Source organism: Marmota flaviventris, chromosome 3 (assembly GCF_047511675.1).
Source record: "Marmota flaviventris isolate mMarFla1 chromosome 3, mMarFla1.hap1, whole genome shotgun sequence".
In the NCBI taxonomy this organism is placed as follows: domain Eukaryota; kingdom Metazoa; phylum Chordata; class Mammalia; order Rodentia; family Sciuridae; genus Marmota; species Marmota flaviventris.
This window is the reverse complement of record NC_092500.1, coordinates 15,169,041-15,241,129: the sequence shown is the minus strand read 5'-3', so window position 1 is coordinate 15,241,129 and position 72,089 is coordinate 15,169,041. Positions and strand designations below refer to the sequence as shown.

General features: G+C 39.9%; 2 protein-coding genes and 1 long non-coding RNA gene across 4 annotated transcripts; 1 reads left to right on the top strand and 2 right to left on the bottom strand.

Moving 5' to 3' along the window:
* Window positions 1–36,968: 36,968 nt before the first annotated feature.
* LOC139705170 (uncharacterized) lies at window positions 36,969–40,932 on the bottom strand. The gene is made up of 2 exons (XR_011707036.1): window positions 39,987–40,932; window positions 36,969–37,094 (listed from the first exon to the last, which is right to left on the bottom strand). It is a non-coding gene; the product is annotated as an uncharacterized lncRNA (long non-coding RNA).
* An 11-nt stretch (window positions 40,933–40,943) lies between these two features.
* On the top strand, window positions 40,944–58,231 carry Tmem263 (transmembrane protein 263). Of its 2 annotated transcripts, none has more exons than XM_027941788.2 (3): window positions 40,944–41,170; window positions 52,143–52,208; window positions 55,444–58,231. In XM_027941788.2, exons 2-3 carry the CDS (start codon window positions 52,148–52,150, stop codon window positions 55,728–55,730), a joined length of 348 nt encoding a protein of 115 aa, XP_027797589.1. In that variant the 5' UTR covers window positions 40,944–41,170; window positions 52,143–52,147; the 3' UTR covers window positions 55,731–58,231. The 2 variants fall into 2 exon arrangements, with proteins under 2 accessions (XP_027797589.1, XP_071465666.1); XM_071609565.1 differs by lacking the exon at window positions 40,944–41,170 and adding an exon at window positions 44,135–44,257.
* Window positions 58,232–61,201: 2,970 nt separating this feature from the next.
* Window positions 61,202–70,612, bottom strand: Mterf2 (mitochondrial transcription termination factor 2). The gene is made up of 3 exons (XM_027927801.2): window positions 70,429–70,612; window positions 68,848–68,936; window positions 61,202–62,412 (listed from the first exon to the last, which is right to left on the bottom strand). The coding sequence occupies exon 3, from the start codon at window positions 62,352–62,354 to the stop codon at window positions 61,203–61,205; it is 1,152 nt and encodes a 383-aa protein (XP_027783602.1). The 5' UTR covers window positions 62,355–62,412; window positions 68,848–68,936; window positions 70,429–70,612; the 3' UTR covers window position 61,202.
* Between the last annotated feature and the right edge of the window lie 1,477 nt (window positions 70,613–72,089).

Below are 72,089 nucleotides of genomic sequence, written 5' to 3'. Positions count from 1 at the left end.
CATTATGTACAACTATAGTGCACCAATAAAAATATGGAAAACTTACTAAATAGACCAAAAAAAACTTATCAAACCACCATATGGCTGAGATTTAGAAAAGACCTAAAACATAAAGAATCAGAGCTCGACATATGGGGGGACTGGGGCAGGGTCTGCTAAGTCACTAATAACCCAGGGACAGGTGCCTAGCTATCCTAACCCCCAGGAGCCTACACCACAGGTCTGAGAGGTTTGAGTCCAGAAACTAACCAGTTAAGGTGTGGCTTCTGAAATCCTACTTTGGATCTCCCATTAAAAGAGGGTCCCCAGAGAGTAAGTTTTGTGAGCAAAGCAGAAACCCATTTTTCAGTTGACAAAGAAAGTGGGGGAAAAGGAGGCTGAAATGTGGCCTCAGTGCAGTAAGAAGCCAGCCTCCCCCTACCCCCCCACATCCCAGGGAGGGAAGGAACAAAGAGGCAAAGGCGCTGTCAGGAGCCATACACAAAGGAGCCCTGGGGAGAGGTGAGCCTGCAGGACCCAAGGGGGGCTGGTGGGTGTGAGCCCTGGAACAGCCACCCTGAGCCTCCCTGACTCCTTGAAAAACTCGAATGTGCTAAGAAAGAGACTGAGAACGTATTGAGAAGACGCCTGTTCAGAGGGCCACAGGGAAAGACAATCTCCTCGAATCCCAGGCTTTCTGGACTCTTCCTTTAGTGCTTCCCTGAGGACTGTCCCCAGCCACTCACACTGTGAATCTTCTGAGTAACATCTGTGTCTGCCTTGGCTCCAGGTGAAGTGGCACAGACAGGTGTCACCACAAGCAGGTGAAAGGAGGTCTCTCTAGGGGCAGAGGGGACCTCTACTCAGACAGGCCAGGTTCTTGACACATCGCAGAAAAGAATTTAAGGAGAAGTCAGGTTTTGTCAAAGAGTAGAAAGGCTTCATTAGAAAGTGAATGGGGAGGGTGGGCATTCTCAGAGCGAGATGCACCTCCAGGGTCTAAGGTCAGGTTTTTTATTAGGGTGCGTAGTTAACCCCCAAACTTTTCTTGGGATTGGAAAATATGGAGCAAGATCGTGTTTCTCCAATAGGGTTCTGCCATGTACGTGTCAGCTCATGTCAATATCTCTAGGGGTGAGATGTCAACCAGACGATCCAGCCAGAGGGTCGTGGTCCAACGAATGTTAGCCCCTAGCTTCATGAGGTTGATGATCTCTTTCTATTGAGGTATTGTTCTTGCTTTGCTACCTGCCAAAAAAAATTACAGGGATCTGGAAAGTTAGAAAGAAGTTAACAAACTGACACATTTCGGTCCTTTCTATCCTTTGTGCTTCTTTAACTAGCTCGCGGGTTGTTCACAAGCCTTCCGGTTCCACATTCCAACAGGCACATTTCTCCTCTGGAAACTCCATTTTCACTCTGTATTTCTGAATTTCTTTCTTGCAGGGATGAGTGCAGGCACAGAATGGGACAGAGTCACAGGGAGTAACCATAGCCCTCAATTTCCCAGGACTTTGCTCAAGGCCTGGCTGTACTTTCATTCTTTTGGGGATAGAACCCCGGGTCTTGAGCATGCCAGGCAAGCGCTCTACCATTGAGTCACACCCCCAGCTCTAGCAATGATTCTTTACAGTTTCTGGGCTACAGGTCACACTAGAAATCTTAGGAGGACATAGGGACCACTTCTCACAGAAAGGCCCGGGGGCACACAATTTGACAACCAGCACAGGGGAAGGGAGGGTGTAGATGACTGAACTGTATCCATGGGTTCCAGGTTAAGAACCCATGGCCAAGAGACAGAGGGAATTTGTGTAAAGACTGGAAGAGGGTCCCAAGATCATAGCTCAGAATTGGCATAGTGTGGGGATCAGGAGACCCAGGCTCAAATTCTAGTCCTACCCACAGTAGCCATGTACGAGAGTCAGTGTGGCAGAAGAGGAGGATGAACCTACAGAGCTAGTAATAAAACACGAAGCCACCACCTAATGAACCATCATCAAATAGGGTCCATGAATCTCTGGGCCAAAAGGTGAGAACATTGCCAAGACTCCCTCATACTCCTTTCCAATTATAATACCCCAGCCCCCACCCAAAGACTGGCACTGATTTGTACCAAAATCATGTCCACGCTTTGTTTTTGTTTTTTTTTTTTAGAAGATTTTTTTTAAAGAGAGAGAGAGAGAGAATTTTTTAATATTTATTTTTTAGTATTTGGCGGACACAACATCTTTGTTTGTATGTGGTGCTGAGGATCGAACCCGGGCCGCACGCATGCCAGGCGAGCGCGCTACCGCTTGAGCCACATCTCCAGCCCCCATGCTTTGTTTTATAATGTGACCAACTCAGTGTATATGGCTAGAGAGCATGACTGGCTTTGGCTCATTTTAAAATTTTGTATAAGCGGAAAACCTACAGTACAAATTCTGTTTCGGCTGATTTCTTTCCCTTGTGGGGATCAGGGTCCCAAGATCCTAGCTCCCCAGCCCACTCACACTCTGAATCTTCTGAGTATCATCTGTGTCTGCCTTGGCTCCAGGTGAAGTGGCACACACAGGTGTCACCACAAGAGGGTGAGAGTATTCTACCCCAAAGTGAAGCCTTCAGAAGTGAAGTTTCTTTCTGACCTTCTCCTGTCCCGTCTCCTCTCCACTTTCTCGTCCTAGGGAAGCCTTAGAAACTAGATTTTCTCTTCCTCACTGAGGGTGATAGAAACCAGAACTCTTCCCCAAAGCCAGCCATAAAGTCTAAAAATAGTACTGGAATCTTTCCCCGTCTTTCTGTCTTGGAGCTGGCCGTAAAGAAATTCTGTGACTTGTCTTGTCTGATAGATCATAAGACCCTCATTTCAGAAGGAGTCTTGTCCCAGACCAGGAAAGAAAGAATGTTGCAGAGAGGCCAAGAGGAACCTAAACAGATGGTGGTTTCTCCAGTGGCTTGATTTTGTTTAGGTCACACCCTTTTTGTCCAATATATTTCTACGTGTCCAAGCTCCCTCAACCCAAGTGTGAAAACGGAGAGCTCACCCTTGGTCTTTGGAGTCTTTTCCCTGAAGGTTCCCATGTCGTGTAAAACTATGATCAAATAAATTGGCTGTGTTTTTCCCTGGTTAAAATACGTCTCTTTTTCCTGGTGATGGTCATGATCCAGTATAACTGGCAGGAAAGGAATCACCTTCCTTTCTGCCCCTGAGCCCTTAACCGGTAGGTGTGACATTTATACTTGCATGTATCTGCAGTGGGTTCATTGCCAATACTGTGTATTATCTCACTTCATGAGTACCACAATTTATTTATCCCTTCCACCTGGACATTTGAATTATTTCCTGATGGTGGCTATTACAAAGAATGCTCCTGTGAACATCCCTGTGCATGTCTCCTGATGCTCCTGGGTTCACTTTGGTAGGGTATGTACCTGTGAGCAGGTTTATGTTTATTTCCTACAGAGAAAATAATGGCACTTTGGGGTGGATACATCCATTTACACTTTCTATGGCAGCATGTGCCCCGAGTTCTCGTTCCCATCCTCTCCCACTGCCTCCTCTGTTCTCCAGAGGCCTCCAGTTTTGGTCTGGGTTACTCAGACCTCATCGCAGATGCAGAATGCAGAGGCCTTGGTGGCAGCCCTGAGCCCCGTCCCTATGCTTCTGGTGGCTCCTGTTGTGCTCACAGGGCAGCAAGCCCAGCTGCTCAGTCTCCCACTGCATCAGGCCCTTCCTGAGGGCTGACAGTAAACGGCAAGCCCAGGCTGAGGACAGGAGCCAGGCCAGGGGAGGCAAAATGGCCATGCCGTCTCATTCCTTTTGAAAGGATGGACACTACCTGTCTCACCAGCCCATTTAGTGTGGACTCTGGAAACCGAGTCAGGACGTGGGGTGCCTGAATTCCTCTCTTTGCTGGGCTATGAATTAGTCCCATTCTTGGTCACAGTCATTAGCTTCTCTGTAGACCACCCTTCCCTCTGGGAAAAAGAGAGAAGCTAAAACCTGCCTACCTCCTGGGTGGGAGTTCTCCTGGCATCCCCAAGTGACAGATAAGAGGGCCATCAGAAAAGAATGCAAATGCAAGTTCATACTGTACTTTGTGTTACTTCTTGATTTTGCTAATCCAAGTAATGGGCAAAAACACTTTTTTTCTTCCTATAGATCTATCTATTTTAAAAAATCTATGGTGGACATTTTACTTCTAATTTTCTCAAAAGCCTAGAATCTCCATGGCTTTAAGCAAGGAAGAGAGCCATTCCTGCAAAGAGCAGAGGGTAGATTTCTACCTGGTCAAGTGTTATGCTACAAGGGTTGTTCATGTCACCACTCACAAGTGACAGCCTGTGTTCCCCTGTGGTGTCCCATACAGAGAGCTCTTGAATGGTGGGGACCCCCCAGGGGTTCTCCAGCAGAGGCTACCATCATCTCAGGATGTGACAGGAAGAGAAAGAGAAGTACATTTAACACAAAGTGCCAGGATCAGAGCCACTTTGATACATCTGAAGTGGACTTTATTACCTTCATTTTCCAATGGAGGAAATTGAGTCTTGGAGCAACACATTTTCCTCAGAAACCTACCTAGTAGGCTGAAGTCTGCCTGCAAATCTGTCTGCCTTGTTCCAGAAGCCGAGGAACTCCTACTCTGTAGCTCTGTTTCAAAACTACCCTTTTCTTTACTGTGGGAGGTTAAGACTCCAGCCTGCCAAAGCAGAGGACTCCATTCTGTCCAAGTGGGAAATTTCACAAACTCCTCCATCAACAGCAAATGGGAGAATTTTCCTATAAATGCTTTGGGCATCTACAGAGTGGATGGAGCAAGATCATGTTTCTCCATTAGGGTTCTTCCACGTAGGTTTCAGTTCATGTCAAACGAGGGGGGAACAGCGGTTTAGGAAGCTCCTGGTGGCTTCTAAGGCTTGACTTCATTTCTCATCCTTGGAGACCACAAGATGCTGAGATGCCCCTACATCCATAAAGAGACCTACCTTCCTTCCTCCCTCCCTCCCTCCCTTCCCCCCCCTCCTTCTTTGTTTCACAGTGACCTTTTTTGTTAAGTAGGGAGAACAGATTTTTGCTTCTTGCAATCACACAAACTCTGGTTAAGACAGAAACGTATTGATCCAGATCTTTCATCTCTCATTTTCTCAAACCTTTCTGGAAGCTTCCATAATGACATTCACAAAGTCTCAGACACAAAACCTGTCTAAACGCCGGTCCAGTTGAAGAGCTCCCTTGTTCTTCCAGCTTGTCTTCCTGTAATAACAGCTGCCACGTCCATGTCCCACTTTCTCCCAGATGCCTTTTTAGGAAGCCCAGCCTCATGGGAGGACTCAGGCTTCAGCATTGGAGCAGAGTTTGAATCCCTGTTGTTCAAACCTGGTGGAGCAGCATTTCCCCGACTATCGAGTGGGCATGAAATCTCCACTGCATGGATTTTTAAGGACTTTAGAAGATAGAGTCTATAAAACAACCAACGCAGAGAAAGCATAAGTAACTGGAAAGTACTGCTTTGATTTTCACCTCAGATTTGCAGGGACCATCTTGATGGCAGTAGTCTCTGCTGATGCACGTGAAAGCCGTGGAATTATCCTGGACATTGTGATATTTTGGTATTTAAAAGGCATCTTCCAAACTGAAATCTCATGTTCTAGTGTGGTTTGGAATCTGTGGTCTTTGCACTTAAGACTTGGGCCCCAGAGAGGTGGGCATGGCAGAGGCCAGCGAGGTCATCATTTTATCACTACTGGGCTGAAGAATCCTGCTTTAGGGTGACAACTTCGAGCAGGCAGCATGGTCCCTGCGGTCTCACAGAGCTGCCATTCAGGCCCCACGCTTGATCCTGCCAATCTCCCAGAGCTCTGGATTCCTGTCACTGGTCTCCAGTGCCAGCTGTATGAAAAGAGGCCACTTTACATTTGGTACAAAGCCTTAGCCGATCTCATTCATGGTGCCTGGAACATACTAAGCTCTGGACACACGGCTGCTAAGTTGCAGCCGGGCACTAGCTCCCTGGCCTGCCTCCTCCCCGCGGGCCCTCACAGACCGAGACAAACATGCTGTGGCTTGTCCCTCCCACCCCTCGTCTCCCCAGATGTCGAGCAATGTTGTTCTGGGGGACAGCTTGGGAAAAGCCCTATTCTCCTGGCTTCTCTTCACCTGCCAAGAAGCCCCGGGCCTGCAGGTGCCTGGCGGAGGCCAGCGAGCTCCCAGAAAGTGCCAGCCCATTCATGCTGCTGAGAAGTGGCCTCCTCCTGCCAAGTCCCAACCTTGGCAGCTCCGTCACAGGGCCTGGTTCCCATCAGCAGCACCTGTCGGCCCAGGCCTCAAACCCAACTCCCAACCCCCTGCTGCTTCACACAAATGCAGGGGACCCCATGACCAGGGCCTCGCTTGGAGCCTATAGTTCTTCTCTTGACAGGGTCCTGCTTGTTTTAAAGACTGGGTTTCAGAGAGGTCTTCGGGAGAAGTTGAGAGCCTGATGTTCCCACTCAATGTGCTCCTTATGGATGGAGGAATTCAGGTGGAGGCAGGAGGGGACCATCAGGAGTAGCATCTGGTCCCATGCATCTCCAGCCTGGCTGCAGTTAGAACCACCCAGAGAACTTTTAAAACTGAGATTCTGGTTTCACTGGGGAGTGGGAGGGAGAACCCTCCGTGCAGCCCAAGTTGAAAATCCCTGATCTGGATCAACCTAGTTATCATATGGACAGGAAGAACTGGGGCAGAGAGAAGGGGCTTTGGGGATTATTGACCTTATTTAAACCAGCTGTTTTACAGATGGAGAACCGAGGCCCAGAGAGGTTAAGCAGATCACCATGGCGCCATAACCGTATGATGCCTTTTAGTAATTTGGGCAGTGTTATGGTGTCCCCCAAAACCTCACGTTTGAGACAACGCAAGAAGATCTGGAGCAGAAACGATTGGGTCACAACCATAACCCAATAAGTGAATTAATCCCCTGATAGGGATGAGCTGAGTGGTAACTAACTGAGGTGGTGGGGTGTGGCTGGAGGAGGTGGGCATTGGCAGGTGGCTTTGGGGTATATATTTATATCTGGCAAGTAGAGACTTGCTTCCCTCCGCCACACTCTTCCGCCATGATGTTCTGCCTCACCCTGAGCCCTGAGGAATGGAGCCAGCCTTCTATGGACTAAAACCTCTGAAACCGTGAGCCCTCGAATAAACTTTTCCTGCACTGCGATTGTTCTGGTTGGATCTTTCAGTTGCAGCCCCCAAAGAGCTGACTAAAACAGGCAGTTTGTTAATAGTCTCAAAACGGTTCTACCTCTATCATCTCTAGTTTTATTGCCTTAAAGATCTGCTGTAAACCCACCACGGTTCCCCACAGCTCAAAAACTAGTCTAACGGAATAGTCTAATTCCTTAACACGGCACCCGTGGCCCAGACACAAGCTGGCCCCCACGTACTTTTCCAGAAATTTCACCCACACACCCAGGCAAGAAGTCCCTAGTTCTGGTCCCTTCCAGAAAAAAAAAAAAAGAAAAAAATTTGCCACCAGGATGCATGCTTCCAGGCCTGAAGGTGGCCGTGCAGCAGCTGTTCAGTGAGGGGGGGTGGCTGGAGCTTGCAGTCAGGCTGGGTGCTTGGCCCTCTTTGTGCGGGCTGGCGTCCACGGTGAGAACCGAGGAGCAGGCTGCAGGCTGGGAGCTGGCCCCTCTGTGCTCTGTAGAATCCAAGAATTCTAAATTCACACCTTGCCTTTCAGATTGTCACAAAGGCACACTTGTCAGAGTGGCAGACTAGAACATATTAAACCATTGGATTTATAAATTTTAAATACTTTGGCCTGGTATGTGGCCCTCCATCTCCACCCTGGCCTTGACCTTGTATGTTTCAGGGACATTCAGCTTTTCAATCTTGGCTCTTGTAAGGGGACGCTTCATGGCCCTGGACCTGTGAGAAGGTCCCTCTGGTCTTCCTGAGGGAAATGAAAGGAACTGCCCTCAAGGTTGACCCCTGTGAGACTCAGCTAGGGAGGGACAGCGGTGTGGAGTCCCCACGCCTTGGGTTTCATCCTCCTTCCTTTCATCCTAACCCTTTGATAAAATTATTTTTCAATTCCAGGGCTGTAGATTTTTGCCTTCAATTGAATTTCTGTCATAGATATAAACTAGGAATAGGACTGCGGGGCCATAGGGTATCTCTACTTATTTGCCTAAGTAACTCCAGATTGTTCTTTGGAACAGATGCTCCTGTCTGCCATTGCACCAGCTGAGCATGAGGGTCCCCTGTTCCCATGCTTCTGCCAAGAAGTGAATCACAATTCAGCTTTTCAATTTTTGACAGGTCACTATAGAAAAGTTATATCTTCTTGTTGTTCTAATTAGCAATTTTTTAAAATAACTCACGGTTTGGGGCATTTCGTTCTATGCCTGTTAATGCCCATCACCTCTGGATCCTCCCATAGGATGATCATGCGGCCCACCTTTCTCTAGGGTTCTGTGCAAGGATAGGTGGGGACAGACCTCACACCCCAGTTTGCTAATATCTAGATTTGATAGAGGAGAGACCCATGATGATCTGGGCTTGCCATTCCTGCTAATTCTTACCTCCTTGGGTCTTCCTCTCCCCGCTCTTCCCCTGTAGCTCTCGGTTCTCCCTTTGCCCCGGGCAAAGCTGGTCCCACTCTAGCACCTAGGGACTTGGACTCCCTCCCCCACCTTCCCTCCCTTGGGTATCTGCTCAATGCCATCTCAGCCCTATTTCTAAAGGTGCTTTAACCACCTTCTCCCCTTAATTTTTCTTCTTAGTACCTCCCACCCCGTGGCACCCCCATGGCTCATGGTGTGTATTTTCTGGGTTGTTTATTTCTTACCTCTTTATTGGGTGCCACAAAAGCAAGGACTGTCTGTTTCCTGTATCTCAAGTGCTTGGAAGAGTGCCAGGGGCAAAGTAAATGCTCAGTGGATACATAGACATGCTGTCAAACACCCAAATGGGCACATGTGGATATTATCAGTCTGCTAAGGGATGTTTTTAGATCTTTAAGAAAAAAATGAGTTAATGGGGCTAGGGATATAGCTCAGTGGTAAAGTGCTTGCCTCTCACGAGCCAGGCCCTGGGTTGGATCCCCAATACCACAAAGTGGGTGGGGTATTTATACAAAGAGAGGCATTATGAAATGATAAAATGCACAACTAGGTGACTAAACTTTTGACTGAGTGGAATTCCTGTAGGGATCCAATTCATTTCTCAAGGGTCTTTGGTGCTGTACCCAAACTGCTCACTGTATTCCAGATCTGGCTTTGGAAAAAATGGAAAATTTATCCTATATTCAAGATTATTCCCTAGAGCTCATATACTAAAATTATTTTGGTTGTCATGTATTGCTTTTGCTATCTTTAGTTTCAAATGAGGTACTGGGGATTGAACCCAGGGCATTCTACCACTGAGCTATATCCTCAGACCTCTTTAAATTTTATTTTGAGACAGGGTCTTGCTAAATTGCTGAGGTTGGCCTCAAACTTGTCATCCTCCTGCCTCAACCTCCCAAGCTGCTGGGATTACAGGTGTGCCCAACTGTGCCTGGTAATCATTTTCTTATTTACAAAAATACATTCCTCCGTAGGTAAGGCTCCATTCTTTAGGCTTAAAATCTTAATCCAATATAGTGACAGATAATTTAAAAAGCATCTGGTTACAGTTGCATACAAGCACTTTCTAAAAAACATAACTTCACTAGCTTTCTCTGAAATTCTAAAAAAAAAAAAAAAAAAGGAAACAATGCAGCTAGAATTCATCCCCGTCGTTCTTTAAAAAAAAAAAAAAATCGGCTGGAGTGCCAGTTGTATAGGCTCTGTCTTTTGTTGACCAAAAAAAAAAAAAAGTTTTAACTCCACAGTGGAAAAACTAACATTGTCACTAGGATATGAAGAAACCATGGTGAAGAACTAAGGACAGCGGGGCCGGGCAGAATGGCTAGCGGCATCTGCTCCGAGGGCCTTTATCAGCAGCCTTGTATGTTCTATTCAGGACTCTCAGAATGATTGTTGGCATGATGTAGACAAATTGACGCAAATTAGTTTAGCAAGGGCTATGCAAAGTTTAAGCTTGTTGAGCAACGCGCGGGCCACATAGCAACAGCTCCCAACACTGCGCAAAAAAAGTGTTGGATGCAAAGTACTAAGTACCCTAGAGCCCTGTCTTCCAGATTGGAGGCAGAGCTTGTTAATCACTGGTGGAGGCTGGGGGAGGCCATGGGGGAAGGGGGGCAAGCTGGCCATAGAGGACAGAGCCCCCACACTGACCCTGAAGGCCAGCGATGGTTGAAAAAAATGTCTCCTTAAAGTGCCGCCTGCTCTGCCTCAAACCGACCTCCTGTTATTTCATGGCCACAAATCCTCAAAGGACTGGCCCCAAAGATTAAGGGGATTCCGCCACTTTGCTCTTTACTTTGGGTTCAAATATCTGAAGACAATTCTTTGGGGGCTGGTGTCACACAGACCACCTAGAGGGACCTTCTAATTGTATTTACAGTAATTTAATTACAGCAGCGAGAGCTTCAGAAGGCAGGATTTACCGAGAGCCACACTGTGGGTGCCGCTGGCAGTTTTAATCTGTTAAATCAACAGAGAAATGGTAAAAAACAAAGCCTCTCCAGAGTTTGGAAACCACTTCACGGACTCTTTCTTCTTTTTTCTTAGGGAAGGCAGGGTGGGTGAAGAAGACCTTTTCCCGGGGTCAACAGCTTTCTCACTTTTATTCATATTATTTTATACTTTATGCCTGCAGTCTATCTTCCTGATCACTCCCACGTACACACAGAGATTAGAAATTGCACTACGGCTGTGTGGGTGTGTGGGTGTGTGCGCGCGCGGTTAAGATCTCTCTGGATAGCTCTTGAAGACCTAGTACTCTCCCTCCTCTGGGAAGGAGACCTGAGACTTACTTTTAACTTCATGTCTTATTCTTCCCTCCTCCCCAATATGTTTTTACACAAAAAACATTTAAAATATCTTTTCCAACATATTCCTAGGGCAATGTTCCCTGAAATATTAAATCACAAAAGTCAGTGATCTGTATACAATTCGGTCGATTTTCGATGGCTCGGCCAGCTCCTTACCCAGCTTTGATGGGTGCCCTTGCCTTCCAGGGGCCTCAGCTTCCCATCTGTAAGATGGGAGGGAAGGGAGGGGCTGCCCCTGAGGCTCCTTCCCCTGAGTCTAAAAACAGCACGTGCTGCTACTGCCACCTAGCGGCCCAACGCGGGCTGTGCGCGCCCCGCTTTGCTTGGGCATTTGGAAACCCTCAAGGTCGGGGCGGGAGCTGTTCAAAGACCCCGTGGGATCTGCGGACACGGCAGCCCCTAGGCGCCTTCTGAGCAAGAGAGAGTGTGCAAATACAAACAAACCCTCAGACATTCAAAAAGTGGTCACGGGCGGGGATTGTTCTCCCCCACTCTTTACCCATCCCTGCCCCTTCCTGGCCAAAGAATAGGTTGTGCTCTTCGTTTTAGCGTCACCTCCAGGGTTCCACACGTGTACACCAAAGGATGTAAATTAAAGCCCAAAGCCTATTCCCTTGTACAACAGATTAGGGAAAGTGTGCCCAGGGACAGCGTGGCCAGCCCAACGGTTGTCAAGAAACCACGACATTCTGCCACCTGTTGGTGATGCGTTGAATTATTTTAAATTTTAAGCAAAATTCGAATTTAGCATTTCAATTTTAACTATACCCTAAGGAATTTACACACCGATTTACAGTAGAAACTCATTACAGTGCCAAGGTCAAGAAATCTTTTCTCTGAAGGTAATAATAATTAGTAGATTAGGAGTAGTAACAATAATAATAAGTAACACTTAAGGAGCAGTCCCCACACTGAATCCTCACAGCCTCAGGGTTCTTGGATTATCTCGATTTGTAGATGAGAAGACTGATAGTCAATGAAGGGGTGACTAGCTCAGGCTCACCTGGGTGAAAAGCAACAGATGGAGCTCACTTCCTTGTTCTTAACAGGGATACTCCAAGGTCAGGGTATTCTACAATGTTGATTTTCTTGCTCTGGATTTGAAAAATACTCAACATCATTGCAGACTAATCCTAGCACTAAAAAGAAATCAATGCTGATATGTTGTGTATATCTAGCCAGTGTTTGTAATGCTTATATCATCTCTGTAGTTTTACTTTTAAGCATAATTATAATGTCGGTCAAAACGAAAAGAAATTTCTTTTTTCAAATTCATTCATTTATCCAATTAAGTTTAGCAAATGCTTAATCTGTGCCTGGAAGAGATACAGTGGATGGAAAGAGATGACGAAGCTAACCGTCTACAAGAAGAAATCTACAAATAATCACAGATTTCTGCTTCAAAGGAAGAACAGATCCAGATCACAAGAGAAGCCTGATCTTTATTGAGGAACCACAGAAGCTTCGCTGGGGAAGTGGTGTTCTCCCAATCAACTCTCCAAGCAATTCTTGGCTTTGAGGAGGGAGAAGCCCACCCTCTTCAACCTTTCCCTTACATACTAATGCTTTGTCTCCCGTATAAGATAATACACTTTTTGGCTGGACATTCTAGCTCTATACTACAGAGTAGAAATAATGTCACAACTGAGTTGTCCAGGGCTCAGTTGACACTGATGATGCCATGTTATCTTTTTCTTTGTTCTGAGGAAATCTCCACCACAGGCACGGTGTCCCATCAGCTAGTCCTTCCCTAAGCCGGTGACAGAGTAGGAATGTTAGTCTTCTCTTATTGTAGGCACCCCAATATTTACAAGGGACCTCCCCTCTCTTGGTCTCAGAGGAGCACTGCACCTTCATCCTCACCATTAAGGTGTGGAGGTGTCTGGCCCCCGTTGTTGGTGCCTGCCCTCTTGGGGGAAAGCTGAGTCCCAGGTTTTCTGCTTAGGTCACAGTGTTGATTCCTGAGTGACAGGGAGAGCACCTCTCAGCAGCGGCACTGCTGGGTCTCGATCTTCCCTGTACCCTAAAATCGCCCCATCTTTGGTCCTCACAGAGATTCTGCCTTCATCGGTCCCGGGCAGTGCCTGGGTTCTGGGGTTTTTAACAACCCTCCCAGGTGCAGGGCAGGCTGACGAGGACCGCGCCATGCTTGGTATTTCTGCAGCATTTAAAACTGTTGTCACTCAGTTCCTCTCCCTCCGGTGTGGCCCCATTCTGATTCCGTGGGACCCTCGGCATGCCCCCCATCCCTCCCTTTGTACGTTGCTGGACCTCGTTCTCAGACTCCCGACCACAGGTGTCCCCTGCTGTCTTCACCTTCTGTATTTTACGTTTCCAGGGACTCAGCAGCCTCTCCCTAGTCCTAGTCTCTTGCCCCAAACTCAGACTCATATTTTATCTTCCTGTTGGACGTTGGCACCTGGGCATCTGGCAAGACCTGCAGAATTGTCGCATCTTCCTGTCCAGGCTTCGAGGTGCCCAGTTTTACGACCCTGCCATAGCTCCCAGAGGCAGCTGCACACCTCGACTCATGGCCCCCTCACAACTAAAAGTCAGCGATGGCCGGCTGCGTCTCTTCTGCCTCCTCGTCCCCTAGTGAGGATCCCTGTGATGAGGTTGGGGCTACCTGGGAAAACCAGGACAATCACCCTATTTTCAGGTCAGCTGGAACCTTCATCCTTCTCACCAGGTAGCTGAGCCTGGGCACGGGGTCTGGGGACGCCGATGTGGGCAAGCTCGGGCCATTATCTCTCCTTCCTTATTTCTCACCTCCTTGGTCTCCTTCTTTTGCTCCTCCTCACTTGCTCTGTCCTGCGGTGGACTATAGAATCAAGCCCTCTCAAGAACATTCAAATAATGCCATGAACTTGGTCAAGACCTCCCAGCACATCCCTAGATGAGGTCTTCCCTAATTCCATTCTCTTCCCTCCTCCCCAGGGAGAGGGCCCTCTTACATACACGAATTTAGGGACTTGCTCATAGATAAGCCTGGTTTGAATGTGTTCCCTTAAATTCCTGGGTTAGAAACTTGGTCCTCAATGCCATAGCTCTGGGAGTTGGGGCCTAACAAGAGGTGGTGAGATGATGACCACCTCATTCTGCTCCCATGAATAGATTCATGTTACCACAGAAGTGGGTTAGTTATTGGGAAAATGGGCTTGTTATAGAAGTAGGTACTCCCCTCTCTTGCTCTCTTGCCATTCTGCCTTCCACCAGGGGATGATACAGCATGCCTGATGTGATGGGCTCCTTCCAATCTCCAGAACCAGTCGGTGGCATTCTGTTATAGCAACACAAAGCAGATTAAGAAATAAAGTGATAGGATGTTTTGAGTATATTTAAAGTTTTTATAGAAATAATATCCCACTGTTTGTATCTTTCTGGAAATTGCTTTTTTTCCACTCTACTTTGTTTTTGTGATCTCTATTTATTTATACATACAGAACTAATTCATTCTTTTAACTGTTATATTGAGTAAATTGAATGCATATGCTATATCTTAGTTTTCAATGTTTATTTTATTTTGGATGGGTAATTCACTTACATGGTTCAGCAGTGAAAATTATATAAAATGGTACACCCTAGGCTTTTTTCTACCTCTCCTTCTATCCACCCTATTTCCATCTCATCACTTATAACTGAGTTTCTTATGTAACATTCTAGCATTGCATCATACAAACAGGTATTTATATTTTTAACTCCTTTTTTTTAAAAAAAAAAAAAAAGGTACCACGTTTTCCTTAGCCTTTTTAATTTCACTTATCACTGTATTCCGGAATCTCTATGAAGTCGTGGGTTCTTAGTTTTATGGGAGGTGCAGGGACCCAAGTTCCCTTAAATAGGGAACCCTGGGGCCACAGACCTCTACTGGGAACAGCTGTGTCCATCCCTCAGGGCCCCAGCCCTGGCCCACGTGGCCCATCTTGTCCCAGGGGGAAAGAGGTGCCTATTTTCAATGGAGCAATGGCAGTGGTGGCCCCTCGGACCCGGCACTTTCCTAGACCACTGAGTTTGAGGAAGGAAAAGGACATGGGACAATTGCAAGCAAGTGTCCCCTGTAGGGATCAGTGATACCCATCCTTAATGACAGATGGAAGCAGTTCTGACCACAGGCCTCAAAGCTTTTCCCGTGAACACAAAAGTACTGTCTAGAAGTTTGTCTTATGTCAAAGACCCGCAAGTCCACAAGGGAGACGTATCCATGGGTCTACCTATTCGCCAACAAGCAACAAACCAAGAGCACGCTTGAGAACTGGAGAAAGCGTATTTATGAACTTGGGGTGAATGAGCAGGAACGATTTAATCAGGATGGTAATGGGGATATCCAGTCGTAGATGAAACAGCGCAGACAAGCTTGCTGAACCCACTCCTGTTTCTGTGAATGTCATCTAACAGCATATGCTCTTTTTTAAATGAAGCTCTATCTATTTATTTATTTTTATATTTTTAGTTGTAGATGTTTAGTTATCTTTGTTTATTAATTTATTTTCATGTGGTGCTGAGGATTGAACCCAGTGCCCCACACATGACAGGCAAGCGCTCTACCACTGAGCCGCAACCCCAGCCCCGGCATATGCTCTGAATGAGACAAAAAGGAACACGACTTTTATAAAGTCCTCCCCAGGGAACCTAGTGGTGGGTCACTAGGATTTCTGGCTAGATACTTTTCTTGTTTTTAATATAGTGGTTTTCTCAATTTATCTTCTTTACCTTGCAATAGAAAATCTGATGCCCTAGAATAATAAAGAATCCCAAAGAAACTCACAGAAACAGAGTAGAAGAGTGGTTTACCAGGAGGCGAGAGAAATGGGGAGGCGCTTGTTAAAAAGGATAAACTTCCAGTTGTAAGAGAAGTTCCGGAGGCCTACCACACAGCCCCGTGACCAGAGCTAATAAAACTGTATTGTATACCTGAAATTTGCTAAGAGAGTAGATCTCAAGTGTTCTCACCACACACACTCACACACACACACACCACACACCCCACACATACACACACACATACACACAAGGTAACTATTTTCACAACATTTGTCAAAACATCATGCTTTAATGGATAACACCTTAAATATAATAATATTTGTTAATTATGCATCAGTAAAATTGGGGAGGAAAACCAAGTCTCATCTTTAAGATAATTTATAAGAAATTTAAAGAACTAAAGTCTTGAGATCTGGGAATAAATACTTTTTGAAACGAACAAACACTCCAAAAACAACTTTAAATTCTGCATAACTGATTAACTCTGTGTATATCTAAAGTCAACATGAAAACTAATGAAAAAGCCAGGTGTGGTGGCACATGCCTGTAATCTCAGCAGCTGGGGAGGCTAAGGCAGGAGGATCCAGGGTTCAAAGTCAGCCTCATCAAAAAGCGAAGTGCTAAGCAACTCAGTGAGACCCTGTCTCTAAATAAAATATATAATAGAGTTGGGGATGTGGCTCAGTGGTTCAGTGCCCCTGGTGCAATCCCTGTAACTACCCCCCCCAGGAAAAAAAATAAGGAAAGGAAGAAAGGAAGAAAAAAAATCAACAATCTATCTTGGATCTTCCCAATTGAGTTTTCAGCTCATCTTTTTAATGGCTACATAGTATTTCATTTGAGTGGCAGTAGCATGGTTTGTTTAATCATTGCCCTATTGAAATAAAGCTTTAATGAATAACCATGTATGTCATCATCTTTGTACATTTGCAAGTGGGTCTTCAGGATAAATGCCCAAACATGGGAATACTGTGTCAAAGGGTAAATGTGTTTGTGATTGTGTTACATGTTGCTGTATTGCTTCCTGGAAGAGTTGATAATTTAGCACTCCATCAGCACGGGGTAGCAGAGATGTTTCTCTCCAAGCCTCTCTGACACATGTTGAACAACTGGGTCTTTGCTGATCTGAGGGGGAGGAAGAGTGTCTCAGTGCAGCTCACACTTGCACTTATTCTGTTACAAATTAGGAGTCAGAGACCACATCTTTCTGTGTTTAAGAGACATTTGCCTTCTTCCTTTCTTTCTTTTAGAAATCTGTACTTTGTCTAATTTTCCTATTGTGTTGTTTTATTTTTTATTATTTTCTAGAAAGTGTTTTACAACTTACTAGTTGATTAATGGACTAACCACAACTGTCTGTAATATGAGTTTAATATGAGGTTTAATGTGAGTTTTAAATATTCTTTCCAACCAACTATTTGTTCTTTATTATGGTTGTTTCTTCCCTTCCCCTTCCTCCATCTTTCTCCTTCCTCCTTCCTTCCCCTCCTCCTTCTTTCCTTCTTCTTTTTTTTTAAACAGGTATGAAACTCAGGCATGCTTAACCACCAAGCTACACCCCCAGCCCTTTTTATATTTTATTTAGAGACAGGGTCCCACTAAGTTGCTTAGGGCCTCCATAAGTTGCTGAGCCTGGCTTTGAACTTCGGATCCTCCTTCCAAGCCACTGGGACTACAGGTGCACCGCTGTGTCCAGCTGGCTCCTTTTGCTAAGAGAGCTATTTGGTTATTATATGGTCATATTTATTAATTTTTAAATGACACCTGAATTTTGTGTCATAGTTAGATCTTCCCAAGCCCAAGGTTGTAAAGATGTTCTCATGTTTTTCTCTAATACTTCCCCTCCAAATGATCACCCAACTGTGCTGCACTGTTTATCTTAAAAAGCATTTTTGTGGGCCAAATGGAGATGTCACCTTTATCATAGAGAAAATTCTTACTCTTACTTGGCTCTTCTTCTGAATTTTCCATCATATGACACTAGTCTATTGCATATTAATGTAGACCATTTTGATTATTGATGATTTATAGCGTGCTTAGTATCTGATTGGACTCGTTTCCTCTCATTTTCTTTTTCAGAATTTTCTTGACTACTTTTGCATGTTTATTTTTTCATATTGACTTCATATCCAGTTTACCCAGACTTTAAAAAAAAATGGTTAGTATTTTTGTTGGGTTCAGGCTAAATGAATATATGAACTGTTACTTCTTTTGATGTTCAAATTGTCCTATAAGAAAAGCTTTAAATTGATTCCTGAGGATTTTTTAAAATAAAAATTTGACTATAGAAAATTTCAAACATGCACAAAGGTAGAGAGGCGTGAAGTACAGATTCCGCTCCTCATGTACACATCATCCAGTTTTAAATACTCTCAAACGAGTGGCCAGTTTGTATCCTCTATGACTCCACTCACAAACCCCCCTACAGGTTTTTAGGCAAATCTCAAACATAAAATAATTCAATTCAGGAATATTACAATAGGTAGTGAATTATAAGAACTCTTTTTTTATATTAAAAAAAACAGAGCCACCATGTCACTGTCACAACTAAAAACTTAATAATAATTCCTTACTATTATTAAATACCTGGAAAGATTTTAAATTTCCCTCAATGTCTTAAAATTATTTTTAAATAATGGTTTGTTCAAAATGGGACACAAATAAGGTGTCTGTTGATACAGTAAAAAAACAAAACAAAAAAAACCCCTCTATCTCAAATTCAGTTTTTCCACCGTGCTTCTGGTGGCCAGGTGTACGGGGGTTTCTCCCCACCAGTAAGCAAGCAATTAATTCTGCAGAGGACAGTGCAGTTGGGTGTCCTGTAATTCAATCGCGTCTGACACTATCTACCTGCAGCCAGTGTGTCGGACCCTGCAGGTTGAGGGCTGAGTCCCCAGGACTGCTGCTGACTTCAGGTGCCAATCACAGGCCCCAATTGTTTTATGTGCTTCTGACTCACCAGCTACCGACTGAGGTTCCCATGACCCTCTTCCCGGGTTCAGTTAATTTGCTGGAGCAGCTCTGAGAACATATTTACAAGTGTATTATAGAGCCTATTTTAAAGGCTACAAAAAAAAAAAAAACAACCAACCCAGTCAGATGAAGGCTACATGGGGTGAGGTCTGGAAGGGTCCAGAGCGCAGGAGCTTGGGTCCCCATGGAGTTGGGCGCTCTGTGCTCCCTGTGGAGATGAGTCATTGTTTACCTACCTGCCTCCACCTGTTCAGCTGTCCAGGGCGCTCCAAGCCTGTTTTTTTTTTTTTTTTTTTTTCCTAATGGTGACCTCATTGCACAAACATGACTGAAGCAAGACCACATGGAAACATGTCATTAGACAAGAGGGGTATGACCTAATGCTCACAGACGGCGTAGACTAACCCAGCAAAGCCTATTTTAGTTTTCTCTTATGTGGGTATCATGGCACACGCCTGAAATCCCTGAGACAGGAGAATGGAAAGTTCAAGACCAGCCTCAGCAATTTATAGAGGCCCTAAGCAACTTAGCGAGATCCTGTCTCAAAATATAAATAAATAAATAGATAAATGTAGATTCCTCTGGCCTCCTCCCTCCCTGGTGTGGGGCAACACCCCTCTGCAATGGGGTTCTTTTGATCTACTATCAGAGAAGTTAGATCGGAGAATTTCTTTTTGACCAGCTACAAGTCAGAAGCTGGGGAGTTTCTACGGCCTGTCTCAGGGAGAGAAATTCTGGTTCCCACGACCTGTCCTGAGGAGACAGTGGTGAGCCAGGACCCACAGATGAACACCAGTACATACAACATTTTTATGGGCCATAACTCTGGTTACCTTTCGTCTGTGGGTTCTCTCTCCATTTTTTCCCTTGCAGTTTATTTGTTGACTAAATGAGGACTTTTTCCTGGAACTTCCCACAGTCTGTAATCGTTGATTGCATTTCCACCCCGCAGTTTTCTGGAAGTTTGACCAGATTCCATTTTGATAATGTGCCAGGAATCCTCCTCCGTAGCTGGAGGTGTGCCCTTCCCTCAGGAGGCATCTGGTACTTGTGTCTAGTGTTTTGCTATCACAAATAGCACTGGGATGCGCATCTTTTCTTGTCACGTCAGCCTCCATTGATGGATTTAGACGAAGATGATCCATATCCATCATCATCGTCTATGGATAGTAAATCCTCTATGTCGTTAATGTTTCACAGACTGATGATGATGATATTCCAAATTTCTCAGTCATTCTTTCTTAGCTGGGGGGGGGAGCTTCCTTTCATTGACTATTTTAGTTATTCACGCTGTAGTTCATGTAAGAAGGAAGTCAAATGCTTGATCCTTTCCTTTTATTTACTAATTTTCAGAAAGATTAGTTGATTTGGTAGCAATGTCCAAAAAGGACATTATAATGGGGTTTGGATAACATTATAACTCATGAATTTATTAATATTTGATGTGTTTCACGCCACTGCAGTTGTCATTTTTCTTGTTCCTCAGATTATTCCATTTTTGGCCTGTGAAAGCCTTTTTACAGAGTCCTTCTCCCAGGCCTCTCATTAGTGAATTTTTAATCTCCTCCTTTCTTGAACAGTCCCCATACTGAAGCGTACCTTCTCTGCCTGCTTCTTTCACGTAGTGCTATGTTCTAGAAGCCATCCCATGGTAATATGCCAAGAGCGGTGTACTCCTTCACACAGGCACACGATTCTCTTGTGGGAATAATCCTTTTGTGTGACTGTATCTGGTTTTTAGCATGATTCTCTTCTGTGAACCTGTTTTTGGTTTTTTGCTATCACAAATAGTATTGAAGTGAACTACCTTGTATATCATTTCATAATTTTTTCAGATTCCTTTTTTATTTGTTCTTTTGAGTTATACATGACAGTAGAATGTATTTTGACATATTCTACATGCATGGAGTATGACTTACCATTCTTGTGGTTGTATATGATGTGGAGCTACACTGGTTGTGTATTCATATATGAACATAGGAAAGTTATGTCTGATTCATTCTAGTGTCTTTTCCTTTCCCCTAATCCCCCCATCCAACTTGGTGAAACTCCACTACTTCCTCCCCTCTGCCTGTTGTGAGTCAGCATCTGCTTATCAGAGAGAATTTCAAATTGGGTTTTATGGAATTGGCTTATTTCACTTCAGGTAGTCTCCATTTCCATCCATTTACTGGCAAATGCCATCATTTCATTCTTCTTGATGGCTGAGTAATATTCCACTGTCTTTATACATTCACTTATTGAAGGGCACCTTCAATAAATTGAGGTGAATTGAGCTGCTGTGAACATTGATGTGGCCACATTACTACAATATGCTGAGCTTAAGTCTTTTGGGTATATGCCAAGTACTGGGATAACTGGGTCAAATGGTGGTTCCATTCCAAGTTTTTGGAGGAATCTCCATACTGCTTTCCAGAGTGGTTGCACCAATTTTCAGTCCCACCAGCAGTGTATGAGTGTACCCATTTCCCCACATCCTCACCAACATTTATTGTTGCTTGTATTCTTGTTAACTGCCATTCTGACTGGAGTGAACCGAAATCTCAGTGTAGTTTTAATTTGCATTTCTCTAATTGGTAGAGATCTTAGAAATTTTTTTCATATATTTGTTGACTGATCATATTTCTTCTGTGAAGTGTCTGTTCAGTTCCTTTGCCCATTTATTGACTGGGATACATGTTTTTGTTAAGCTTTTTCAGTTCTTTACATGTCCTAGAGATTAATGCTCTATCTGAGGTGCAGGTGACAAATATTTTCTCCCATGCTGTAGGCTCTCTCTTCATGTTCTTGATTATTTCCTTTTCTATGAAGAAGCTTTTCAGTTTGATACAGTCCCATTTATTGACTCTTTTTGGGGGGAGATACCAGGAATTGAACTCAAGAGCGCTCGACCACTGGGCCACCCCAGCCCTATTTTGTATTTTATTTAGAGACAATCTGTAAGGATGGTCTTAGCCTAAGCAACTCCATTTAAAAACTCCATCTTAAAATGAACCAGGCAAGCCACAGAGCCCTCCAGGCATAGCCTGATAAAACAACTCACCTTCCCTAACCCTGCTAAGAGTCAGAGTGAAGTCACATGTCATTTGCCTTAACCCTGATAAGAGCCAGAAGGGTAATATCAGGGTGGAAACCACCAGACCATATGTCCTCTCTACGATGTAAGATGTCACTAAGAAACCTGGTAACAGCTAATAGGGACTGAAAGGGCAAGCAGAAGCTCCCAAAGTTTAGTATAAATAATGGAGTAAATGAACAGACATTCAGCCAGCTGACACTGATGCCCACATGCCAGAGAGCCTGTTGAGGACCTGGACTGACATCCCAACTCTTCCCATCTGCCTGACCTCTGCATAGTCCTCACCACTCTCAAACTCACATCTTGACCCTGGTGAGAGCCATGACTTTTCCTTATGACTGTCTCCTCTGCCAGCCGTCAACTCCACACCAGGAGAAGCCTCCATCGGTTCCTGACCTGATCTCTGGGTCTGAGTGCGTGTGCATCTGCTGGACTTAAGGCCTAAGACTTGAGACTTTAAATCTAGAAGCATGCAGAGGGAATGTCCATAATAGGTCTGTCATGATGAAGCTTTTTTGCAGTGCTCAGAGTTAACTTAGAATTGTTTGCTTTGAATTGATCATGTCTACTGAAGTGCCCAGCATTAAGGATTGTCATTTATTGATTAAGAACCTATAGAGTGAAATTGTATTGAATGATTTGAGTGAATAAAGCATTGAAAAGGGCATTAGCCTGTAGACATTCTTTTTATTTCATTCCTGATTTCTTCTGGTACCCATTCATCATTCAATAGTGTATTATTTAGTCTCCAGGTGTTGGAGTATAGTTTCTTTCTTTTTTTTTTTTTTAGATGGACACAATACCTTTATTTTATTTACTTACTTTTTAGTTGTAAGTGGACACAATATCTATTTCATTTTTATGTGGTGCTGAGGATTGAACCCAGTGCCTCCCGCATGTTAGGAGAGTACTTTACCACTGAGCCACAACACCAGCCCCTATTTACTTATTTTTATAAATTTGTTTTTTTAATCTAATTTGTTATACATGACAGCAGAATGCATTTCAATTCATAGTACACATATAGAGCACAATTTTTCATGTCTCTGATTGTAGAGTCAACCATACATGTCTTCATACGTGTACTTAGGGTAATGATGTCCATCACATTCCACTGTCTTTCCTACCCCCTGGAGTAGTTTCTACTTTTAGTTCCATCATTGATTTCTAATATCATTCCACTATGATCTGATAAGATGCAAGGTATTATCTCTATTTTTTTGTATTTGTTAAGAGTTGCTTTGTGGTTTTAGAGAAGGATCCGTGTGGTGCTGAGAAGAAAGTGTATTAAGTCATTGATGGAGGAAAATTCTATTTATGTCTGTTATATCTAAATTATTAATTGTATTTAGTTCTATAAATTTTTATTTTGATTTTGTTGGAGGATCTATCCAGGCATGTTAAAGTTACCCAGTATAATTGTGTTGTGGTCTATTTGCTTCTTGAAATTGAGAAGGGTTTGTTTGATGTATGTAGATGGTCCATTGTTTGGGGCATAAATATTTAGGATTATTATGTCTTATTGATGTATAATTCCCTTAAGTAGTATGAAATGTCCTTCTTTGTTCTGATTAACTTTGGCTTGAATGCTACTATATCTGACATGAGGCTAGAAACCCTTGCTTCTTTACAAGATCCATGTGATTGATATGTTTTTGTTTTTGTTTTTGTTTTTTTCTCAGCCTTTTACCTTCAGTTTGTGGATGTTTTTGCCATGAGGTGAGTTTCTTGGAGACAGCATATTATTGGGTCTTGTTTTTTCATCCAATTTTCTAGTCTATGTCTTTTGATTGATGAGTGTAGGACACTTACATTCAATATTATTTTTTTAATATTTACTTTTTAGTTGTAGTTGGACACAATACCTTTATTTTATCCATTTATTTTTATGTGGTGCTGAGGATTGAACCCAGGGTCTTGCATTTGCGAGGCAAGCGGTCTACCATTGAGCCACAACCTCAGCCCTCAATGTTATTATTGAGATATAATTTTTTATAACCTGACATTTTGGTTTATTTGTGGTTTTTAATTTGAATTTGTTTCTCCATTGATTCACAGGAGAATTTTATACACTAAAATTCCTTTTAGTATAATTCCCCCCTTTGCTGGTTTTAACTAATTTTCATGAAATATTTTATTGAGTATGTTTTTAAGTGTAGCCTTTCTAGTGTGAATTCTTTAAAGTTTAGTTTACCATGGAAGGTTTTTATTTCATTGTCAATTCTAAAGCTTTCTTTTTCTGGGTATTCTTGGCTGGCATCCATTTTCATTCAAAGCTTGATGCATATTATTCCAAGACCTAACTTTGAGGTTCTGGGTTGAGAGATCAGCTGAGGTGCAGATTGGTTTCCCTCTAAATGTGACTGGTCATTTTTCTCTGACAGCCTTGTAAATTCTATTCTTATTCTGTATATTAGGCAGTTTCACAATAATGTGCCTTGGTGTGTGTCTTTTGAAATTTTGTATATTTGGGGCCCTGTAAGCCTTCTGTATTTGATTTTCCATTTCATTCTTTAGGTTTGGGAATTTTTCAGATATTATTTCATCAAAAAGATTGTACATGGGCTGGGGATGTGGCTCAAGCAGTAGCGCGCTCGCCTGGCGTGTGTGCGGCCCGGGTTCGATCCTCAGCACCACATACAAACAAAGATGTTGTGTCCACTGAAAACTAAAAAATAAACATTAAAAATTCTCTCTCCCCCCCCTCACTCTCTCTTTAAAAAAAAAAAAAAAAAAAAGAAAGAAAAGATTGTGCATTCCTTTGGTTTGTTATCATTGAGCCTTCATCTATTCCAATAAATCTTAAATTTGGTCTTTTCAGGTTACCTCATATTTCTTGGGATTTCTGTTCATGTCTCTTAACATCTTTTCTCAATGGTCAATTTTGTTTTCAGAATTATATATTTTGTCTCCATTGCCTGAAACTCTGTCTTCCAAGTGATCTAGTCTGATGGTGATGGTTTTAACTGAATTTTTAATTTGGTTTATTGATTCCTTCATTTTGAGAATTTCTACTTGTTTTTTTTCCCCCAAGAATCTCTGTCTCTTTATTGAAGTGATCTTTCATTTCCTTCATTTTCTCTCTGCTTTCACTCCTTATACCATCCTTTACTTCACAGATCAGTTCAACCATGTACATTCTAAACTCCTTGTCTGACATTTCTTCCACCGTGGTGTCATTGGATTCTGTTGTTGGAATATCTTGGTTTGTTTGGGGCAATCTGTTTCCTTTGATTTTCATGTTGTTTATGTGTCTACCCATCTAACAGTATGGATCTGAGGCAGTATAGTTTGTACTTTGTGGACCTATGGTGTCCCTGAAGGTTTCTAGTACCTCACTGTTTAGGGGAGACAAATAATAACAACAACCAATGAAAACAATATACAGCATTAAACCATTATATTAAACAATATACAGCATTCCTACTATGATCTCTTCAATGTTAATTATTACAGTAAACAGAAATGATATGATCAGTTATTTCTGATCATAAAAACAGAAAGTTTGCAAAAGGGTTTACAATTTCAAGTGGTGGATAAGGAGAGAACAGAAATGATATAGGACATGATGATTATGAGAGAGGAAAAGGGAAGATAGAAGTAAAAATTAAAGGAAGAGTGAAAGAGAGAACAATAGAGATTGACTGTTAGCAGGAGAAAAGAGAAAGAGAATCAAGGGAAACAGATAGGGAAGAGAAAAAATATATGAAGTAAATTTTTTAAAAAAATTTAAAAGTTAAAATAAAAAGAATACAAAACAAAACTAAAATATATTAACCAAACATCCTAGTCCTCAAAACTTGATCCATAAAAAGTAATTGGCTTCACAAATGATAGAAATGAGAAAAAAGGTCTATGTACAATCAAGTCATAATTAAACAGAGAAAAGTGAAAAAAGAAAAACAAAAAGAGAAACCTCTCAATGAAAAGTTAAATAATCTTTTCTGTTAGAGTTCAAAAGATTCTCAGCTTCTCTTCTCAGCAGTTGTAGGTGGGGTCATCTGGAGCATGATGCTCCACCATCTGGATTGCTGGAGTGAGAGAATTAATCCTGTAGGTGGAATTTCTGGAGGTAGTGTTTAGCCTTAGGTGGGCTCCAGGCTCTTTGTTGAATGCCAGTTGCTCTGGAGATTTTAAATCAGAACCTCCAGTGCCCAGTAATTGGTGGTCTACACTGGAAGACTGTACCCCAGGGATCTCCCCTGGGTTCTAACTTGTGTGGTGGTGGAGCCAATTCTTAGCCCCCTATGTCACCTGAGGACTCCACATTTCCTTATCTTGAGTTCAGTCCCCAAACTCAATCTCTCCCACCCCAGTCCTTCTGAATTCCCAGACAGACTTGTCTCTCCCAGCTGGTCCTACATGCAGCAGCTGGATTGGAGGGGAAGGGGAGAGCTGGGTGGGTTTCCATGACAAGTTGTCCTCTGTGTAAACCTCTCTCCATGTTTGGTTTTCTTCTGGTCCCTTAGCATACTCTATGTTGTGCAGTGAGTGTTTATTGGGCCTGTATATCAGGCCAAACTTTGGTTTGCCAACAATCAGCTCCCTCAGCTGCTGGCCCCCAGGCCACAGCTGCAAAATGTTTCCTTCCCTTGTCCTCTGCATGCTGCCTGGAGAGATGGTGGCTTCTCTCCCATACAAGGACATTGTGCAGTGTGCCTTTGAGTTTAGTCAGGCAATGTCCTTGATCTCTAAATGCTTCATACCCAGACACACCTCAGGTCTCCTAAAAATGCAGGTTCCTTTAATTCCCTTATTCCTCCACTTTGCTCTTGGAGGGACCACTATGGCTGGTGCTTCTGGCCCAGCTGTGGCAGCAACTGTGCTGCTGGGGATTTCTTTCTTATTTTATTATATCCAACTTCCAAAGTCCCAGATCTGCTTTGAATGTCCAGTTTTAAATTTCAATAAAGTCCTCCCCGCCTTTTTTTGTTCACCCACTTTATTGAGAAGCTGCCTGTCTGCTTTCTTGGTTTTGCACCATAAAGCAGCCAGGAAAGTGGCCTCCTATATTCTGCCATCTTGAAACCCTCTCATTTCATATTTTTGCCAGTGAATACCTAGGACAAATTCCTGGAAATCTGGATAGCTATTACTATCTGCAGGTGTTTCAGTGAGACTTTTTTTTTTTTTTTTTTTTTTTTTTGGAGCTGTGATCAAAAGACCTGACAAGAAAACAGAGGGGTAAAAGGTTTATTTGGGGTTCACATTTTCAGAGATCTCATAGACAGCAGACTCCAGCAGCTTGGCCTGAGGTGAGGCAAAACAGCTTGGCAGAAGGGCATGGAGGAGGGAAGCAGCTCAGCACATAGCATCAGGAAGCAGAGAGAGCCCTGCTCACCAGGAACAAAATATGAACCCAGAGGCATGCCCCCAAGGATTTACCTCCTCCAGCCACACTCTCCCTGCCTATAGTTACCACCCAGTCAATCCATGCCTCAGTCTCCTGAGCTGCTGGGATGACAGGTGTGCACCTCCATTCTCAGCTCAGTGCATGTCCTTCTCCTGTTTCTGAGCTGTGTCCTCTGCCTGTCTTCAAGCTCATCAGTGAGTATAAATTGAATCTCAGGAATCCTTTCAGCAATGGAACACTTAATGTGAGATTAATACTGGTTAGCTAGGGGTTTATCTAATTATTTGTTGTTGTTTTTTTCCTGAAGAGGATTTTAGAAACAGATTTATTGATTGTGCTCTTAAAATTTGCCCCCATAGGGCAGGGGATGTAGCTTAGTGGAGAGAACTTAATTAGCATGTGCGAGGCTCTGGATTTCATCCCAGCACTGCCAAAACAAGGGCAGAATATTTCTCCAACTTGTTTTCTGCTTTTATATTTATTAATTCCCTTTATTTTCCTTTAGTTTATTTGGTTATCCCTTTTACTGTATCCAGATGCTTAATTTATTATACTTGTTTCTTTATTATCTATATAAGTATTTAGCACTAGAATTTTGATCTGTGCACTACTTTGTATGCTATGTGTCTGATATGTAATGTTTTCATTATTATACATTCCAGAAATAATTAAATGGCCGTTAGTACTTGCCCTTTTTGATCCAACACTGTTAAAGAGTTGAAATATTTTCAGGAAGAAGGATTTTTTTGTTTGATGATTTCATTAATTTCTAGTTTTATTACATTGTGATCAGAGAATGTTGTATTAATTCTGTTTTTGGAATTTACGAAAAATTCCTTTGTTGTCTAGATATGGCCAATTCTTGTGAGGTTTTCACAGACACTTGATAGGAAGATGCATTTTCTATGGTCAGGCACACAGTATGGCTTTATCTAATATGTTGCTTGGGTATTCTATGGCCTCACTTTTTTTGCTCACTTTGTCTTAAGTATTGAGTTAAAGTATCCTCTTGTTGGTGTGTTTGTATTTCTTTTTTCTTTGATAATTTTTACACTTAATGAAAGTTGCTATTATTTAATGTATATTTGTAATTGTTACATTGTTATGGTTTGGAAAGAGGTGTCCTTCCAAAGTTTCTGTGTTATAGCTGAGTGCAGTGGTGCTTGCCGGTAATCCCAGCAATTTGGGAGGCTGAGATAGAAGGATTGCAAGTTTGAGGCCAGCCTCAGCAATTTAGGAAGGCCCTCAGCAACTTAGTAAAACTCTGTCTCAGTATATAAAACAAAAACCAAAAAGTTCCTGTGTTGGCACAGGAGGTTAAATGATCAGATTATGAGAGCTGTAATCTAATCAGTGAATTAATTCACTTGGTAGATTAATAATATGAATGGACTAACTGGGGGAGTAAACATAGACAGTGGGGCCTGGCTGGAGGAGGTGGGTCACTAGGGGCTGCCCTGGGAAGGTTCATCTTCCCTATGGCCACTCCCCTTTTTCTCTCTGCTTCCTGGATGCTATGAAATGAGTTTTCTTTTGCTACAACCTTATGTCACGATGTTCTGCCTCACCACTGGTCCAGGGCAATGGAGTTAGCTGACCATGGATTGAGCCTCTGAAATCAGGAGCCAAAATAAAACTTTCCTCTTCTAAGTTATTCTTTTTTTTTTTTTTTTTATACCAGGGATTGAACTCAGGGGCACTCAACCACTGAACCACATCCCCAGACCTATTTTGCATTTTACTTAGAGACAGGGTCTCACCAAGTTGCTTAGTGACTTGTTTTTGCTCAGGCTGGCTTTGAACTCATGATTCTCCTGCCTCAGCCTCCTGAGCTGCTGGGAGTGTGCCACCCTGACTGGCTCTAAGTGGTTTTTATTGGGTATGTCTGTCACAGCAGCAAAGTATCAACACATACAAGTTCAAGGTTGTTCTAATGATATGAGTTGAACTTGTTTTTTATGTTTAATGTTTTAAAACTGATTTCTAGTTTGTCTAATGTGATCAAAGGTCTTTTTTTTTTGTATCTGCCTAGTATACATTTGCTAAACCTTTTATTTTTTCATCTTCTAGTTTACAATCTTTCTGAGTCACTTTGTTTAAAGGGTGTCTTTCATGTATAGCATAGAAAGTGTTTGGTTTTATGAAAAGAAAATATTTGTCTTTTATAAGTTGAAGGATATGTGCTACAATATGGGTGAACCCTAAAAACATCATGCTAAGTGAAAGAAGCCAGACTCAAATGGTCCTATATTATATGAAATTTCTAGAATAGCAAACCCATATAGACAGGAAACAGGTTGTTGGTTCACTAGGGTTGAAAGTGCACAGGGAAAATGGGGTGTGACTATTAGTGGGTATGCGGTTTCTTTTCTTTCTTTCTTTTTTTTTTGGTGGTGCTGGGGATTGAATCCAAGACCTTGTGCATGGGAGGCAAGAACTCTACCGACTGAGCTATATCCCCAGCTCTGGGGTTTCTTTTTGGGGTGATGAAAACATTCTAAAATTAGTGGGTATTATCTCACTACTGTGAATATACACACTCTGTGAATGTACAAAAAAAAATCACTGAATTGTACACTTCAGATGGGTAGATTTTTTTTGTATGCGAATTGTATCTCAAATTTTTTTTTTTTTTTTAAAGTTTGGAAGAAGAAGGAGAAGGGTGAAGGAGAACCTGTGCTGCTGGCACTGCTGTCATCATTTAGACTGCTCTTAATTCCTCAGCACCCAGTTCTCTCAGCCCACCACTGCATCTAAGGCAGGCTCGGATCTTGCCAGGAAGATGACTGATAGATTTTCTATGGCAAGTGTTCTACCTCAACACTCCCCTGCTGGAGCCTCTGCTGTGAGCAATAGAAAACCTGGCCAACTTCCTCAAGGCTGGATAAGATTCCAGACCATGGAACAATCCAACTGCTTTGCCTTCAGTGCCATCTGGATTCCCGCCCAGTGCAACCCACTGTGCCTTTTGCAACTGTGCTTCTTGCTGCACTAGCAGGACAGCTTCCCTCTGTGCCTCCTGCTGGACTACCTCTGGGACCCATAGCACTCTTTTCCTCATTCTGGACCAGCATTACCCCACCTGATGGTCCCTAATCAGCTCCAACATAAATAGGCCCTGACCAACTATGCGTTTTCCAGAGTTTCCCAGACCATATGATGCTGTGACACAGATCCAGCTATAATTGGTCTTTTAGGTCCCTGACATTCGTATTTCTGAACCATCAAGTCTCCGTCTCACAATTCTTCTCATGTTCCCTTGAGAACTTCCACCTGGTGGTCCCATTCTTACCATTAACAATGAAAAGATGTCAATTTGCTTTTCAAAGTGTGGCATATATACTTCTGAATGCACACAGATAATTTGCTGGTTTGGGGCTGGGGAGTGTAATTCAGCTGTAGAATGCTTACCTAGCATGTGCAAGAGTCTGGGTTCATATCTTAGCACCCCTCCTCCCAAATTGCCAGTTTTCTCCTTCTTCCTCTTTGGTTTTAGTATTAGAGGGCATTTATGAAAGAATAAGTCTTGCACCTTTCAGAATAGATGTGTGCCTCTTGAACAGCATGTATATTTGGAACAATCAGATAAAAATGCAATCATTCAAATGTGATTTTTATTTGCATTTCATAGAAAGCTAATGGGAGTATTTTAGTTATATACTTTACAAATTTTTATCCTTGTTAGATTTTGTTTATGAAACCACTTAATTTCTAAGGTGATATGGATTATGGTTAGAATCTGCAACTTAATTGGCAAGCTATTTCAAGGGTTTTTTTTTTTTTTTTTTTTGGATACTGGGTATTGAACTCAGAGTAGCTTTACCATTGAGCCACATCCTTTTGAGACAGGCTCTTGCTAAGTTGTAGAGGTTGAACTCAAACTTGCAATCCTCCTGATTTAGGTTCCTGAGTTGCTGGGATTACAGATGTGCACCCATTTCAATATTTTTATAATTACTGATTCCCTAATAAACATACTTGAAAAATTAGTTGCCATAATTTAAACAAATGATTACTTTATAGGATAAATAAATGTGATCTTCTTGAAGTTATATTTTGTGTACATTTTAAAAACTGCCATTTAATGTTAACTGTTCATTAGTGGTAATTTAAATTCTTGAGTTTTAAAGAAAACTTTTCTTTTTGAGTTCTACCTTATTTTTAGCCATATGGGTCACAAAGCTCTAAAACCTACTATTTGTGGTAACATTAAAATAAAAACCCAGGCCAGGACATATATAAATCATGGCTGTCCTACATTGGAATATGTTGCTCACTTTGCCTTTTAGGGGCAATATCTCATGAAATAGTCATGGTTACTTAATGTCAACAAATCAGCATCTGCTCTCAGTAAAAGCATCAGCAGTGCCTTCAGGAAAATATCTAGAGGAAAACCTCTCATAGCATTGTACCCTTAAATTGTTTCAGTAATAAATCCACTTTAAAAAAATCAGTTGCTTACAAGTTAACTTGACTTCCAATGCATGTTTATAAAGTTTTTTTTTGTAGTTTTTCTTGAAATTGTGATTTAATAAACTTTTTAATGACAAATTTAATGTCTATAATTGTCTTTGAATTGTAAGCTAAACTGCTTAAAACGTGACTTAAGACATATATTTGTATAATGAACAGCAGGCAATCTGTTTGAGATGTTAGGTTTTATCACTCTTTGTTGTATTTGTAAACAAAGACAAATGTTGGTTTAAAAAGTGAGTATAATTGGAATAGGTCATGGATGTAGTACTTCATATTTTTTAAACACAAACTTGTTTGTTATTATATTATACTCTAAAACTTTAAAAAATTATTTTATAAATTTATTTAATAAATTATTAAGTTCTTTCTTCCTTTTCTTCTTCTCTCTACTTTCTCTTTTCCTTCTCTTGGTTAAATATTCAGTCCAAGGCCATTAAGAGGATCAATATGGGGCTGGGGTTGTGGCTCAACGGTAGAGCGCCTGCCTAGCATGTGTGGGGCCCTGGATTCAAATCTCAGCACCACATAAAAATAAATGAATAAAGGTATTGTGTCCAGCTATATATATATATATATATATATATATATATATATATATATATATATATATATTGAGAGGATCAATAAGCTAGGCCTCCATGGCCATTCTGAAATCCTTACTGCTCTTACCCCACATGGACAACTTCCTCAATCCCCTCTCTTTGTCCCGCCAATATAAACCTTCCCTGGTGGTTCCTCTGCTACTCCTATGGTGCCCAGGCCTAGGGTAATGGAGGGTATCCACATGGTGGGGGGTTGTGGTGGGCAACAGGGTGATTACGCAGATAAATAAAGATAATAGTGACCAGGAATGTCATGGTCAGAGAGGAGATATGCTAATGGAAAGGGAGAAAGCAAAAATGAACCCTGTGATGCTGATATGGAATTAAGAGATGCTGATGTGAACTAATGGTTGTCAACATGTAGCCATATAGATTTAAGTGGTGTGTGTGTGTGTGTGTGTGTGTGTGTGTAAAACCTAACAGCAAAGAGCCCATCCAGCACCAGATCTTTTGTTTCTTAATATCATTCTCTACTAAAAGGACTTCTATGAAATGGATGATTCAAGGTTAGGGAAGGGAGCACCCAAAATAAAGATAGAACATCTTCTTGTGCCAGAAAGTTAGAAACTGCTCAGAGTTATGGGTCCATGTTAAAAATAAATAGAAGTTAACTTAAAGGGATTCTCACTAGTCAAATCTGGGTCAATCTGAGCCTCAAAATAATGGCCTACTGAATCAAATAGAAATCCATGAGTCCACATTTATTTAAATACGTAAATGAGTTAAATGAAGGTTGGATATTTACAAAGTCTTACAGTACCTCAGCACTAAATACAAAGGAAAAAGAGTAACATTTCAGTGGAGCAGCTACCACTTTAAACAAGTTTTCAAAGAGAACACCATGGGACAGATCTTGGCCAAATAGTAAGGTGAAATGAGAATCACACAGCATCACTTCTGCCAAACTCCTGCTGTTCTGGTTATCTCTTGCCACTTAGCAAATCACTCCAGATTTATGGTGGGGGGAAAACCGCATCCAATGTGCTCACAGATTCTGAGCCAGGATTTGTATGAGCTGCAGCAGAGAAGTTGTCTATTCCGTCTGGGACCTCAGTGCTTCCCTCTGGGAGTCATTGAAAGCCGGGAATCAAATCACCTGAAGCCTTCATTACTCAGTTTGTTGCTTGGGCAGGGATGATTTAAAAGTTGAGCTTAGTTGGGGCCATTAACCAGAGCTTTGGCCTCTCCATGTGACTCAGGCCTTTCTGAGCAGGGTACCTGAGTTTTGAGAAGGAGCACCCATGAGGGAGTCTGGATGAGTGTTTCAAGAGACCAGTGGAGAATCTAGCCTTGGAAGACATACAGCTTCACTTCTGCCTCATTCAGCTCATAGAAGAGTTACTAAGGCCCCAACCAGACTGAAGGGGAAGAATTCTATTTCTCAATGGGAGAGTAGAAAAGTCACATTGCAGACAACCCTACAGGATGGGAGAAAGGCTGGTTGAATATGTAAATTTTTACTATACCTGTGTGGGTTTTGTTTGTTTCTTTTATGAGATGGGGTGTTACTAAGCAACCCAGATGGCCTCAAATTCCTGGGCTCAGCAATCATTCTACCTCAGCTCCCAAGGAGCTGAACTGCCCATGCAATGCATTGTGCTTGGCTTCCTTATTGTTTGAGTCAGTTTTCTGGTTGCTGTGACCAAAAGATCTGACAAGAACATTTTAGAGGAGGAAAAGTTTATTTAGCTCACAGTTTCAGAGATTTCAGTCCACAGACAGCCAACTCCATTGCTCTTGACAAGAGTGAGGCAGAATATCATGGCCAAAGGGTATGAAGGAAGAAAGGAGCTCAGGACATGGCAACCAGGAAGCAGAGAGAGCTGCTCATCAGGGACAAAATATGTACTCCAAAGGTACGCCCCTAGTGACCTATCTCCTCCAGCCACAACTTACCTCCCACAGCTACCACCAAGTTAATCCATTCAAGCGGATTGTTGCACTGACTGGATTAGGTCCTCATAATCCAATCTAATCTTTCTTGCATTGTTTCATACATGAGCTTTTGGGGGACACCTCATATTTAAACCATAGCATTGTATTTTTTAGGCATTGCTTTATTGTCTTGTGGTGCTGAATATTTCTGTGAGAAGACACTGTTTCTGAGGAGAACCTGAATCTACCTCATACCCTCTTTTAAGTGGCCAGTGTTGGCTACCCAAGTAATTCCTTATCTCCCCCTCAACAGCTTTCATGGACATAATCTACATACTATAATATCTGCCTACTTTAGGTGTACAATGCAGAGTTTTAGTGAATTTATATATTTGTGCAACCACTGCTAAAATTCAACACATTTTCATCATCCCATCAAGTACGATTCAGTGGCAAAAAGGAACAAATACTGACAGATGCTACAAAATACATGAATTTCAGCAACATCCTGCTGTGTGTGTAGGGGAAATGAGCAATTGAGACTCTAAGGAACATGCCATTCATAAACATGGAATTAAGTAATTTTTATTGATAAAAAAAAAAATAGCAGAATGCAAGCAGGTAAGCCACAAATAGCAACAAAGATATAGTGGATTTTGAGCCCATTTGTGCCCATTGTGCTTGGCTTTCTATTCCCTCCTGCAGTCCAGGCAACCACTGACCTGTTTTCTAGCTCTGAAATCTGCTTTTTCTGGACATTTCACATATATGAAATAATACAGTATGTAGTCTTTTGTAACTGACTTCCTTCACATGTGGGAGAAATTTATCTAGCAGTACTGAAGAATGTTCAAGCACACAATCAGTACTAAATGCCCTGGTCAGTACAACATGCTCTGGCAGAGGCACTTGTAGAAGATATTGATAAAGAATTATGAAGACAGAACATTAGAGTAAGCCTGATAATTATGAAATTCAGGGAATCAGAATAGGTTGGGTAGATAATTATGAAAAAAGATGTCAGAGTAAGCCCAATGTTACTCCTGACACAAGGTGAAAAACTACTTGTTTATTAAATGTAGGATGATGTATAACAACTAGAGCTTTAGTTCCAGATAAACAAGAGCTCAAAATCCACTATATCTTTGTTGCTATTTGTGGCTTACCTGCTTGCATTCTGCTTTTTTGATCAATAAAGATTACTTAATTCCATGTTTATGAATGGCATGTTCCTTTGAGTCTCAATTGCTCATTTCCCCTACACACACAGCAGGATGTTGCTGAAATCCATGTATTTTGTAGCATCTGTCAGTATTTGTTCTTTTTTGCCACTGAACCATCGTACTTTGTTATATGGATATACAGTTGATCCTTGTTATCCCTGGTAGTTATGTCTAAAAGGTTGCTGTGAATACAGCATTATCAAATACTGAATCACTGCCTTGGTAAAATTTCCTATAAAATATCAGATTTTCATCAACCATTTAAACCTATTTTAAATATATAAATGCTGAAAGTAGCCAACAGCACTAAAATTTATGCTTGAACAAAACTCATCTAACACAGATATTTTCCCTATAGGCACAACACAACCATCTTGTGCTCAGGAACAGAAGACAGCACATTAGTGATATGCTTGGATGTCACTTTAAAGAATAAAATTACCCCCCCCCCCAAAAAAAAAAGCACAAACAAGCAGAAAACATAGCATTAACTAGAAAACTGTGAAAAGGACAGTTATTTATAGCATGAAAGCTGAAATAAGAAGGCAGAGTGCTGCTACCTTATTTGATGTTGGGTGACTCAAAAGTTGTTTTTTTTTTTTTCCCCATTCTGTACATGCACTTATCAAATGAATGGGAAAGTAGCATTTTATTTGGGGGTTACAAATAAATTTTAGCAAGTAGGCAAATATGGAATTCATAAATAATGAGAATTTACTATATTTTATCTATTTCCCCATTGATGGACATTTTAATTGTTTCTATTTGTTGGCTGTTATGCATAAGGCTGCTATGAACATTTGCATACAAGTCTTTGTGGAAATATCTAGAGTGGAATTGCAGAGTCATATAATAAGCTTAGGTTTTCCTTTTTAAGAAGCTGGTAAACTTTTGTTTTCTGCAGTGATTGTTCACACTTCTACCAGCAGTGTCTTAGGGTTTGTTTCTCCACATCCTTACCAACAATTATTTGCTTTTTATTACAGTCATTCTGGTAGGTATGGAGTGGCAGCTGTGGTTTTGGTTTACATCCTCTTGAGGAATAATGATTGAGCACCTTTTCATGTGTCTGTCATTCATATATCTTTTATTTTTAAATTGAGTTGTTTTTTTTTTATTACTGGGTGAATTCTTTATATATTCTGGATTTAAGTCCTTTAGCAGGTATACGATTTGCATATTTGTAGTTTATTTTCTTAATGGTGTTTTATGAGATATAAAAGTTTTAAATATTGGTTAAATACAGTTTATAAGTTTTTTTTTTCTTTTCTGGATTGGATTTTGTTGGTGTATCTAAGAATACTTTGCCTGACACACATCATAAAAATTTTGTTTTCCTCCAGAAGTTATGTTCTTTTAAAGTCCTGTGATTTTAGTAGTATATTGGGCCAACAATTATGGGGCAAAATTTCCCTTAGATTGTGATGTACCAATCAACATTTTTTTTTCGGGAAAAATGCATTTCATAATTTTGCTTATACTTATCTGCATGTTCTCTTGTTTTTGCTTTTCTTCCTTAGGAACATCAATTAAATATTTTGCCTATCCTCTATTATCCCCATAATTCTTTTTATATCTTTTGCTGTTTCCTCTTTCTTTTCCCACTTCCCCTGCTTTTGATCATCTCTAGTCTTCCTTGTGCTTTTATAATTTGGTCTTTATTTTCTGAAAGATAATTCTTTAAAAGATTTTTCTTTAATATTGTGGAAGTTTTGTTACTACAATATCTTATACAATCAATTCGTAGAGAGAAAATTTTATTTTGGTTAATAGTTTTAGAGGTTTCAGTCCACGATCAGTTGCTTGGGGGTCTATGAAGCAGCATATCGTGGTGGAAGTGTGTAGTACAGCAAAACCATTCAAGTCCTGGAGGGGAAACCAAAGAGAAAAAGAGGAAATTGTTCGAACTTTGTCACTCTTATAATCTATTCTTCCAAGAAGCAATGGCAGAGGGACTAGTGATGTGTTTTGGGACTGTTAACTAGCACAGAGATTCTGAAAAATTAATTATTTACTTGGTATGTAAAAATATGCCCTGAAGAAAAGAAAGGAAAGTGGGTCAAGCAGTCAGATACAAATTTTAGCTTGACAATTTCATATCCAGGGAAAGATTAATGTTGATAACTTTGAGAAAGGATTGGTTGCTATTTCCCTTATATTCAATGTGACTATAAAGGGGACTTCAAAAGGCACTCTAAAACAGGTTATTCCCTTTGTAGAACTCATTTGCTTTGTAAACCATTTGATTTTCAGTATTTCAAGTTAGGAAAAATCCACCCGTCCTAGTTATAGAGGACTTAAGATGTTCAATATCCATAGGCGCTTCTTCACCTGTAAGAGGGACCATGCCTCTCAGAATGTATATAGCACTGCCTAAACCATGGGGTGGGCAATTGTTTCCACACACAGGCCAAATGAGAGGCTCTCTTGCTTATATTTTACAAAAATCCCAGATAAACCAAATTATGTCCTGGGGGCCACATAAAAAAAACATTTACTCAGTAAGTCTCGCTTCTCATAGTAAACATACATTTTTTTTTTTTTTTTTTTTTTTTTTACATTTCAACCTGGCCATTGCAGATAACAAAGATTCCATGTTTCAGTTTTGGGCTCTACTCTCTATTAGATAGCACTAAGCCATTGACTGGATGTTAAGTATTGCCCTTTTTTTCCCCCTCAGAATATAGTGGTTAAAAACTTGGGCTTGACAGAACTGGGTTTGATTCCACTCTACTCTTGAACATATGCGGAACCTGGGCAAAAATAATTTCTGTGGCTCAGTTTCCTTGAATGAATTTAGGGAACAGTGCTTGCCTTGTTGTTGACAGAGATGAGATAATACAAGCCAAGAGTTTGTGTCAAATCTTAATTGTTATTATATCACAGGAAAAATTAAGAACAATATTAGGGCAAGAAAAGGAAAACCAAAGAATAATGTAACTGGGTCAGGAGAGTCAAAATGCAGTAAGAGTGAGGAAAACATTAATATTTACACTGGATCACAAACTACATAAAGCTGTTAATTGTCCAGCTCATTTCCCAATGTCAGGATAATGCATTATACTCATGAAAACATGGTGAAACATGGAAAAATGTGTAAACTTTACACCAAGTGATTTGTCATTTGATTTTTAATTTTTTTGTTTTTTAGTTGTAGAGGGACACAAATACCTTTATTTTATTTATTTTTATGTGATGCTAAGGATCAAACCCAGTACCTCACACATGCTAGGCAAGTGCTATACCACTGAGCTACAACCCCAGCCTGTGATTTGTCACTTGAGTCTACACAGACATACTGGGAACAACAAAAACTATTATTTGTGCATATAATAGGAGGTAGATTAGAATGTTGGGTAGAAGGTTGGATTGGATCTCTTTCAACTTCAATGTGCTATTGGTATATAATTTCTTTTTTTGCTTTCACATTTCTTGTTTCTGGCTTGCTTCTTTCTGGCCCTTTTGAATCACCTCACCTTGTTAAGCAATGTCACATCTAATTTCTCCAGTTGCTCAATAAGGCAATGTCTCTCTGGGTGTAACCAACTAGGGGAATACTCAGCCAATTAAGAGACTGGGTAGAATGACACATACTGTAATAATGTATTTTGTTAAAACATAAGTTTTTGTCAGAAAGCACTAGAGACCCATTATTTTAAGACATTACAAAATTCTTCAAAACAATAGCCAAAGTTTCATTTTAATAATCCAAGAAAGAGATTTCACAGCATAGGAATCAATTAAGTGGAGTTCAGCATATTAAATGAAGGACTTGCTTTCCTTCCTTGAGTCTCCTTCTGTTGCATCAAAGTATCTCAAATCAAGATAGAATCCTTTTATGGAAGCCATTCCATCAAAATTCCATTATTTTCATTTTAAACCCAGGAGTGGATGGGCACTGAGTGGTGCTATTCGCTTTTAAAGGTGAGAAAATAGGCAATAAGAAATGACTAGGCTCTGACTTACAAGAAATACATGACTACCTTCATTCGCAGTTTCAGAATGTTCTGGTGAACTCTCAAAAGAGCTCCCCTACCTCTTGGTTGGTTTATGAAATAGATTCAACTACAGCTTTAAATAACTGTTAAAAATGAAAAATCTCTCAGAAGTGGTTAGTTTTATATGTCATTTTTACTTTAATAAATTCTATAATAGAAAGAAGTACAAGAAGAAACAAAGTGTAATTATGCATTTCATGATTTTGCCTAGAGTCCCAACCTGAAAGTTCACATGTAAAGATATATTAGAGACTTCTGTGACAAGAAAATAGAGGAAGTATCCACAACTTCACATGCTGGGTAAACACAACAACCCACAGATACTGCTAACCTCTAACCATATTTAAAGAGCAGGATTTAAAATCTCCTTTGAGTTCTGTAAAACTACAGTGTCTTGTTAACTTCAGCAGTCAACTAGATGGATTGAATTCATTGTTTTGATGAATTAATAAGTAGGCTGATGCCATATACTATATTTAGTCCATTTTTAAAAAGGACTAGATCAAAGTTAGCTTCTTCCAGGATGATTTCTTGGTTAGTGTGCCTTTTTTTCCCCTGAGCCTTGTTAATAGTTATTACTCAGTTGCACCACCCTGATTATTTTGTATTTCAAAAAATATTGTGAGCATTTGTTTCATGTTTATATTCTTTATTGTATATATATATTTTTTTCATGTGTATTTTTTGACTTGCTAATTAGATCATAAAAGGAAAACTTGCACATTTGTGTAAGATGTCAGTTTATAAAGCCCTTTCATACCTGCCACCTCTTCTGATCTCAAAACAGGCATGATGGATTTATGGCCATCTTCATGGGATAGATGTTGACCAAAGAAACACAGCACTTATCTTCTTTGGTCCTCAAAACAACCTGGGAGGCTACCCGCAGCCTCCTTTGGAAGCCCAGCCGCACATGACAGATGGCTCAGCTGCAGGCAGGGCTGGCCACGTGGGAGTGCACAGACCATATCCTCTTGCAGCTGCTCCGCAGGCTGAGCCTTCGCCCCGGGCTCTCATTTCCAACTCACCCTCTCCCAGCGTCTGGCAAGGCCTGGCCTTGCACTAAGTGAGCGCTGGGCGGCGAGGACGAACCGGGCAGGTCGGTACTCCCAGGCACTTCGAGGGCAGGAAAGAGAAAAAGAAACCTCGAAACACAAACAAGCCAGGTCTCTCCTCACCCCTTCGCTTGGTCACAAAGGCGAGCCCCGACGTGGACGGCTGAGTAGGCCCAGCTAGTCACTCCTCGAGGGCAGCAGCTTAAGAAAAAAGGCTGAGGCCCCCGGGCGAAGAAGAACCGGAGAAACTGGCGACCGTCTTGCCTTCCCTGTGGCGAAGGTTCTAAATTCCGACGACCGTTATTCGATGGCGCAACGGAGACTTCTGGGGGCCACCCGGAATGGAGCTCGGGCCGGAAGGCCGTGGTCCGCGCGTCTCCGTGTTTCGCGCCCCTCGCCCGACCTGATTGGACGGTGGGGGAAAGGGGGCGGGGAGACCCCAGGATGAGGCGCGCGCAGTCCTGCGGGGGTTCCCGCGGAGGCACCCGGGGGCGAAGGGCGGGAGCAGCACCGTGGCACCGCGCCTGCGCACGTCGAGAAGTGACTGGCTGGGGGCTGCTGGGAGGGCGGCAGTTCGAGAAACGGGTGGGCGCGGGAGGGGGCCGCGGGTGCGCGTGCGCGCGTGCGCGAAGGAGCTGGAGCCGCGGGAGGAGGCGGGAGCTGAGGAGGCTGCGGAGGGGGCGGGTCGCGTCGGGCGCCACGTCCGCAGCCAGAGGCCGCCGCCGCCGACCGAGGCTTCAGGCTCCGCAGCTTGAGGGGAGCCTCCGGAGCCCGCAGCTGCCCAGGGCTGTGTCCGGCGCCGCTACCGCCTAGGCCACCTCAGCCCTCCCCGCTGCCTCCCGCTCCCTCCGCCCGGCCCCAGCCCCAGGCGCCGGCCCCGACCCCGGCGGTAAGTCGGCTGTGGGGCGGGGGGCGCCGCCCGGCTTCCTGCCCTCCTCGCTCTCCCGTCTTCCGTTAGCTCCCCTACACCTCCTCCTGCCTCCGGGCCGGGCCTCCCCGAGCCGGGCCTTTCGGGGTGACTGAGGGGGAAGGGGGAGGGGCGGGACGAAGTTGGGGGCTGGTGGAGGTTCCTTGGCGGGGTTCCTCGGCTTTTGTATTTCTGACTCCTGGGCCGCGGTTGGAGGTTGGGGACTCCCCCGACTTCGTAACGTCCTGGGTGTCAGGGTGGGGGCGGGGGCGACCGCATTCTGGAGAGGGACGCGGCTGAGGGTCTTGTGCTGTGCGCCCTCGCCCCGCTTCCTCCCGACCTGTTGATAAACGACCCTCTTGGGTTCAAGTTCATAGGGCTTGGCTTCTTGTACTTGGACCTTCTCAGTGCTCTTCCCAGGTGGGAGGCTCCACTCCCCCGCCTAGCCTCGCCTAACCTGTACCTCCAAGTGTGGGAATGGAGAGGGGCGCTGGCGGCGCCGAGGAGGACTTGGGGTGCTCTGGAGCACCCATCAGTGCTGTCCCTGTTGACCCCAGTCAACTGTCCCTGCCATGCACGCCCAGCTTTAAGATTAGCCCCCAGGCTCACACTTCCAGTCACAGCTTCACTCCTAAACCCGTTTTACACAGAAATTCTGGAACCCTACTGGAGCGGGGGTGTTCTGGGTGTACAGAGTGAAGGCAAGGAAGGAGGTGCTGAGCTTAGCCTTAGCCAGGGCGCCTCCAGGGTCATTTTCTGCCTCCTGCCACGTCACTCCCTCTGCTAAAGAAAAAAAAAAAAAATTGCTAAGTGCCTAGAGGGATCAATGGGAGAAGGGACTGCGGGGAAGTGTTAGAAACACCTAGAGAAGAGGTTGGTTTTTTTTTTTTTTTTTTTTTTTAATTTATTGAGTCCTTGTGAACGCTGTGCCAATTCCAAATGAAAATACTTTAGGTACTGTGATTATTTATATATATTCTTGTTTAACCTTTAAAACTTGCACTGGTATGGGCGCTCTTAAAGACTGCCCAGGAATACTGATAATCACACCAACATGTACGTGGGTGTGTTCCCATGCCTGCTTTTTAAAAAGAAAGGGAGAAGTAACTTTAATAAATCCGTATGCATCCTGTTTTGCTTTTTCCAGTTTTCGTTGCTTAGGTCATTGTTATAACAAAAATACCAGAAACCGAGGGAAAATGTTTCCATAGACAGCATCATTAGAAAAGTTTAATACTTTAGGCAAATACATATGCAGGTGTGTGTGTGTGTGTGTGTGTGTGTGTGTGTGTTTTAACTCAGGAAAATCTACTTTCTTTGTTTCATGTATTCAGTATTTGCTCTTTTCCTACTTCCTGAGGAATCTGCCTGGTTTATATATAAACACCTTAAGAGTAGAGCCTTTGTATTCTTGTTCAGCGACTAAGTGTTCGACTCAGTTAGGGATGCAAATATCTGTTGAATTGATGAATGTAAATTGGAGTAGATGATGATGTGTTGGTTGTCTTGTTTGACAAGAGTATTGCAGTTCTATTTAATGATTCATTTAAGGACAAAACTTAATGGACAGTGCTGTTTTGACACTGTCAGTTGTTACATGTTACTGTGTGTACATTTGTAAAGTTTTATTGACATTACTTTTTCTTTTTTGCTAGACTGAATGCATTTCTTGTGGTCTTATTTATTGTTGATTAAGGGGTAGGGACCACCTCTGTAAGCATAATGTTCAGAATAGTTGGTTAACTAAATAAGTTTAAAAACTACTAAACTGTTTAATGTACATGACTTGGTATATGTGTACGAGTCTCCTTGCATTTATTTGGCAGAGAAACTAAAACATGGGAGTGAGGCTATGGCAGAGTTCCTCTCTATATACATACATGTAGAAGAACTTAGCTAATTTGTTTACAGTCTTTTTTTTATATATAGGAAAATCAGCACTTATTGTTTAATAACATTTGAAAGTGACTTCTAAGGTAAACTGTTGTGCACTGTATTTTTGTGTTTGAACGTTACACAAAAGGTTAGTGTGATTTAACTTCCTTGGCATGTTAGAGGAGTGGTACTCACAGACAAATTTGTATACTGTTTTCATTATGAACAAAAAGTTTAAATTTACAAGATGTTTCTGAAACCCACAAAACATTGATTCATCTATTTTCCTTTTAAAAAACTAAAAGAAGCTTTCCAAGGGGCATTTGTTTACTTATTTCTATTATTGGAATAAATTACTCTCTAGGGAATAGTGCTGTTATTAATCTTTGCTTAATATTTTTGCCAGCTGTTGTATCTATGATACTGTTGTATGGGACAAGAATTATCCATTCTTCCTGCTTAAAGTAACCGCTAATGAATTTGCTGTCAGAGATCTTTCACATTTCAGTTTCTTAAAAATCCACTTATAATCAGTTTTAGTTGGTAGTATAATAGTTTGTCATGTGTTAGAACCAAAAGATGGAATTGATTTATGTCCTTAGAATCAGTTACATCTTTATCCAGATCTAAAGGCTGTTAATCTGTCATTATACCTTCTTTAGGAAAGTATTTTTTTTTTTAAATAGAAACTTGGGTGCATTATGGGCTTCTAGAGAGCAGATACATTTTGTTTCTTGAATGAATGGTTCACTAAACTGGTAAGTGCCGGGCAGGGCATGTATTTCATTTTGATTGTAAACTTTGGCTCACAGTAATTTCTGTATTTACTTAATCAAATTGAGGCTTTAAATGTGTAACAGGATACTTGCCACATAGGAGGAGGGCTCAAATACATGTTGAATTAATGATTCAGTAAGTTTAGGTCAGGGTTTATATAGAATTTAATGATTTTGTTGATTGTATCATTTAAGGGTAACATTTTTTGGGGGGGTGGTGGGTATTGGGAATTGAACTCAGGGGCACTCGACCACTGAGCCACATCCCCAGCCCTATTTTGTATTTTATTTAGAGACAGGGTCTTACTGACTTGTTTAGCGCCTCACTTTTGCTGATGCTCTCTTTGAACTCTGGATCCTCCTGCCTCAGCCTCCTGAGCCTCTGGGATTACAGGCCTGGGCCATCACACTAGCAAGGGTAACATTTTGAAATCATCATTTTTATACTTTTATTGTTAGTTGGTACTTATTCCACATGTATACTTTAAAATTTTATTAGCAGATTCTTTTTTTTAAGAGGTTAGGGGTATGTTTGTGTTCACAATTCCCAATATAAGAAAACAGGTTTCTTGTAATGGTGATAATAAGCAGAAGGGTAATGTGTAAGACCCTTTTATCCATGAGTTTTACTTTCTCCAGTTTACCTGTGTTATCTGTGGCTAACCATGGTCCAAAAATATTAAATGGAAAATTCCAGAAATAAAACATTCATAAATTTTAAAATTGCACACTGTTCTGAGTAGTATGATGAGATCATGCACTGTCCCACTCCGTCCTGCTTGGGACATGAATCATCTCTTTGTTCACTGTATCCATGCCGTATGTGCTATCACCTTTTAAGCACTTAATAGACTTCTGGGTTATCCCATTAATTATCATAGTGCTTGTATTCAAGTAATATTTTATTTTCCTTAATAATGGCTCAAAGCACAACAGTAGTAATGCTGGCAATTCACATATGCTAAATAGAAGCTGGAAAGTGTTTCCTTTAAGTGAACAGGTGAAAGTACAATAAGATATTTTAATAGATGGCATATTAACATAATTTTATTATTTTACTTATTTATTATGTATTCTATTAAGGTATTTATAACACATTATTTTACTATTGTTAATCTATTACTGTTCCTAGAATATAAATTAAGCTTTATCATAGAAATGTATGTATAAATAGGAGAAAAATGTATTATATATAGGGTTTGTTATTATCTGTGGCTTCAGATATCCATTGGGGTGTTAACAACATATCCCAAATGGATAAAGGGGCACAACTGTATAAAAAATATTTTTTCTTAGTAGAAAGTGGTGCTGTCCATAAAGAGTTAACAGCTCTAAAAGTTTGGCACATATATGTGGGTAGAGGTTAGGCATAGTTTATATATGAAAAGTACAAATGATATTATAGATAATTAAGGATTTTAGCAAATACCTTTATAAGAATTCTGTTTTATCAAACAATATGAAATGCAGAGGAAAAATCCCAAATAGCTGTGTCTTTTACGCAATTTTTAGTACCCTAGAAGTTCAGGAGGAATTTTAATGCCACATACTTGCTACTAAGACCAGTGAAGGATCAGATAGGGTGGCACATCCCTGTCATCCCAGTGACTTGGGAGACTGAGGCTGGAGGATCACAAGTTTTGGGCTAGTCTCTTGGTGAGACCTTGTCTCATAAAAGGGATGGGGTAGCTCAGTGGTAGAGTGACTCTGGATTCAATCCTTGGCACTCCCTACCCTCACCCCTCACCCCCTCATCCCCCAAAAAAGATCTGTGATGTACAAGAAACTCAGACATTAAAACAAAAACAAAAACCAGGCTATATGACCTCTTATACCAAGTCTCTCTGTTGTCTAGTTAGACCTATGCTTGGCTTGGCAAGGCTCCTGATATATTTTTATTGTTTATTGATAATCCTATTGGTAATTCTTGGTAATAATTTTAATGGTCTTAAATTATTTTTCAGTTGTAGATGGACACAATACCTTTATTTTTATTCATTTATTTTTTATGTGGTGCTGAGGATCGAACCTCACACATGCCCGGCAAGTGCTCTACCACTGAGCTACAACCCCAGCCCTTGCTAATAATTTTAAATGTAGCTGTGAATGTTTGTTTAATAGTATCTAATTTTCTGCATTTTAGATTAGAAATACTCCTAATCCAAGGGCAGACTGAACACATTGTGGGAGTAGAAATTCTGTTGGGCTGGCAGGGAGTGTTGGCAAATCTGAAAGTGCGCTTTAAAGCAGCCCTGGGCAATAATGAAATTATTTGAAAGCCTGTTTATCTTAAGAAAAAGAAAATTCCCAAGTACTTTTAATTTTACTTTTTACTGTGTATTAAAAAAATCAAAAACAAACAGAATAACCAGGTGCTAGGGCTGTAGCTCAGTGGCAGAGCACTTGCCTAGCATGTGTGAGGCCCTGGGTTCGATCCTCAGCACTGCATTAAAAAAAAATAATAAAGTAAATGTATGCTGTCTATCTACAACTACAAAAATTTTTTTTAAACTGAAATTACTATGGAGTAAAATGCATGTATCATGTTTTTCCTGTGGTTTCTTGGAGCCCCTAGCTTTACCTACTTATAAAAACATAAATTTGAAAAGCACAACCCTAGCTTAATCTAGGGTTGGGCCCTAAGTTGATAGGCATATTTTCTTGTGATGCTTAAAATTAATGTGGATATAAGTGGTTTGTTTTTATCCAACTTATTCCATAAGTACTCTGTAGCAGCTTACAGCAAAAAGAGTACTAACAAAATGGTAAAAATATGAATAAGTTTGCAAACCAGGGAAAATAGCAACCAGAGAGGGGTGCTTGGAGATTATGGAGGAATAGGGGAGCAGAAGACAGGATACAGCTAGACCACAGGGCCTACTTAGTGGAGCTAGGATTTTAGCTGTAAGCTTCCTAAAAATCAAAGGGAGAAGGGAGATGACATATCTTTGTGTCTTTTAAGTAAGAAAATACACAGATTTCAAAGAAAACATGTTGAATATTTAGGTGAAATGAGGAATTTTCTGAATAATTACCTCTAAGGAAGTTCTTATGTAGAGTTCCATGTCAGAGCTATCAAGTGATATAGTGGGTAATATCCTTAACAATATTGGACTGTTAATATAGTAATAGCTTGGATAAGGCTATTTGTTAGGGTTTTCTTTTTTTTAATATTTATTTTTTTAGTTGTAGTTGGACACAATACCTTTATTTTATTTATTTATTTTTATGTGGTGCTGAGGATCGAACCCAGGGCCTTGCACATGCTAGGCAAGCGCTCTACCGCTGAGTCACAACCTAAGCCATGTCAGGGTTTTCTTAACAAGAGCATAATTGAACAAAACACAGTAGTGTCATTTTCTTAAAGAATCACATGATTTAAGAATATTATTTTTTAGACAACTAACTTCATCTGTAGATGAAAACCTAAAATAACTAGAACTAGATGAACTTTAAAATATTATTTATGAACATTGTTGATTTCTGAGACTTAAAAATATTTTTTCTTTAATTACAAAAATAATACTTATTGATATAAAACATTAAAAATCAAAACAAAGATGCTAACTACATACATATCTATGTATGTGTACATATAGAAATAGTGGCTGGGCAGGTGACACACGCCTGTAATCCCAGCGGCCTAGTAAACGGAGGCAGGAGGATTGCAAGTTCAAAGCCAGCCTCAGCAAGGCGAGGTGCTTAGCAACTCAGTGAAATTCTGTCTCTAAATAAAATATGGCTGGGCATGCGGCCCAGTGGTTGAGTGCCCCTGAGTTCAAGTCCTGGTACCCCCCCCCCCCCCAAAAAAAAAGGTAATGTGTGCAGTATTTATATATATAAATACTATATATGCATGCTAAGTATATAAATACTACATATACACCATAAATGTATGTAAATTTATATGCTATAAATACTATATATATGTTTACTACATGGTACTATGTTTACTACATGGTACTAATAAACTATAAATACTTTGTAGGCATTTTCCTATCCTTTAATTGCAGTCTTTGTTAACAGCTTGGTGTGCTTCTTTCCTGTCTTTTCATACGGATTTTTAAAATAATTAGATCATATGAAATGTACCTTTTATGCTAGCTTCTAAATATAATATTAGCATTTTCCTGTAATATACACTCTTCATAAATTATTTTTGTCTGCAATGTATATGTCTTTAGGAAGCTTAAAATTCCTCTCTTGCCTTCCACAAAGCTGTACTCATTTGACTGTGCATTTGCAGGTCATTTGGGTTGTTTTTGCTGGCTTCTCTTTGAAACATGATCAGTTTAAGGTTATCAGTCTACTTCTTATTACTCTTTTCCTCATTCATGTTATCCACACACCACAGCTTCAGCCATCACTTCAAACCACTCTAAGAACCTCAGCTCTAACTTAGACTTCTTAAGTCTCTGGTCCCTTAAATCCATTTGCCTGTTGAACATCTGCTGTGGATGCCTTGAAAGCATCTCAAATATTGCTTGTTCAGAACTCTTGTCTTCTCCTATGGTGGTTTCTTTTCTAATATCTTCTGTCTTCATCACCATCTATGTCTATGTAATTGATTACACTAGAAATTTAACATCCTAGATTCTTCATCTTTTTAATTTTTTTTAGTTGTAGAGGAGCACAATACTTTTATCTTATTTATTTTTATGTGGTGCTGAGGATTGAACCCATTGCCTTACACATGCTAGGCAAATGCTCTACCACTGAGCTACAGCCCAAAGTTATACTCTGCTTCACACAATAAAACTTAAAAGTATTTAAGGCTCTGGAGTTGAAGTAGTGAACAAAACCAAGCCCTTGTTCTCACAGAACTAACCTTCTAATTGGGAGAGACACAAAGAAGATACATTTATTGACAAAGCTATGAAGAATATAGAGCAGGGTTACTCAAAATGATAGAGTAGGAGAGATGCTTGGTTATTATAAGGTGGTCAGGGAAAGGCTTATAGGAGATATTTTCACAAGGACCTGAAGGAAGGAAGGAAGGAAGCAAGCCATGTACAGATTTGAGAAAGAGCCTAAATAAGGAAGTCTTGTCTTACTGGAGCAGAACAAGCAAGAGGTAGAATGGTAGGAGATATCAGAGTAGAAATGAGGGTTAGATGTCTGGCCTCAAAAGCCAAGGTTTAAATACTCTGGATTTTATTTTGAGCAATCTAGGAAGCAGGGGGGTTTAAGAGTAATGCATAGCTGAATTAAAGGGGGAGCAAAGCTTGGAAACCAGTTCAGAGATTTTGTAATATCATAAAAGATTAAGATGGTTTAGACTAAAATGATGTTAGGAAGAGGTGGTGGGAAGTGGTTATATTCTGGATTTATTTACCTAACATAATTAATTGATTTTCAGGTGAGAATGTAAAAAAAGATGAAGGGTGACTTCTAGATTTTTTGTCCAAGTGTTTGTTTAGACAGGAAAAACAGTTGAGACTGTACTAGTACAGTAGCCACTTACTGTGTTTAATTTCTCTGTCCTTCCATCTGTTCTTGCTTTATCTAGCTGCTGCTTTTATATATATAAATTTTTAGTTGTAGATGGACACAATACCTTTATTTTATTTGTTTTATTTTTATGTGGTGCCAGGGATCGATCCCAGTGCCTCACACATGTTAGGCAAGCGCTCTACCACTAAGCCACAGCCCTGGCCCTTTAGTTAGCTTCTTAAAGCATACATCTGACAGTTAACTTTATTCAAGTCTCTTCCTTGCCTACCTACAGAAAGATGAAGGCAGTTCGTATTGTTTAGACTACGTTGCATGTTTTATGCTGTCATAGTATAAAGTAGCTCTAATTTTTAAATGGTAGTCTTTTTCATTTTTTACTTATAAGATAGGTAAAGTTTAGAAAAAGAAAGAATTTTGTAAGGATTTTGTGTCAGTAAGAAAAGGTAAGACTGTTAGTAGGGATTTATGACTAGGGATCAGAAAGGTGCTTTTGAAATGTAGTTACTATTCTAATCCTACCTATTTTTAAACTCTAGTTAAAATATATGAGTGCATATAATTTTCCCCATATTTGTATATAGGGTATTGTAACTTCTGTTGATCAGATAAGCGATTAATCAAGTGATCTTGTGGATTTGTGTGTGTGTGTGTGTGTGTGTGTGTGTATTATAATATACTGGGATTACAATGGTGAACAAGTTAAAGATGTTCGTCCTCTTGAAATGAACAGCCCAGCAGGGAAGAAAGTGATCTAACATAGTAATGTTTCACAGGAAGAACACACATATTCTGCCAGAAATTTCTGCATGTTTAGAATTTGTTAAATAGCATTTTTCATCTTGTTAGGGCTAGAATATCTTCATTTTTAATTTTAAATGTCTTAAAAATCAAGAATCTAATGATCTTATTTTCCCATGCCATATAGTTTATGATCAAGTTGGGATTCAAACTTAGAATTTCTGAAACCAGAGTTGTAACCACTATGTGTATAATTTTTAATGATTTTACTATGATGATAAATCAAAGAAAATACAAATATGAATAGAAATACATGTAACTTTATAGTTTGAGGGTTTTTAAAAATTAAGGCAAATTAGTCATGAACCTCTTCTATTAATGAAACAGCTGATATTCTTGGCTTTTTTAGAAAAAGATCACATGCTTTCTTTTTTTAATCTTAAAATCATATGGGGTGATTTTAAACTTAAAGTACATATGTACTGAATTAAAAAACAGACCAGGATAAGATTAGGTGGTATTGATAAGTGGCCTGAGTCAGGATTTTCACTACAGCAAAAAATACACACACACACACACACACACACACACACACACACGACATTTGCTGTTGGATTCTAGGGTGCTGTGAAGCTCCCTCTTACATAGGATTTAGATTTTAAAGGCATAGCAAGATGAATTGCATGAAATTACAATTACCTTTGAAAATCCTGTACTTCCCAACAATCTCAGCTTGGACCACACCAAGCCACCAACATTTTTTGCCCAGATTATTGAAATAGTCTTCTAATAGGTTGTTCTCCTATTGTTTGTTATTTCCACAGCAGCCAGTATGATCTTTTAAGAATATAAATCAGAACATCTTGTTCCTCTGATCAAACCCTTCTACTGGCTTCCCATTTCCCTCAGTTTAAAAGCCAATCTGCATCAATCCCTGCTAGGGCCTGTGTGATCCTTAGGAGCTCTTTGACTTCCTCTCCTATGCTTCTTGGATGTTGTCCTTGCCATACTTTCCTCTTGCTGTTTCTTCTACCTTGACTCTTCACCTAAATATCTGATATCTTTACCTCCTTTGCCTTCATAGTTTACCCTATTTAAAAGATCACTTTTCTTCCCCATCCTACCCTTTTTTCTCTATAGCATTTAACACTGGTTGACAAGCAGTATAGTGTTGATATATTATCTTCCTCAACTGGAGTGACTTTTCATGATGGCAGGTATTTGGTCTTTATTGATCACTGCTATACCTCGTGCTAAAACATTGCTTAGCCCAGTTCAATCACTATTTTAAAAATTAATTAATATATTAATACTAAAGTACATTGTTTGATGTCCTTTTAAAATATCTGTTGTATATGTACAGACAGAGTCTCTGATTTAGGCTCTAAAGATGTAGAGCTGAGAAGTCACAGTAGACACTGGAATCACAGAACCAGAGTTTTTTTTTTGTGTATATGTGTGTGTGTCTAAGACAGTATGTCATAAAAAACACTTTTAGACCAATCTTGACTGTCTTGGTCTTTACTTAGTCATGTGAATTTAAAAGCAAGTATCTTAAGATAGTAAAGGAGAATGGGAAAATAAATTTTAATCATGTTTTTTTTCATCCCAACATAGTTTATTTTTGTTTCCTAGGTTCTCTTAACTACTTTTAAATAATTATGTTTTTAAAATTGTATGTTTTTTCATAAAAGATTTTGAATTGTTACTTTTTTTTTTTAATCAGTGCTCTGAGAACAAGAACAAAAAAGTCATCAAAATCTTTTACTGATTCAGATTGAGGGTGTCATCTGTATAAAAGATATATGCTTCTTTTTTTCCCCAACCCCCACCTTCCAACTCTTTTTAATTGGTAATTTTCACAAGTTGAAGCCTCATATTACCAACACTAGGAAAGCTGATACTATGACTGCCACTGTTTAGTGTTTCAGATAAGATATATTTTGTCCACTGGTGTCATTTAAGGTATTTCTTAAATACTGCAATTTGAAATAGAAAAGAGACAAAATGAAGTAGTCTTGTGATGAGCATTTGTCTAAATAAAGTCTTAATTTAGCATGAGAATAGTAGTAGTCTGATCTTAAAATGAAATGTTTGTATGGTTTTTCTAGGAGCTATGAATCAAGCAGATAAAAATCAAGAAATCCCATCATACCTTAGTGATGAACCACCAGAAGGCAAGTATACAGTTACAACATGAAGGACGGAAAGAATATACGAGTGAATGAAAGTTTGATTGATTTTATTAAATTTATAGAATTATAGCTTGTTTACCTACTCAGTAATATGTTTTAAAAGTAATAGAACATAAACACTTGTACTTTTTAATTAAGAAGCACAGATATTGGTGAGTGGAGACACAATTTAACTTTTTTTTCTTGAGACACAATTTAATTTTATCATGTAAGGCTTATTTTCCTGTCACATTTTAAAGACCATTTCACAAGGAAGAACATCTTTTCATAAACTGTTTATTTTTGATGTCCTGTATACAAAAAGATCAGCTTAATTTAAGAAGCATTTGAGATTTGTTGTTAAACTCCGGTTATCCATTGTATTATAACTGGTAGCTCTCTCTTCCTATATTAATAAATACATGGTTATAGGGTCTTTTAATGTCTTTCTGAATCATAATTCTCTTATAGTTTGAAAATTATGACATCATGAAACATTTTTATTTCTTTACTTCCAAAAGCCTTGGAAATAATAACTACCCCCTGGATTGTCCTCATTCCATACAGAAAATGAACTACAGGCATTTTTAATTTATAGTTTTGGCATAGAATGTTATTAAACTTAATATAAATAATGATCTTGGAGGATTGCATATTAATTGCTAGGGCTGGAAGTCCTGACTCTAGGTGTTATATTTTCTTCCCAGTTATGTTATCCACTGTTCAAAATTTTTTTTCATATATTGGTAGATAAAAACGAAATTGCTAGGAAAATAACACAATGAAAAGCTTGCTCTTAAGTCTAAAAAAAGATGGAAGAACTAGCTAATTTGGTTTAATTTAGTTTAGTTTGCTTGGTGGAAGAATATCCTGGAAAATTATTAGCTCTTTTCCTTGCTTTATTTTTTAGGACTAGAACGATAGGGTTTTGAAAAGTTAGGTCTCAAGAGAAAATTAAAAGGACTTTATGGAAAGAATTCAGGAAAAGGATAAAGGCATCCAGGAGGATGACAAGGAAGAGAACAGAGCCTCAGGAATATATTTAAATGTCAGCTGTTTAACAAGGGTAACTGCAAAGCAGATAATTTGTGTGGTGGCAATTAAGAGTACAGAGTAATTGAAGAGAATATCAATATTTATCTTATTTGGTAAGAAAAAATTATTTGTCTTCATTAAATTTGGCAAAGTAAGATAATTTTGTTAATGAGGTATTTGGCATCATTCAGTCATCTATGTTATCCTTAAATCAGGATATTGCCTCTCTTCCTAATGTTTTTGACTTTAATTACAAAAGAATTACCAATTATGTAATCTTTTCCATCATGATTTTATAATTAACATATTAAAATGCTCATCTATATCATAAGCGTTTTATTTCAGCCATTCAAAAATTGTATAAATTATGTTTACTATTTGTTTCTCCTTTTGTGGTGCTAGGGATTGAATTCAGGACCTTGTACATGTTAGGCAAGTGCTAGGTCACTGAGCTACATCCCCAACTCCTCGACTTAATAAACACATTTTTTTTAAATTTAGCCATTGCTTTATCCATACCTAAACACTATTTTGATTAATGACTGAGATTTTCCCAACTTATGGTATAATGTTGTCCTGTGTACCCAAGAATTTATCTTTATTTGTGCGAGATTATACTTTTTCAGTAGGTATAATCTGAATTACAAACTTCCCATGAAGTTTAGAAAAACACCATTGATGATGTGGCATTGTTGCTTAAATTATTAGGTGACAAAGGAGAAAAGACCTGTGTTCATTAGAAGCTGGTATGATGAAGCTTTTATGAAATCTTCCTATATAAGTTTGAAGTTACATCTAATTTTTATGGCTCTATTTAAAAAAAAAAACAACCTTCAACCAACCAAAGAAAATTAACTGATGACTTAGAAAGAGCTAAATTTCTTATATTGATATTACTTTTCTGGGGTATCTAAAACAATTTTTTTTTAATGAGATGTTTAAAGTGCAGACTTTTTTCCCATAAGAATCACTGAGGAAGTGATATAAATATTAACAATGGCTATAGTGTATATTTTACTTACATCTAAATAAAAATCATTTTAGGTAACAATTTTAAATTATGAATAGTTTTGTTTTTCTGTTTTTACACAGCATTAGTTGTTTAAGTATATCATTAAGGGACACAACAGAGCAGAGACCCAAATATATTTAAATCAGTGATTTTCAGCTTTTTGATATCAAAAAACTTCTCAAAAAATTGGGGCCCAGATGGCTTGTGTTTAGTAAAAATTGAATTTGAATTTTATTCACCAAAAGAACCCAGTACACATATTACATGTTAACCTGGTTATCATGTTCTTATGAAAAGTGACTCTTTCCTAAAACAAAAAAATATCATGAGCAGGGTGACACTGTTTATACGTTTTTGCAAGTATCTTTAATGTTTGGGTTAATGGGTGACAGCTGCATTTTGGAGTTATTGCTTCATTCAGTTTGTTGTGGTATTTAGCTGGAATACTGTTGTAAACTTTATCTGGAAAACTGTTGTAAACTTGTGACACAATGAAAGTGTAAAGTCAATGACATGTTAATATTACTATGAAAGTAGGTTTTTTTTTTTTTTTTTAAATTTAAAGTTGTAGATGAACACAATACCTTTCTTTAAATTTATTTTTATGTGGTGCTGAGGATTGAACCCAGAGCCTCACACATGCTAAGCAAGCACTCTACTACTGAGCCACAACTTCAGCCTGAAAGTAGTTTTCATCTGTGGGTATCTCCTGAAATGGCCTCAGGGTTCCCCAGGACTCCTGGGCTGTATTTTGAGAACCTCTGCTTTATATGAAGATTGTTTCAGTAGTGATTGAATCCTGTCAAGAAAATTGAAGGCTATGTAAATATTTTATCTTTATTTTTTTCATGGTTTTGGGATATTTAAAAAAAGATTTTCTTTTTTTTTAAAGATTATTTCTTAACAAAACTATAAATCAAGGAAGCATGTAAAATTAGATCTTTTAAAATAGGATTGTTTTATGAAAGTTGCCTAGTCTCTAAATCATTTCTTTTCATAGGTATTAAAACTTAGTTTTGGACCAGCATATGTATACAAAACTATACCCTTGAGGCAAGAACTCCTCAATGTCTTTCAATCAATCAACTGGTTGGCTTCTCAAATCAACTTTTTGATTGTGAGGGAGACTTTTCAATGACTTTTGTACTGCTCTTATAAAGATTTATATTTGATTATATTTTCTCTCATTAGGTTCAATGAAAGATCATCCACAGCAGCAACCAGGCATGTTGTCCCGTGTGACTGGGGGTATCTTCAATGTTACAAAGGGAGCTGTTGGTGCCACCATCGGTGGTGTAGCTTGGATTGGTGGAAAAAGTCTGGAGGTGACCAAAACAGCTGTTACAACTGTGCCTTCCATGGGAATAGGGCTGGTGAAAGGGGGTGTTTCTGCTGTGGCTGGAGGTGTTACAGCTGTTGGGTCTGCTGTTGTAAACAAAGTGCCCTTAACAGGAAAGAAGAAAGACAAATCTGACTAAAATATGGAGATATACTTGCTCTCCACAGCATTATGATGCCAGTGGCATTGAATTGCTAAATTATGGACTACAACCAAGTCACCTGTTTTGGACGTTTATCTTCTAAACTGCTGTGTTGAAAGTATTGACGACTGGCTTTCATCTAAAAAGAAGAGACCAATACTAGCACAGTGTATGAAGGTTTCTCATACTCAAATTCCAGGTTTTTATCTGGTAAAATGTTACTCTTATTCAGTTGTAACTGAAAATATGGTATGTTTGAAAATTTACTATAAGTCTTTCAGTTTGACTAAAAATGTGAAAGTTGAATTTAGTAGATGATCTTTACAGTTCCATATGTACAATGTGCCAGGTAACTCATGCCCCTTACAAAGGGAACCTTGAACTACATAAACTGTACCTTTGATGTGCCTAATAGTTTCAGATGTCTTAGTTTTTTAAAACCATAGTTGTTTAGGCCAAGAGGCATTTTGTTTCTTATTTAAGCTGGCAAAAGTAGCAGGAATTTGAGAAGTTTAAAAGAAAAGATAAATGGTTTTATGATAATATTAATCATCTTTTGTTAGATATGCATTGTATTCATTTAATCATTGATGCCTTACAAAAGAAAACATCTTTTCTAATACCTTAAATATGTGCAGTTCTTATAATTATCTATGGATTTTTTTCCAAGGTTGTAAAATTAGTTTTCCCTCTTAAGAATCTCAGGAGTGGTGGGATAAAGGCATTTCTTGCTGTCAGTGGATAAGACAGTGCTTGTTAGCTGTTCTGTTAAGTCGTTAAGGTCAAATTGTATATTTCAACTTGGGTTCTTACTTCATTGTTAATTCACCTAACAGTGCCTAAGGAGTATTTCTTAGCCGTTCAGAAGCTATGTTGGAAGAGTTTCAGATTAAGGAGGAACAAATATTAAGTATTTAAAAATTACCTAAAAGCATCCAAGATATAAAAAGAATCTTTTTAGGATGTCTTAAAGTATCAGTAGTTCTCCCTTTTAAAAATACAATAAAAGCAATCACAAATATGTAAGGACTGACTTTTAAATTGAATGAAATGGGCTCCATACATCAGTTTTGAATATAAAATATAAGTGCTTTCTATGATTTACATAGGCTTTTAAAAATATCTTACAGTCCTTCAACACAACTGTAGACTTCATACCATTTTTCAAATCAATTTCAGGTAGGGAATTGAAGTTTTTGATTATGGATGGCAAATGTGTCATATCTTACTAACATTTGTCATCCTGTCTCATTCATTCTCAAAGTTACATACCTAGATTTTTGTTTCATGTTTAGCTTCATGAAAATTTAACAATTCACATGTATTTGGCATTCCTTATAACTGAGGATTATACCTTAATCCTGAAAAAAAAAAAACTTAATTTTCTTTACACTTCAAGTCTGGAAATTTGTCCATTCTTCCTCCACCTCCCAAAGGGAAGAAGAAAGGGCAATGGGGTCATGTTCTCCAGTAAGTCATTCAACATAGTATCTCTGAGAACTTGAACAGATTACTCTGAAACCTGAGGCTTATATAAACCACTACAAATATTACATTAATAATATGATTAACAATTCAATAAGAATATCACCTTTAACTTTCATAAATACCAGCAGGAATTTTGAGCAAATCTACACAGGGTCTTGAACCTTTCACTTATACAAAACTGAAGTCATGAGGAATTAAATGAAGTCATGAGGAATTAAATGGTCATTTATTTCATGCAATATGTTGGTATATTGGTCAAATGTTTTAATTAGCAAAGGGAATTTGTTTTAAACTTCAAAGTAGATAAATGCTAAATGATCTAAGTAATGGTATTAGAGAACTTGTTTCCTGCTATTACATAAATTACTGCTTCATTGCTAGTATTTTTAATTTATCTTATATAGTCATAGGCTCTGCTGTTTTGTACTTGAATTTCTTCTAAGGAATAGACTTTAGTTTACTATATGCTTGCATATTTATTTTTAGCTTTGCTTGTCTTAAATTTGCTTGAGGAAAATGGATATAATTCATTTCTGCTACAGAAAAGCTACTTGGTACATTTTATTTCATCCAGATTGTTTTAAATTCTAACCACAACTTTGTTCAGAGGGGCTTTTGCAATGGTAGCAGAGAACTGTACAAATGTACAGTATAGGTTCTTGTTGAATGAACTTACCCTTTGATGATATATGTACAGCTGTATCCTCAAGTCTTTTCCAGTTTATTTACATAGACTAGCAATTTGACCTGTTAAACAGGACGTTGACTTCAAGAAACTGCAATCGTTTTATATACACCTGGAGGTATCTTACTCAGCTTATTTTTTGAGTGGGTATTTGGCACAATGAAGATAAACTTGTGTGACCCACTTGAATGACTGATCTAATAATGTTGACATGAATCCTGTACTTAGCAAAATGTCAAGTGAAAATAATTGATGATTAATTTTTTTGTATTAAAGAATGGGAAACAAACATGAACTTGTTAATAAAGCACTATGATCTGCAAAAGGTGAAATGTTTCATAAAGATGGAGAAATAAAGGAAATTTAAATACAGGATAATCTTAAAACTTACATAGCAGTTTAGAAAGTGCTATATCCAGTTTTTAATTTTTGTGATAATAATGTACAAACATAACATTCCAACATAACAGTGAAATATATTTTAAACACCCGTAATAGATTAAAAATGCAGATTTCTAGGTTTTACCTCAGTTTGCCAAATCTCTGCAGGATAGAGCCCAGAACTGCATTTTAACAACCTCTGAAGGTTACTGTGCACACTGAAGTCTGAAACTGGGGAAGGAGTTATAAAGTAGGGAACACCTCTTAGACCACTCAGTGGGCAGAAATGAGAAGCAATGGGGAGGAAGGTAGGAAAATACTTACTTATTGGGTATCTGCTTTCCTGCCAGGTCCTAGCCTACATCATTTAATCAGCATAAGGTTTAGGCCAGAAACATCTTCAAAACCTTTTTTACAAATGCAGAACTGGCTAACTTTCACATTGTTAGTTGAATTTCCTGTATTGATTTTGAATTAGTGTCAGTCACAACTTCTCCAGCTTAGGTCCAGAAACAAATGGGCCTGTTCAGTAGCCAGTCTTTCCTTCTGGTGTTGATATTCAATGTAGGCTGTATGTTTGATTTATCAGGAAGCTTACTGGAGTAATGCCAGGTGATCATATTTACTGTGGCAACAAATTTTATTTTGCTGTAGAAATAAGTTTAATGTAGTCATAAATAAATTGAAGGCAATTTAATTTTGTTATTAGAACCTTTTCTCAACGAGGAAATGAAATTGACTAGTGTTTCATGCAAGAAAAGCTCCCCTTGCCATGCTGTAGATTTTCAGTTTTAAAAAGTTTTATTTCATATGGAGATAGGAGAATGTAAGAATGGAGAAAAGGCAAAGCAAAACTATTTCAGAGGCCAAACAATGGAATGGAATTTGGCCTAAGGGAAAATAAAGTCAGTATAATTGCTGGACTGACCATAAATGTGGATCTGTTTTTAAAAAAATGGTAATCTTCAAATTTGGAATAAGCTATAGTTGTATTTTCTAATTGCTTCTGGTTCCCTGTGCCTGGACCCGAGGACCTAAAATTTTAACTTATATACTGACTAGTTTCTTTTTAAATCAGTGTCCGGAAAGGACACGTGGGCTATTGAAGTTTTGTCCAGTTATCCTCCCCTTCCATTGTGTGTTCACTTTCCCCTCAAATGACTTCCTCTATTTCCAAGCTCCCACTTGTTTCCTCCCTGATTCTACTGTCCTTTGCAAAGAGGCAACTAGACAACAGCCCCTCCCCTGCTTTTCATTCCACGGGCTCCCATCAACCTGCCTGCGTCTATCCCAGGCTCTGTGGACTGGGACCAGAATCTCTGCTCTTAACCAAAGAAAATCTACCTTCCTTCCTCAAGGCTATTAATCTTGCAGTTTTCCATCTCTTATTTGTGTCTCTTGGGTTATACCCTTCAGCATATAAACATGTTCTTTAAAAAAAAAAATTAATCTTGAAACTTCATTTAAAATGTTTTCCCTTGTCTCCCATTCTCTTTTCAATCCACTCCAGTTGGCCTTCTCACCTTCTTCATTACACCAGAAACACTCTTCACAGGGTTAATCAATACTTTCCTTTTTGCAAACCTGCTAGTCATTCTCTACCATAGTTGACCTCCCATTGGAATTGTTACAGACCATGTCTTCTTTTCTTCCTCTGATCAACTTTTCCCATGCTCAGCCAGCTGTCCTATTCCAAATCTACATTCCAGACAATCTCATCTAGACCCATGGCTTTAAATACCACAGTATGCAAATGATCCTCAAATGTGTATCCCCAGTTTTGACAACTCCAGACTTAGTCATTTGCACATTTGACATCCCTGCTAGAATGTTTAATAGGCATCTCAAAATTGACATAATCACCGGGTTAGATGTATCTAAACCAACTGATTAGTGTATCTAAACTGAGATATTTTCGAGAGAGCACCAGAGTGTGCAAGAAAGAGAACATATTACTGATTAATGCCAGGACAAAACTATGCAAGTGTTCCCCTTCACACTTAGAATGAGATCCTTTCTATTCATAAGGTTTGAACAGAAGCCAGATCTGAATTAATCTGGGCTCTCCTACTTGGCAGCTGAGTAACATCTCTAAGTTTGTTTCCTCCTCTGTAAAATGAGGAAAATACTGAATGCACATAAGTGCTTCATGAGAGATAATGGTTGATTGGTTTCAAAAAGGCCACAAAGGAAGGCTTTTGTACTATTTTTGGATTAGTAATACTTGGTTCTCAAAAGTATTTATTCCAAACACAAGTTCTCAAAAAAAAAAAAAAATGTGTCAGAAGCTTGCTAATGCTTCACTAACACTAAGCTACAATTCACGTAAAAGCAAAGTGATGTTTCAGAGCTGGTAATAAGGAAGACTATCTACATCTTCAATAAAACGTGAGTAAATGTTCCCATATTTTGAATTAAGGGAGTGTACTCGTCAATTTTTTAGAAATGATTCACTTATAAATTATCAAACTGATGTGCCATTGAATAGAACAAGAGTTTTTGGAATAATAGTTCAAGGACAATGAATTACCAACTTTGTAAAAAGTGCAGTTTGTATTTTGGGGTTTTTTTGTACTAGGGATTGAGCCCAGAGGGCTTTTACAACTAGGCTACATCCCCAGCCATCTTTATTTTTTGAGACAGGGTCCCATTGAGTTGCTTAGGACCTATGTTGCTGACCTTAAATTTAGGGCCCTCCTGCTTTAGCTACCTGAATCTCTGGGATTATAGGGATGTGCCACCACAACCAGTCTGTATTTTAAAATACGCAAATGAGTCACAGATCATCTATTCAGAGAACACCTCAGAAGCTAGGTCCTTAAAATTACTGGTGCCTATTAACTGCCTGAATTGCTTAAGTATCTGAGAATCTGTTTCATCTTTATTGTTAAGAAGAAATAACATCAGTCAGTCAGTCATTCTTCAACATTTAATGGTGCCACGGGGTTAAATAATGGCCTCTCTTTTTTGGCTTGAATTTTGCCAAAGTTAGCTTCAAACTCTTTTTTTGTTCCATTTAGATTTGCTAGGTGTCCGTCCTTTATTCTGTAGCCTAAAGAATTTAGTTTCCTTATTCTGTACTGAACTATCTGTGGCGTTAATTCGAGAACCATTGGTGTCTCTCTTATTTGAGCTATGGAAATTCCTTCTTTCAATAATCCCTGAATTCTCTCTTCTAAAACTGGAACAGAATAATATAAAAGAGCAGGACATTTCAAAACTAATTGCTTCAGGTCACGATCTGTGCATTCAAAAGCATTTTTAGAGAAGGAAATACTGTTCTGGATATCTCTTGGACAAAGTTGAAAAAGAAATCCTTTGAGTTTGGACAGAAGTTGAAGAATTTCAAAGTTTGTAAAGCCTTGCTTCTGGAGAAATTCTAGTGTTTCCTTTATAGTTGTAGGAGACCTTAACAAAATAAATGGATTTTGGCTTAATAATTTTAGTAGCCAGACTTTCATATTGGCCTCAGAGCCACCTACATTTAGGTAACTCTCTTGGAGGAGCTTTATCGTTTCCTTATTCTTCTCAACAGGATTATGAAAAATATTGGATGCAGTTGTCAGAAATCTACTAATGACTACATTCTTGAGTCCCAGCTCTTGAAAGAACTGAACATTGAGCTTTAGGTTCTCCTGGTTCTTAACAATAAAGAAAGATTCTGGAAACTGCTCTATTAACTTGACTAACTCTTCCTCGTTTTTGCAGACCAACTGCCAGAGTTTTCTCTGGGTGTCAATAGCAGCTGGACTACAGACAATTGCTTCTGGGCAGCGTTCCAAAATACTGGCTATTACAGCCTCATCAGCACCTAGTTCTTGTAAAATATTTGCAACTTCTTCAACATAGGTTTCATCCTCCAGAAGTACCCATCCTTTTAAACTTCGAATTTTCCTAACGTCAACTGAAAATTTATAGAGCGTTTCCACTGTTCTTTTATTTTCTTTGTTTGACTGCCTGTCTGTTGTAAAGTATGCTAGAAAGGGTTTGTATTTTGGAGTTGATTGCATCTTTCTGAAAAAACACAGCCTGCAAGGCTGCGATCTCACCAGCAACTTCCACAACATGCCTGTAATCCAGTGGCTACTTCCCACAGTTCTGGGACTCAGAATGCAGCCAGTGCACCTATAAGAAAGAAGATAGAGGTTTTTAATGTAAGAAGTGTTGACTTTTAGAACATAGACACTAACAGGTTAGTTCTAAGTAGTAAGTGTAGAAATAAAATGGTTTTACATTAGGAAAATTACTCGTGGAACATTTAAATATTCTTTTAGATGAACATCTTTCTACATTGTCTGTCTGAGATTTATTACAACCTTGTGAAGTAGTTACTTCTGCTTTGCAGATCACCCATATCAAGACCACAAGAGGTGGTAAGATCCCAGCCCTGCAGGCTGTGTTCTTTCAGGAAGATGCAATCATACTCCAAAATTCAAACTCCTGGGCCTCAAATTTTTTTTCCCCCACACAAATTTTCCTTCCTACAACTGTTGTTTTCTTGTAGGAGACACATATTACAGACACAGACACACACAAACACACACACACACACACACACTGAAATGTTTTCTATTTTTCCAGTTGACTTATCATAACAAATCCAAATGACTCTTAGGAAAGAGTCATTTCTAATTTTGTATTTTAGAGTAAATATTTTTGTTGAACAGCTACCATACAAAATAAGTCAGTTTATTTTAAATTAGTTAATAAATGTATGCTTGTTTTATTAGAATCATGTGAATGAAATTTCTTTTATAAATCCAGAATTAAAATAAATCTTGGCCAGGAAAATGAGAAGTGCCACATGACTGCCTTAGTGGGGCCAGGAGAAACTGCCAGCTGTGGAATGGTGGCCACATTTTAAACCAGTCTTGCCAGCTATTCCCACTGGATGCTTTTGGGTAGCATGAGATGGCTACAGTGCATCTGATATACTGCAGCCTTTGCCACTGCCAGTTGGCAACACTCCACCTCCATCTCCTTAGGGTCTCGCTGGGCCCAAGAATTAAACTGACATAAAATAGATTAACTGGAGAAAACAATAGAGATTGATTTAATACAAGTTTTATACATTGCATGCGATTCATCATAAGACCCCAAGAAATAGTATAGAGTTAGTTATACTAAACTGGGCAAAGAATAGTACACTATGAAGAAACGGTAACCAAATTGTGTGAGGGGATTTAAAGAGTTATCTTAATAAGATCTGCAGAGAATTCTTTCAGTCTCCACTTCCCATCTGAGGATAAGGATGCCAGTTCCTCTTGGTGGAGGGAGGGTGCCTTTCACATGAGAGGATCATCTGCTTTTAAGAAACAGAAAAGAGGTCAAACAGCTCCTGCTGTTTGTCAAGTGTCTTTAATTCAAAACAGCCAGTACTTCCAAGTGTGGTCTATTCTTTAACTCCTTCACCACTGTTTCTTTTGTCTGTAGTAATGAAAACACACCTGGTTCTGAGAGTGTTCCTGAGTATCTCAGTCCTGCCACGAGAGCGTGTTGTACTGGGCTACTTGACTGGTTTGCAGCTTCCAGGAGTATTGGTAGGTTTGAAGAGAAAGCTCGAAAACAGCTGTTTCTAATCCCTGCCCTATCTGCTGAGGACTCCTGACCTTCAAGGTTATCATAACAAATCCAAATAAATGATTATTCTATAAGGAAAAATAAGAAGGTTTCCATTTTCATTTGCCATTTGTAATGACAGCTCACTGTTAGTACCTATGGAGACTAAAACAACTATAGGTGTAGCTTTTGTTTTACTTTTGGTGGTTCAGTCCCCACCCCGATAATTCCTAGTGCTATTAGCCAAGATGAAAACAATGAAGTGTTTTTTTAAAAAATTCTAAGAAAAACCGTCAATTTTAACAGAAGGTGGAGGTACAGCATAGTAAGCACAGGGCTGGGGCCTGCCTTCCCACTCCCTGCTCATGAGACCCTGCTAGTTTTGGCCCCACCTTTGAGGTTCTGCAGTCAACTGCCCGTACCTAGTCCTGGCTCTAACTTAGGGAGCGATCGTGGTCATTTAGCACAAACCACAGTAATGGTTTGAGCAGTGCTTCATGCTCTATGAGTATTAATAACAATAGTGGTGACTGTAATGTGGAAAAAACAGCATCTAAACATCACAGGGAAACCAGTAAGGTTAAAACGCACATCAACTACTTTGCACAGTGACTGGTACATATTAAGTACTTAATACATGGTAGCCATTACTAGAAATTTCTGGAGCCAAAGTCTTATACTAATATGACTTTAAATGTTTAGATAGAAGTACATTATTTATAAAGGATAACTGAAAACTGTACTTTAAATGCTTCAGGTTTCCAAAATAACTGTATAAAATCAATACACACTCTGCACAAGTTGCCACATTCTGAAAAGTCAGAAAAGTCTCATGATCCCATTACTTAAGAGACAACTGTTCATATTTTGACATCTCTGTCCACTTTTTTTTCCTATAATTTCTCTCCCTTTATTATAATTCTTCAAATATATGAAGCAAGGCTGTCTGGCACCTGGGCATTATGTCCTGGATTCAGCACATAAAGTGAAAATTGCAGATTCAGAAGCCCCTGGCCAGTCCAATACAGCCAGGGTTCTTCAAGGGTTTGAACAGATCCTGTTGTCTGCTAAGCACTGGATGAAGCATTGGCCTGGTCTGAGGGTTACACTGTTCAGAGTGATAGATCCTAAACACTGGAGCCACAGTGACCATGTAAGGTGCTCCCATGGAGAGGCTCCTGCCAAAGGAGGCTAAGAGAAAAACTCTTGCATTTTGTTTACTCCAAGGTGATCTAGGATGTGTTCAGGTGAGTTGTCAGAAAAATTAGTTATTTTGATATTTTGCTTTTTCTCTACTGAGCAAATGCTGGACTGTAAAAATGAAAAGCACAAATGCTATAATTAACTATTATATATATGATTTATTTTCTGCTTTAATTTTACCTGCTGTTAAGTATTTCACTGTGATATTAAAAACACTCTGTAAACATTTAAAACGAGTGCATGATATATGGGATGAATTTATTATTTATAATTCATTCCTAATATTGAGCACTTAGGTTATTTGTAGTTTTACTATATGCTGAATATCTTTGCACATTTTATATGTTTTTCCTTTAGTATGAATTCCTAGAAACAGAATTTCTGGAGAGGATATGTGTAAACATTTGAAAAGTGATGTTGTTAAATTTACTGTCTTTGTGTTTGATTTATTTTGCTTACCATATGTTTTCAAAGTTCATCCATGTTATAGCAAATGTTGGAACATAGCACTTAATTTTAAATAATATTATTCCTGCTGCTTTTATGCATTAGATAAACAGATAAAAATTCATTTATATTTCTGTTTGAGTTTGAAAAGTTAGCTCCGAAAGTTCATTTGAAATTTCTGTATGTTAACTGAGAATCTGAATATCAATAGTTTAGCTATCTCCAAGCATTTTTGGAACAATTTTTTTTTCCTTTCCCATGATTTCTGATATATCAAATGTAGCTTTTGTTTTTAGATGGTCTCCCTCTCCATCCTCCTATTTTTCAGTCCCCTGAATGGGCCAGGGGCTCAACAGTTCTGGCCTTTGTCTCATACTTGGCTCCTCTGCTAGACCAGCCTAAAACAATCTCTGGTCAATTCATTCTTCTACTCCTCCCACTAACAATCTCAGATCTCCAACCCCTAGTCTCCATTTATCTCTGTTCTCCAATCTCAAATAATGCCCTTGACTCTTAATTGTACAAAGAAAGAAGAACAACTCACCACACCAAACAAATCTACACCAAGTCCCTTCCCTAGAACTGTGCCTTTCATTTCCACTTCTGTGCTGATCCCAACTCCTATGGCTTCAGAACTCCAAAGACTTTATTTCTCAATCAAGGTATTTATTGAAGGTATGAAGCAAATGTCACAATAAAATGAGTTACACTTTTGGTTTCCTAGCACATAAAGAAGTTATGTTTACACTACACTGTAGTCTTAAGTGTGCAATACCATTACTTCTAAAAAATTATGTACCTTAGTTTAAAAATACCTTATTGCTAAAAAATATTAACAATTGCCTGAGTTCAGCAAGCTGTAATCTTTTTGTTGATGGAGGATCTTGCCTCTGGGATGCTGCGGCTGCTGACTCAGGATGGCAGTGAAAGTTGGGGTGACTTTGTCCATTTCTTACAATAAGACCACAATGAAGTTTGCTGCACTGACTGACTGACCCTTTCATAAAAGATTTCTCCGTAGCACACAATGCTGTTTGATAGCATTTCACCCACAGAACTGTTTCTTCTCAAACCCTGCACTGCTTTACCAACTACATGTGTGTGCATCCTTACTCCTTTGTTGTCCTTTCAACAGTGTCCACAGTGTCTTCACCAGGAACAGGTTCAGTCTCAAGAAACCACTTTCCCATCTCAGTCAAAAGAGGCAATTCCTTATCTTTAAAGCTTTATCAAGTCATTGAACAAATCAGTCACAATGTCAGGTTCCATTTCCCATTCTACACCTCTTGTTATTTCTACCATACTGCACTTACTTCCTCCTGTTAAGTCCTGAACACTTAAAAGTCACCCACAAGGGTTGAAACCAACCTCTTCCACATTTCATTTTCAGCTCCTTTTAATGTTGATACTTTGACTTCCTCCCATGATTTGTGAATGTTCTTAATGGCGTCTAGAATGGTGCATCCTTTTCAGAAGGTTTTTCAATTAACTCTGCCCACATCCATAGGGGAATCACTATGGCAGTGATAGCCTCATGAAATGTGATATTTGGAAGTAAAAATTACTCCTTGATTCATGGGCTTCTGAATGGATCATGTGTTAGTAGGCATAAAAATATAACAATCTTGCTCCATCAGAGCTCTTAGGTGACCAGGTGCATTGTTAGTGAATAGTAATTTTTGAAGGGAATCTTTTTTTTTTTTTTTTTTTTTCTGAGCAGGTCTCAATATTGAGCTTAAAATATTCAGCAAGCCATACTATAAACAGAAGAGCTGTCATCTGGGCTTTGTTGTTCATTTATACAAGATGGGCAGGGCAGATTTAGTCTAATTCTTGAGGACTTTGGGATTTTCAAAGTGGTAAATGAGCACTGTCTTCAACTTAAACATAAAGTTCATCAGCCCCCAATAAGAGTCAGCCTGCCCTCTGCAGCCAGGGACTGACTTCTCGTTTATGAAAGTCCTAGAAGGTATAGTCTATAAGGCTGTTCCATCTACACTGAAAATATTTTGTGTAGTGTAACCACCTGCATCAGTTACTTAGCCAGATCTTCTGGCTAACTTGCTACAGCTTCCCGTCAGCACTGGCTGCTTCTCCTTGTACTTTCCTGTTATAAAGATGACTTCTTTCCTGACCCCATGAGCCAATTTCTGCTACCTACAAAGTTTTCTTTTGCTTCCTTAATCCTCAGTTTTCACAGAATTGAAGAGTTAAGGCTTTGGTCTGGATGAGGCTTTGGTTTAAGAGGCTTTTTGGCTGGTTTGACCTTCTCTTCAGACTTCTGAAATTGTTTTCCTATCAGTAGAAAGGCTGTTTTGCTCACTGTTCATGTGTTCACTGGAGCAGCTCCTTCAGTTTCCTTCAAGAACTTGTCCTTTGCCCTAACAACTGGGCTAACTGGCACAAGAGGCCTGGCTTTGGCCTGCCTTAGCCTTTGACATACCTTCCTCACTAAGCTTAGTTATTTATCGCTTTTGATTTAAAAAGTGAGAGACATGCAGTTCTTCCTTTCACTGAACACCTGGGGGACATTTTAGGGTTATTAATTGGCCTATTCAATACTGAAGTGTCTCAGAGAAAGAGGAAGCTTGAGGAGAGAGACAGACAAAGGGAATGGGGATTCCTTTTCAGAAGGTTGATGGAACAATCAGAAAAAGTGTTTATTAAATTTGCCATCTTTACGGTGTTAGAGTTCATGGCACCCCCAAACAGTCACAACAGCAGTGTCAAAGATCACTAATTACAGATCACCATGACATATAAAATAAAAAAGTTTGAAATGTTGCAAGAATTACCAAAATGTGACAAAGACACAGGGAGTAAACACATGCTATCAGAAAAATGGAGCAAACAGACTTGCTGCTTGAAGAAAGGTTGTCACAAACCTTCAATTTATGAAAGGAAAAAAAATGAACAAACAACAAAAAAAAAAACCAGAAACAAACACAAACCCCCGGCTCCTATGCAGTGCGATGAAGTGAGGCACTTAAAGCGGAGTGCTCATTCACCCCCCGCAGCAGCGCACCCTCTGCCCTTCTCACTGCTCCCGGAGAGCACATCCCACCTTTCCTTTCCTCCAGCTAATTCTTGCAGATCCTCTACTTCCTCTTCTACTTATGTAGCTCTCAATAAAGACAACTTCCATGTGATTGGACCCATAAGTAGCTGCACAGCCTCTCTCTCTTGATCTCTGTGCAGGTTTCAGCACAGTTTATCTTTTCCCTCAAAACATTCTCTCATTTGCCTTCTAGGTCACTCGACTCCCCTGGTTCTCCTTCCCACACCAGAGGCCACCCCTTCTCGTCTCCTTGTAGGCTCATATTCAAGGTTTGCTTCTCAACCTTCTCTTACCTTTTAGTGTCTCCCTAGGGCTTCAGTTAATCCATTTGGGCTTCTCTCCAGCTTTTCTTGTCATTTCCATGCACAACTTTTCGATGGCACTTCAGGATAAAGACAAAATAGAAATGCTTTACCACAGTCCACAAGGCTCCGCCACCCCCTGAATCCTCACTTCTCTCTCCCACACCCACCACACCCACTTCCTCTCCATCCCTGGTGCTCTCCCTGTCCCCACTGCACAGTTTTCAAAGGCTGTTGGCTATTATGTGCTCAAAATGCTTGTCCAATAACTCCTAGGTCTAAGTGTCATTTTCTCAAGGAAACTACCCTGACCTTTGGAATAGATGACGCCTGCTGTTCCCCTTATCGGCTTGTATGTGCCATGACTGCAGTTCTGCTCTACTTATCATAGCTGCAGCTGTTCATGCACTGTTTGTATACCTCAGAAGGGCCAAGGCTGCTCACCACCATGTTCCAATGGATTGTCCCCCTACCTTTCACATGCTACCATTGTTGACTGTAGGAGGCATTCCTGGGCCCTCCTGTGTGCTCTCCCTCAGTACCCTGCTCTTGACCTTAATGTAGCACTTGTCATACTCTTGTGAGTTCTTCATTCATTCAAAGAGTAAGTTTGTTTGTCTAAATTCAAGCTGTTCATCAGGTTTCATGCTAGGCACTAACTCTTCTGCTAAAACAACACTTGTTCATGCTTTTCTTGGGATCACATACCATCTGAGAATTTGAGTGTCACAAACTCTCCAGAAAAACAACAAAAAACACAACACAAAAACCATTCAGACCTACAACATTTTGCAGGATTCATAACTACCCTGTGGCTCAGCCATGAAAAACCTAAATTTACAGAAGTTGGTTCATTTGAAATGGAATGAACAAGTCAAGTTCATAAGGCAACTTAATGTAGAAGGTAAAATTGTGAGTTCTTGGAGTCAAACTGCCTGGGATTAATTCCTGGTCGTGTGACTTGAGTAATATGTGCCTTGGTTTTGGGCAAAGGAAAATGGGGTGCTTCCTGGTGATGGAGAAGATTAAATATTTAAAAGATCTGCACACCTTAGAATATTTAAAAGATTTGCACATATACTGATTAAATCGTCAATACAACCAATTTAAAAAATGAAACCCGTGCAGGTAAAGCAGCCTGCTCAAGGTTCCTAGGCTAATAACGCTGACCTTGAATTCAAACCCAACAAACTGTGGGAGTACCCCTCTCAGCCCTGTGCCCTACGTATGGTTTTGGTGGACAATTCTCTGATGTTTCATGCTTCCTAACCAGTTTTGAGCAGTGAAATCTATAAAACTTATAATATAGTCCCCTCTATAACAACACTATTTTCAATTAAGTTCTACTTTTATAACATAACCTGCTGACAGTTCCAAATCAATCCCGATGTTTACATACAAGGAAAAATGAAAGCACAAGAGGGCCTCCTCTCACACTGGGGCCCTCCTTTTCCAGAGCAGTTTTGCGGCGCCGGGCCTAGGCCCAAGCCAGGCAGGGGGTTCCGCGGTAGGCGCCCAGCCACCCGGCTGGTGTGAGGGTCACCCCGGGGGCTGTAAGAAGGGGCAACTCACCTGTCAGCGTCCACTCCAAGCAAGGTACTGGGATTCTGCGCGTCCCTGGCCCCGTCCTTGCTCCCTCCCCAGCCAACCTGAGATCTGCGGTTTTCCGGACTTCCTGAGGCTTGCGGCCAGGATCCCAGGTCCAGGGTCCCAAGCACCTCCAGGCAAGCAGCGCTAATCAAGCCGCCTGGCCCCTTTGCCCGTGGCCAATCAGAGCTCGGGAAACTGGTTCCCCTGTAGCCACGGCCCAGTGCCCCGATGCAGCCAATCAGAGCGCGGGACACAGGCTAAGACTCCTCCCCCACGCCGCAAAGGGCAGCGAGGTGGAGGCGCCGGCGTGGGAACCAGCTTTTCAGGGAAGTGTGCCTATAGCAGCAGAGATTGCATGTGGCATCTTCATACCCTTTCCTTCCCAGCCATTTTAAGAAACTTGAAATTCCAGTCACTTTGCTCCTTAGTGATCGTCACTGACCCATAAGAAAAAAGGTAGAATTAAAAAACTGTTTTTAAGATACAGCCATTCAGAATTCTCAGGATGTTTAAAAAAAAACCCACAAAACCCAAACTTCTCTAAAACACCCCCCAGCTCTCACCCTATCCCAGCAGTTGGTGACCCTGTGTCCTGAAAAGTCATCCATCCCTTTTCCCCTGCCTGACGCCTTCTCCAAAACGCTCTCCTTTTCTGATGACCTGCATCGATTACTTGTGAAGCCCAGCCTCATACACCTAACACATTAATTTCTTCTTAAAGCCAGGCCCAGCGTCTTCACCAATTCTCATATGCATCCAATAAAATATATTTATGGTATGCCTATTAAGTGCCAAGCATGTGAAACAGCAATGAGAAGACTGTGGTACACAAGGGGAAATAAAATGTATCCTAACGGAATATAAAGACATTAACGACTAATAACACGATTAATCACCATTAGAGTTGAGTGCTACCAAGGATAGTGCCCTGACTCTGGCCTAGTTGTTCTGTTTGAATGGAGGCTGAGTCAGGAACACATGGTTTCCCAGGTGGATAATCTGATTGCCACACTGTGCCCAGTTCTGTTCTTTCAGACTGCTGTACCACCTATGGAATGAGCTCCTTTAGTACTAGTTATTTTCCTTTAAACAATGCGTGGCACACAATAGGTACTCAGGAAATGTTAATCAAATTGAGTGTAGCCTTAGCATGCAGTTTATCTTCAACAGGCTTTATTGAGAGAAACAGATCCTTGGACATTAACATCGTTGAGTGGCAGCAAGAAACCTGGCTCCTGATCTCAAAATCAACTCTGATCTCCAGGATATTCTACAATTAACTGAGCAGTTAACAGATGTCAGTAGGATGCAGAGGGTTCTTGTTCAGCAACACATAAAAACTCTTATTGTTCATTACCTGCTTCTTGAATATAAGATTTGGGGTTTGAATTAACCAAATGTTATTTGCACTTAAGAAGAGGGAAGAATAGTAGGATACAGAAAAGAGAAGGAAGTTAAGAAACATTAGCTCAGGATTTACATCTACATGCTGTGATCTCTGGAGGAGAAAAATGTGCACCAGGGGGCTGGAAGCTTACACTAGAACTCCCTCTGATGGTGTGAGGAATGGTAATTGTGTACACTGCAATCAAAACTTGAAAATGACCCAGGTCTGTAATCCCAGCAGCTTTGGAGGCTGAGGC

What these genes read in the sequence shown, in the direction of transcription:
- Mterf2 (XM_027927801.2), bottom strand. Translation starts at nt 62,354, where the DNA reads ATGTTGTGGAAGTTGCTGGTGAGATCGCAGCCTTGCAGGCTGTGTTTT.
- Tmem263 (XM_027941788.2), top strand. Translation starts at nt 52,148, where the DNA reads ATGAATCAAGCAGATAAAAATCAAGAAATCCCATCATACCTTAGTGAT. An exon ending in TAGTGATGAACCACCAGAAG is followed by an intron (nt 52,209 to 55,443) that starts GCAAGTATACAG and finishes TTCTCTCATTAG; the next exon opens with GTTCAATGAAAGATCATCCA.